The sequence below is a fragment of the Mixophyes fleayi genome, chromosome 4 (assembly GCF_038048845.1).
Source record: "Mixophyes fleayi isolate aMixFle1 chromosome 4, aMixFle1.hap1, whole genome shotgun sequence".
Lineage (NCBI taxonomy): Eukaryota > Metazoa > Chordata > Amphibia > Anura > Limnodynastidae > Mixophyes > Mixophyes fleayi.
Genome location: NC_134405.1, coordinates 207,568,777 through 207,640,865, shown reverse-complemented (window position 1 = coordinate 207,640,865; position 72,089 = coordinate 207,568,777). Strand labels below are relative to the sequence as shown.

The 72,089-nt window shown below is 42.5% G+C and overlaps 1 protein-coding gene and 2 pseudogenes across 1 annotated transcript; 2 read left to right on the top strand and 1 right to left on the bottom strand.

Annotated features, from left to right (window-relative positions):
- Positions 1-41,076: 41,076 nt before the first annotated feature.
- On the bottom strand, positions 41,077-41,195 carry LOC142155041 (5S ribosomal RNA; annotated as a pseudogene).
- Positions 41,196-46,034: 4,839 nt separating this feature from the next.
- Positions 46,035-46,153, top strand: LOC142155040 (5S ribosomal RNA; annotated as a pseudogene).
- Positions 46,154-57,359: 11,206 nt separating this feature from the next.
- LOC142150059 (trypsin inhibitor ClTI-1-like) lies at positions 57,360-63,045 on the top strand. Its single transcript, XM_075205307.1, has 4 exons — positions 57,360-57,466; positions 57,802-57,842; positions 59,571-59,680; positions 62,512-63,045. Exons 1-4 carry the CDS (start codon positions 57,409-57,411, stop codon positions 62,555-62,557), a joined length of 255 nt encoding a protein of 84 aa, XP_075061408.1. The 5' UTR covers positions 57,360-57,408; the 3' UTR covers positions 62,558-63,045.
- Positions 63,046-72,089: the final 9,044 nt, after the last annotated feature.

The window sequence follows — 72,089 nt, the reverse complement described above, 5'->3', positions numbered from 1 at the left end:
CTCCAAGGTGTATGACTAGGCTCCCCATCGCTCTATCAGCTTCCTTAACCAAGGCAATAGATTGCTCCAAACCAAATCCTGTTTACCTAACCAATAAACCCGTCTATTCCCCATACTGGTAAACCTCGTCTGAACCCCCGTCTGGTTAGCTGCCAATAATATGTAAGAGTGCCCAATGATCCAAATATTTCTCGCAGTTACCACAGCATCTAAAAAGAGATAAGTGTGTTAGGGTTCTGTTCACAACCACTTCCTTAATTACAGCCATGGAGCCAGACACGTGATATAAACGTTTTAAACTGTTTATTGCAGAAAAGTATAGACCAGGTAAGGCAAAAATAAACAGTAACAGTTCAGGCTGAATGGAACAATGGATTTCCAGATCTTGGCAAACAAGCAGTAAATAATAAAGAAATGCAGCAGAGACTTAACTGAAACCAGTTTGCAGCAGTAGTCAGAAACATGCAGGTAAATCAGGAACAGAGAAACACATGAGCAGGCTAGGAACATCAATGACCAGCAAAGGCTTCTGGAACAAGCAGGCATAAATAGGCCACCGACAGGTATGGCTGATTAACTAGCAGTGGTAGTTAACCCCTGATAGTAGGAGAAGGCCGAACAGCAGCACCTCTGGAGGATCACAGGTACTTCAGGGTAATATACAGACAGGAAAACAAGGCAAATCATAACACAGGGTAAAATGCACACAAAGATATAAGGCAGATCATAACATTATCCCCCCCCCTTACAGGAGGGGATTCCAGACGCTCCATAAAAAGTCTCTTTCAGGCTTTTCTCTTCTTCCGCTTACTCCTCTTGCGGGATTTTCTAGGAGACATAATTTAGTCCTTTTCCAATGGAGTGCAGACAAACCCCAATTCTTCAAAAGCACAAAAAGAATTGTCAAGTTCATCCACCAAGTCTCTAGAAGTCTCAATTTCAGACTCAGAGTCTGAGTCCCATTCTAGAGTCGGAACATGACCTTTATTTTTTTGACAAACTGGTGCTATGCCCATGAAGCCGGCGACCAAGGTTTGTTGTGATTGGTATAGTTAAAAAGGGGTTTTCCTTGTGTGTTCTTTTTAGTTTTTGAAGATATAGGTTGACCAACAGAAGCAACGGACATCGATGATTTGTGAATAAGCATAGGAGCTGAGACACAGGCCGGAATGGAAACAGAAGGACAATGACCAGGAAAATCAACTGTTGATGGAGAGTACTTCTTGCACACAGCGTTAATAAAGTCCATGGTATTATGGATAATGGGGTTATCGGAATTTAGAAGGGAGAAGGCCCAGGTCTGTGGCTCCCCTCTAAAACTCATAATTATAGAACTCACTTGGTTAAATTGGTTGGCAAAGTAATCTGGAGAGTCTTGAAACTGTTTCATGGACAGCTGAAGAACTGACAAAAACTGTTTGATGTCCCCATCAAAGAAGACTGGAGGAGGATCTGATGGCATCTGGGCATTCTGGCTCACTAGGAAACTCTGGGGAGTCGTCAACTTGAGCAGCAGTCTCTGGAGAATGCCGCAATGGGACGGCAGAGCAGGAGTCCCCGACTGGAACGGCAGAGCAGTAGTCCCCAACTGGGACGGTAAGCTGGGCACATCAGATAGCCCAGACTGAGCACACTACTCGGACTGTACAGCACTGTGAGGAGCAGCAGAGCAGACAGCACTGTGAGGATCCGCAGAGCAGACAGCACTGTGAGGAGCCGCAGAGCAGACAGCACTGTGAGGAGCCGCAGAGCAGAGAGCACTGTGAGGAGCCGCAGAGCAGACAGCACTTGAGGAGCCTCAGAGCAGACAGCCCTGTGAGGAGCCGCAGAGCAGACAGCACTGTGAGGAGCCGCAGAGCAGACAGCACTGTGAGGAGCCGCAGAGCAGACAGCACTGTGAGGAGCCGCAGAGCAGACAGCACCAAGTGGTAACTCGGGCTGAACCGCATAGAGTGGCAACTCGGGCTGAACCGCATGGACTGGCAACTCGGGCTGAACCGCATGGGCTGGCAACTCGGGCTGAACCGCATGGACTGGCAACTCAGGCTGAACCGCATGGACTGGCAACTTGGGCTGAACCGCATGGACTGGCAACTCGGGCTGAACCGCATGGACTGGCAACTCGGGCTGAACCGCATGGACTGGCAACTTGGGCTGAACCGCATGGGACAGGGCCCTCTCTGGAGCAGACTGGAGGGACAGGGCCTTTTCTGGAGCAGACTGGAGGGACAGGGCCCTCTCTGGAGCAGACTGGAGGGACAGGGCCCTCTCTGGAGCAGACTAGAGGGACAGGGCCCCCTCTGGAGCAGACTGTAAGGGAAGCGCCCCATCTGGAGCAGACTGTAAGGGCAGCGCCCCCTCTGAAGCAGACTGTAAGGGCAGCGCCCCCTCTGGAGCAGACTGTAAGGGCAGCGCCCCCTCTGGAGCAGACTGTAAGGGCAGCGCCCCCTCTGGAGCAGACTGTAAGGGCAGCGCCCCCTCTAGAGCAGACTGTAAGGGCAGCGCCCCTTCTGGAGCAGACTGTAGCTCAGGAACAATGACAGCAGCTTGTGACTCGGCACTGGAGGCATCGGCTGAAGATTCAGCACTGGAGGCAGTGGCTGAAGACTCTGAACCGGGCAGCGGCTGAAGACTCTGAACCGGGCAGCACAGTGGCAGGAGACTCAGGACCGGGCAGCACAGTGGCAGGAGACTCAGGACTGGGCAGCACAGTGGCAGGAGACTCGGGTGCAACGGCTGCAGCAGGAAACTCGGGACCACACACAGTGGCAGCAGGTTCAGGACCGGACACAGTGGCAGCAGGCTCAGGACCGGACACAGTGGCAGCAGGCTCAAAGCTGGAGGCAGATGATGGGACCTCAGAGCTGGAGGCAGATGATGGGACCTCAGAGTTGGAGGCAGATGATGGGACCTTGGGACAGGAGACAGAGGCTGGCACCTCGGGACAGGAGACAGAGGCTGGCACCTCGGGACAGGAGACAGAGGCTGGCACACTGGAACAGGAGACAGAGGCTGGCGCCTCAGGACAGGCAGCTGGAGTTGGCGCCTCAGGACAGGCGGCTGGAGCTGGCACCTCAGGACAGGCGGCTGGAGCGGGCGCCTCAGGACAGGCGGCTGGAGCGGGCGCCTCAGGACTGGTAACTGGGGTTGGCAGATTGGGTCTCATCCCAGGGAGCAGAATAGGTGAAGTGTAAACAAATCCAGAATGCGGAGAAATAATAACAGAAGATGGTTTGGTAGGCTGTCGTGCTCTGCGGAGAGGACAGGCTTATAGTTTGGGGTGTACTCAGCACCAGGCTATGAACCCCTTATGTATCAATTGGTATGATTATTACCCAATATAGTTCGGGGAGGTGCTCCAGTACTGTTTGGGAACATTAATACATAGAAAAGAAAAAAAGGAATAGTACTGAAAGGAGCACTCTTTTTATCAGATAATAGAATTTTTTATCATTTGTATATATTAAAATGAACAACCTTTATTGGTAAATTTAAAATTAATAAGCGAAATGTTTAACATACGAAATATGGTGCAAATTGACCTGAATATTACATCAGTTAAAAAAGGTAGAAAACTACCACGTTGGCCTGTTGCTATGTATATCCCTCTTATTACTTAGTGGAGTGTATTAATGATATGTAGTAACTCAGGGTAATTATAAGCAGGGCTGTGGTAAACCTTATAATTTTGAATCCACCAGGAGGCAGGCTTGTGTCCGCCTACTGAATAGACTTAGCTAGTCCACATGAATCCTTATTACCACTCTCTAATCGTTATTATTATTATAAAGAGTGAGGAAATAACAAATCTAATGATTCATGAGTGAGAAAAGTGATCCCTGTCAGGGTATCACTACTCACTGGTTATAAGGGTAGAGACTGATGTGCTATATACATAGTCTAAGGAAGGTCCACTGGTTAATATGTTCACCAGCTTATAGAGCCCCTTGGTTCTAGACTGACTGTATAGATTGTTGTAAATTCACCCTAATATCTTCTATTTGGTGTATTATAGCGCTGGATTATCTGGCTGAATACATCGCTACCTATTGGTAGTGATTCTTGGACTGCTAAACCCTATGATACATTTCATGAATATAAGAGATTATATTGTTGTAAAACACAGATACTCTTAATTATTAACTAGTGAGGACATAGCACACAGGCTCAGCGTGAACGCCGACGCGCGTTTCGCTTATGAGCTTTAACGAGGCAACAGGACAGGCTTGTAAGAAGTGTATATTACTTGCACAGTAGAGACACAGTTTGTTGGTTATTCTGCACCGTCGCTCCGGTCAGGTGGGGGCGTGGACCACCTGTGAACCGGGTATTTGTTACACTGTAGTTGTTAGTTAAATGCAAATTTGTCATAGTACTATTAAGAGGTGCTGGCAGCACAGTTTCAGCAGCAGACAGAGTTGGCTGAAGCAAATCAACAGTATTGGATTTCAGAGAAACAGATTCTGATAGTCTCCTGAGTGGGTCCAAAAGTATAGCAGAAAATTGGGCCAGCTGAGAGCGTAACAGAATTATGTCAGTTTGTAGACACTGAAGCAGAGGCTGTTCAGCCATTTGTAGAGCAGACATGTTTGCAGGGAGAAAACAAATGAAATCAATTGCAATGAGAGTTCCAGGTGAAATCTGAAGCAGAGTTTTTCCACATGACTCCAAGGCTTTCTTTTTGGCTGGTCATTCTGTTAGGGTTCTGTTCACAACCACTTCCTTAATTACAGCCATGGAGCCAGACACGTGATATAAACGTTTTAAACTGTTTATTGCAGAAAAGTATAGTCCAGGTAAGGCAAAAATAAACAGTAACAGTTCAGGCTGAATGGAACAATGGATTTCCAGATCTTGGCAAACAAGCAGTAAATAATAAAGAAATGCAGCAGAGACTTAACTGAAACCAGTTTGCAGCAGTAGTCAGAAACATGCAGGTAAATCAGGAACAGAGAAACACATGAGCAGGCTAGGAACATCAATGACCAGCAAAGGCTTCTGGAACAAGCAGGCATAAATAGGCCACCGACAGGTGTGGCTAATTAACTAGCAGTGGTAGTTAACCCCTGATAGTAGGAGAAGGCCGAACAGCAGCACCTCTGGAGGATCACAGGTACTGCAGTGTAATATACACACAGGAAAACAAGGCAAATCATAACACAGGGTAGAATGCACACAAAGATATAAGGCAGATCATAACAAAGTGTTAAGTACTGCAATATGTACTTGACCATCACACACAGCACCAAGGTGCATATAGGGATTGACAAAGGCAGCCCATCAGACGACCATGGAGCATAGCTGGCAAAAGGAAATGGAAAACGGGGAGAAATGGATTTGGGTAAGGGTAATTTACTCACACGAAGGTAAAACCCGATCAAACCCCAGAAGCACACCACTAATTAGGCCTCCGGAGAAAAAAAACGGGAGAAATCCCTTCGCGCCCTCGCTCAACGCGACGAGCACATAAGCCTTGAGTAACCGGGAAGGGGGTAGAAGGATCAAACAAAAAGGTACTGTAGAAAAATAGGTCTAGATGTACTTCACAGTGACAAACAACTATGAGAAACAGCCAAACGGAGAATGAAAAGACAAAAGATAACAACAACAAGCCAATAAAACATTTGCATATACAATTGTTCACTCTTTAAACATTAGGCCTAATGTAACCTCGGTAGGCCACGGATTTCCATCTACCAAGTGATTTTATAGCCTCCACTGATGACCCCGCCAAAGCCGCGGAGGTAGCTGCTCTAATTCTAAAAGAGTGAGAACTGTAAACAGAAGGGTTTAATCCTAGCAATTTAACCGAATGCTTCAGAACCGCATTAAATTGATATCTTGTCAGCTGCACCCCATTTTGGTGTACTAGAAAAAGTGGGATAACGGGCTTGATTTGAACAAAATGGGTGATTAATTTTACCGAACATATCTCCTTATCTTTTTGGGCCTGCATCTGTAACCAGCAACCTTTCCCTCCCTGATCCGTTTTAGAACTGGTTATTTTGCAGCTCAGATGATCCCCCCGTATGAGCACGTTTTCAGTAAGCAACCCTGCAGGGACATAAGCCTTCGCTTGCCCAACCAACTCGGGAACCCTGAAAGCCCCAAAAAATGGCAGGTTAAAAGCAGCACGAAAAAGCAGGACCTCAATCTCATCCCTCGCTACATCCGCCAAGTCACGCATCAGTTGAGATAATGTCTGGAAAGTGATCGGGTGCCGCGAATCTGTTGTGATCGGCCTCGCTTTCGCCAAACCTTTAATCGCTTTAGATATCAAGAAACCCTTAGTGATATCTACCGCGCCATTGAGCCGAGACATAAACGAAATCCCCGCCAGGGCAGATGACATACTAGCCTTAGAAGAGCCCTCATTATACCTTAACCACATGAATTCCATGACCGCATCCCGCTGACCTGCCTCTGACTGGTCCTTGGTGCTGCTGAACTGGACCCACTGTAGCCACGCTGCTCGATACACCCGCAACGTAGATTGTGCTAGGCCCCGTTCCGCCAGACCTCTTATGCCGGCGTGATGATCTGCCAAACACAAGAGGGACAGGGAATGCCTGTACAATTGGTTCACGAAATCTCTTCCACTGAAAATGAGACAAAGCATCTGCTATTTCGTTTTTTATCCCGGGGACATGTCGTACATTAAATGTTATTTCGTGCTCCAGACAGCGAAGTATCAGGTGTCGCAGCAGAGCTATGGCCTGTGGGGAGGACGCACTCTGTTTATTTATGGACTGAACAAAACAAAAGAAATGCGCAAAATTACCGTTAATACATTTTATTTTCTTCTAGCTGATGCACATGAATGAATATAAAAAGTGATAAACAATCAATATCACTTGAATCTGGATCAAACAATAGATACATAAAAAAATATAATAAACCATAAAAATAAATAAAATGCAGTAAAAACCGTATATGTTCAATAAATGGCACAGTAATCCATGGGTATAAAATACATAGGTATATCTCTATACAAACTTCTTATATTAGACTTTGATGGTCAATCCAATAGGGTATTGCATATATACTATTTAAGATAGTATAAGATCTAAAATAGATCTCTCACTCCAGTGAAAAAATAGAAAAACAGGGGGATTTTTGTTTCCGTGTATATCCAAGCAATACAACACTATTTAATAATGGTTGTTGGATGTATAAGATGAAAAAAATTTCTTAGCATGCATTCGTGATATTAGACTATGTTCCCATAAGGATATCGAAAAGAGATTAGTTCATTTTTGCCATTAGTACGGCCAGGACTACCCCTAGGTTAACATACCAGAAAACCACATACTTGACCCTACCCATTGGAATCACCCTGCACGCAAAGTTAAAAAGCCCCAGGAGCGACTGAACTTTCTTTAATGAGATATAAGGGGAAAACAGCGTGACCCCAATTACCTCCTATAATTTTTCCAACTTATCCTCCGGGAGCCTACAACAACCTGCTACCGAGTCAATCTTAATGCTTAGAAACGATAAACACTGTGTGGGGCATCCTGTTTTATCGTGGGCAATGGGGACCCCCATCACCGTAAATAGGGCCTGTGCTGATTGTAACACATCTACGCAAACGCAGAACTTATCTGGATCTATGATCAAAAAATCATCCAAGTAGTGAGCTATCCCCCTGTGCCCGGTTCTAGCCAGAATGCACCAGTGGAGAAAGCTGCTGAACTTCTTAAACAAGGCACATGATATCGAGCAGCCCATGGGTAGGCAACGGTCCACATAGAAAGCGTCGCGGTGTCTAAAGCCCATAAACTGGAACGATTCAGGATGGAGCGGCAACAGGCGAAAAGCTGACTCTATGTCAATTTTGGCCATCAGGGCCCCTTCTCCACACTTCTGCACTAGGGAAAGAGCATCTTCAAATGACTGGTATTGAACAGTACTAACCGCCGGATGTATGGCGTCGTTTACCGAATCGCCTAACGGGTAAGAAAGGTGCTGAGTAAGTCTAAACTTACCCTCTGCCTTCTTGGGCACTACACCTACCGGGGACACTACCAAATTGGGGATGGGTATGTTTATAAAAGGCCCTACCATCCGCCCTAGCCGAACTTCTTTAGCAATTTTTTCGTCTAATATCTCTGGGAATGTAAGGGCCAATTTAAGATTATGGGGCCATGGCAATTCTAATTTTTTTAAAACAGAGATTCTGAAACCAAAATGAAAACCTTCCCAAATCGTGGCTGCATCATCGTTGTCACCATAAAGATTAAGCCACTTGTCTAGTTCCTCTAGCCTAATTGGGGATTTGGCCTTGACCTGAAGCTGCCTGCGCAATTCCGCGTCCTCATCCCCCCCATGTCTGGCTTTACCGCATTCTGTGGAGGGGTGGAATCCGTTACAGGTGGAACAAGAGTGCCGGAATCTACAGGCCGACCCCCTCTGACACGTCCCTGCGTTAAAGGCAAAACACTTTCCTTTTCCGGGGAGGTGCTCCTGCGCCCTCCCCGCCCCAGGAAACTGCCTCGCTTGGGTCACCTCCTGCCTCTGACTACTGGGCCTCATGAGATCCATCCAAGTATCGATATCCTTAAAACCGAGGGGTAACCTCTCCCGACCAGTCATCTTTTTTGTAAACATTTCATCATACTCCCTCCAAATCATTGGCCCATCTTTCAAGTAAACATCTGAAATCAGGTGTAAGTATTTCCAGACCTCAACGTGTTCTTCCCACCTATAGTCAGCGTAGAGTGTGGCAAAAACACAGAACCCCTTTACCCACCTGGGGAATGTCTTATAATTCTCCTCCCCCATTCCGTTCCTATCAACAGCTGCTTCCAAACCTTTCTTTCCCTCGGCTGTCAAGGTGAACATGTCAACGCAAACCCGTGTTTTAATTTTATCTCTGACGCTTGGCCTAATGCCGTATAGCAACGCCTCATTCTATACTCTCCCTGAATCTCCAGCGCGCGCGACTATATTGGGCCATAAAGCCTGTAGGGGCCTGGTGATTCGCTACCCTATCAGCTGCGTCTGCAACAGTTTAATAAGCTTGTGGGGCCTGTGCCCAGACCCAGAAGATCCTTCACTTGTTGTGGACACCGCTGGGCTACCAACACGGGATTTGTGTGTAACAGAACAAATGTTCTTACCTCTCTCCTCAGTGGTGTCCACCTCCGCCCTGGCTCCTGCCGCCAGGCCGACCACCGACCGCTCATCCGTTCCAACCATCGTTGCCCCTACTGAAGGATCACCCGTACCTGCCGAAGACACACCCGCTGCTGCTCCCGGCTCGTCCTCCCGGCCCTTGAAGCACCAGCTCCTGATTCTGCGAAACTGAAGAGAAAACATCATGAGATTCTGGTACCCCAACGTTTACATTCCCTACCACCCTAGTATCTGGCGGTGTTACGCTAGTTGGGACGAATGTCGAGGAGGCGCCAGGCCTACCTTGAGCCTCCGCACGGTACTCTGGCTCACACAACCCCGGGCTGAAACCCCACCCCCCCTCCTGCTACTGGGGTGGTACCTCTTCACGTGCTTTGCTCACCATGCCATTGCCCACGAGACTCACTGAAATCTACCGGGGGGGCCCACTTCGCTCCCCCATCTATACTCCCATGATAATAATCGAAAACTCTTTCACTTAAACGATTAGCCCGATGACCAAACCCAAAACTAGTGTCCCTACTGTCCCCTTGCCTTGGGTACCCCCGAAAATCACTCTCCCTTCCTCACCCATAGTACGGGGGGGGGGGTAATTGGTGACGCTGCACCTGACTTAAACCCGGGCCAGCCTGCCCTGCAGGGAAAAAAGCCTCCTCTGCCCCGTACCCTGGATAGTCACGGACACCCAAATTCCCCTGTGACCCAACCAGGTCCTGGATCCAACCCACTGAGGAATTGGCCCTGTTCTGTGCAAAAAAGGCTCTTCTCTCCGAAGCCGCGTCTTCCCCACCCACTGTGGACTGGTACAGTGCCCTGCGGGCGGAAAAGGGGTGGGCCTGAAATTGCACCCCCCCATGCTGACCCCCTCACGCTGTTATCCAAAAAGGGGCTTGGGGGAAATACAATTGATGTGGGGCCTGACAAAAATTTTCCCTGTCCCTATCCCTCGCTGCCAGCACAGGGGGGATTTAATGGCAATACCACCCCTGTGCTGCTAAAAAACCTCCCTCTTTCTCCCCCTGGTGGCCTGTCACCCACGCTCGTGGCTGTGTGATCATATTGCTGCTGAGAGGGGGGGGACCTTGCCCCTTGCCTCTCCCCAACATGCTACCTTCCTCTTGATGTCCCTTGCTGGCTCGCAGCTAGTCTACGCCCCCCTCTGCCGCAGCCCCGGCTCCAGCGACGGGAGCAGTCTCCCGCGCTGGGACCCGGGATCTGTGCAAGCGCCCGCTGGCCGACAGTTCAATCTGAACCGCCGCGCCGCTCCCGCCAGACCTCCTCCTGCTCCGGGTCCCCGGGGAGGTAGGAGGCACACTGCCCACCAATGCAGTTGTCCGCCGGCGGGGGGCGCTGACCATGGCACCCCGGAGCCGCCGCTCTCGACCGCGCTCGTGCCCCCATCCCCAAGATGGCGATGGGAATCGCCTGGGGAGGGAGAGCGAAGGCGAGCCGGCCCAAATACAGCCCTTTTTGGATGGGGCATCTTGAATTAACAGCACAGGGGAGACACAGTAAAAATGAGAAAAAGGAGGAAATAAAAGCGAAGAAAAGGGGGGAAAAACAACAAGGAAAAGTGAAAATTAAGCAGGCAAGAAAATTAGGATAAAAGAAAAAGATTAGAGAACAGACAATCAATAGAAAATACAATTAGCATAAAGACAAAAGTTTAAACACAAGAAAAACAGTTTAGAATAAAGTAATCCTTATCTGTCTCCACATGCTCTCTCAACAGGATTTTGCCAGCTGAGTGACTCAGACAGGAAATGCAGCATACTATACAAAGACACAAGACCCTCCCACCAACATCACTGGTCGGGTCTACAGCCCTGTTAACCCCTTCAGGTAAGTGCAAGCTCGAATGCAACACTGTCACTATTTAATTGCGTTCGTCTATAGGAGACTCTCTTGTAAATATATATATATATTTAGTGTAAACAAATGGTTAAAAAATATACTTACCGATATCTTGCTTGCTGCAGGCTCTCTGCTCCTTCTCTCTTCTTCAGCGGTGGTGGCAGGCGGGAAGATCAGCTGACAGGGGGAGGGGCCGGGTCACATGATCACAGCTGCAATCGCAATTGAGCAGCGGGGACACCGGGTTCTCGTGGGGGCCTCCAGGTAAGCTCCGCCCATAGATAAAAAGGGGTGTGCCTGTAAGGTAGCCGGGCCTACCGGTAGCCCGCTGGGCCAGTCCGACACTGTCTTTATTAATCCAATAAAATACTGTAATACAAACACTTGCTTTCATTTCATGAATAATTTCAAAAATTTAGTTTCAAAGTTTGACAAGGAGGTGGGTCCTCCTCCAATGCCACATACTCAGGCCCCTGTTTCTTAATTTTAGGGTGGTACATTTTTTTTCCCTAATGATTAAGGCACAAACTCCAGACCAATAAGCCATGTTTGGGATTCAAACTCATGACTAAGTGCTACCCCCAAAGGCAACGTGCTGACATTACCTTTCAGACATTTTTAATTTTAAAGTGGCAGATGTGTTATATTGCCATTTTTATAAACAATGCTCACAGTTGGCCTACGATGATTTTCACAGGCCAAACACAAATATCTCCTGTATTATATGTCCCAAATTCAGTCATTAATTATCTGGTTGTTTTAATTATGATGGGGACCTAAAAAAGGACTATTTCCAAATTACAGACTTAAACTGAGATAGTCCACATCCCTAAGCCAAAATCAAACATTTGTTGCAGGCCATGTCAAAGTGATGTGTGTCTGTCATGTTTATATCCTTTTGGAGAAGTTAGTCTTTATCTGTGGTGAAAAGAAAATGTTTCACAATGTCTGATCACATTATTATCGGACTACATCTTTATATTTGTTAAGCAGGTTAATCTTTGAACAATACACTTGTATGTTATTTTTATTCAAACAGACCTAAGACGTTGTGAACGATGCCAGGCAGAGGAGGAGGAGGTGGAGGCGGTTGGGGAGCCTCAGGAGGAGGAGACAGTGGTGGAGGCAGAGGACGAGGAGGAGGAGTTGGTAATGGAGGCTTTGGAGGCGGTGGTGGAGGCAGAGGAGGAAGGCAAGGTGACGGTAGCCAGCCAAGAGACGGAGGCCTTGCTAGATGGGAACTATTGACATTAAAGCCTTTACATTATTTATTCCCATTTAGACGTTCCTGTTCTCACCCATGTTCAATTAAACTAGACATACTTATAAATGTCACAGGTTTTCATCATGATGGGCCTACTAAGTCTTTTTGGAAAATACTCCTCCCCCCTTCCCTGGCCACGACAGAAATTTGTAGATATATATAATTCTGCAACCAAAAAGTCTAAAGCCTCTTGCTCCAAATGTATTTTGCATCCTATTATAAATTTCTGTAATTTGTAAGTTAGGTAACAGTACGCGTCTCTGATAATTCCTATGTGTTTTCAACATTCGGTAGCCATGTATTCAATTTTTTTTTATTTTCTTTTTCAGCTCCCGAACACGCCTCCATCCGGCCGCGTCAGCCGCCTTCGGTGGGGGAGATATATTCCCGCATCAGGAGTTTTTTAGGCAAGATTGCCAAAAACTGAAAAAAATTAACCAGGAACTCAAATTATTGAATGGCCTATATGGATGATTCCCCCCCCCCCAAATTACATATGTTTTTTTTCTAAAATGTTTGACGTAATCTATTGTATTCAAACACAATCATTGGCATGGGTGTCTTTATTAATTTATTACAATTGCACAACATGTCGGTATTAGGACAATAAAGAATGGAGACTTCAATAATACCATTTAAGGTAGATTGTTTTGTTAATACTACATCATCATTTCCACATTTATATAGCAGCACTAATTCTGGCTCACTGTACAGAGAAGGCAATCTGTCCCAAAAGAGCTTACAATGTCAAAGCCGTAACACAGACAGACTGGGGTCAATTTGTTCGCAGCAAATTAAGCTACTAGTATGTCTTTCAATTTTGCAATGAAAGCCACACTAACATGGTGAGAATACAAACTCTACACAGATAAGACAATGGGCAAGAAACAAACTCATGACCCCAGCATTGAATGGCAGAGGTGCTGCACACTAAGCCACCATGCAGACCCAGTGTTGGCTGCAGTGTTTTTATTTACAAGATGTGGACATAACATACAAGCATGAGATGAAAAAACAAGGTTGGCAGATGCTAATGCTAATTGCATTTCACAACAACACCCCCCCTCCAAAAGGTAGGCCATTCGTAGTAATATCATACACATAAGGTGCCCTGGGGGCGTGAAACATTAAGGAAGGTATATGGCAAATAGCAAACCAAATTAACACCTTCCCAAAACCATCTTGCATTGAAGGGGAAGGTTAATGTAAAATATATAAGGTCCGATTAAAATTAGAAAAAGAGCATAGCGTACATCAACTTAGAATGTCAGAGTAAACCAACACAAACATGGAAGAGAACATACAAAGTCAATATATATAAGGGAATGGTTGGGAATTGAACTCATAACCCCAGTACTGTAATGCAGTAGTGCGAGCGACTAAACCACCATGCTGCTCAACTGTGATCTGCATTGATTTTTGTAAAGCTGAGTACATAACATAACACATATAAGCCATAGATGGAGAAAAAACAAAGATTCAAGACAATTGCATTTTAGTCCAAGAAAGACCCCTACAAAACAAGCCACCCCCCTCCGAGGCTTAGGCCATTCATAGTAATAGATGTCAGCATGCACACAATAATGTGAATGTGACCTGTGGGGCATCTTCCTTTTTGAAAGTAAAACAGTGTAATAAATTCAAAATGCACTTTGCCCTAAGAAAGTGGCATTTGAGGAGGAGATACATCTAACAGCCATCCCCGAAGGTCCCGGGCCCGATGAAGCCTCCGTGGCCCCCGACTTCTGAGGCTCCGGCCCCCTCAAAACCCCCGTGGACGCCGTTGCTGGTAACACCTGACACTCCGCTGCGACGTCCGGCCGGCCCTCCGATCCTGACCTGATCATGACCGAATCCGAAGCCTGCGCTGCTGACCTTTCCATCGGCACTTGTGAATCTGCAAACAGAGGCACATTAGAAACAGAGGCAACCTGAGTCTCACACCTAGAGAGAACGACCCCAGACCCTACCCCCCCACTCTCCGCCCGCCCCTGCAGGCCCCGACGAAGTCTGGGAGGGGGGGTCTGAGCGGCGCGGGAATCCATGGCTCCAAACTACCACCTACACCCTGTATACAAGGAACCGGATAAGAATGCGCATAAATACCCGACAGGATGAGATACGGAGGGGCGACTCCCAAAGAAGAATTCAGGGACAAACCTCCCCCCGCGGGGGGGATAGGGCAAATTCCATGCCCCACCGACCGTCATGCTGCTCCCAGTCTTTGCTCCCCCAGGATCCACCCACGAACTCCCCGGTCCAGGAATGAAAGGCTGTAACCCCTGAGCTGTGCACCCCTCCATACTGAAATTGAGCCCGTGCCCTAGCCCCGGAGCCCCACAACAAAGGCGATGGATAACTACCCAGGCCCATACTTACCCTGCCTCCGGCTGAAGGCACCAACAAGCTCCTCGGCCCGAAAAGTCTAACTTCCCCTGACTTATCTACCCCACCGCCGCCGCTACCCCCCGGGACAGAACCCAGACCAGGCTCTACCATACTCACCTCCCTACTCACCGGGTTAACCCCCACTCTATGCCGCAAACCCCTCTCCTCTGGCACCAGGGGGTCCCAAATGACTGGTCCCAGCCCTCTATATGGAGAAACCCCCCCTGCCCCCCGACTGCTGAGGGATTAGCCTGAACTGGAGCCTCCCATGCCCTAAAAATACCCCCACCCGCCGGGACTTGTGGAACGGTATTTACTAACTCCAGGGGAGGAAAGGCCCTGATACCACCATCCACCTGCCTGCTCCCGCCCTCCTTGCCCGCAACAGGAGCCCCCTTACCCGGCAAAGCATACACGGCCTCCCTGGATGATCCCGCCGATACAGCCCCTGCCGGCCGCCTCCTACCCGCAGGACTGGCACTCGGACCGGGGGAAAGAGAAGCGCTGTGGGTCCCCCTAGAGGCCACACCGCTACTTCGCGAGGACCGCGCATGCTCACTGAGGGGCACTGCCGGGGTCGGGAATGTACCACCCAATCCGCCCGCCTCCCTGAACCTGGCCGGTGCGCTGCGCACCCGATTTGGCCGAGATATGCCTGCCGAACAGTTAAGTAAAAAAAACAAACCAGGGGAAATAAACCGAAGAAATGAAAAAGAGGGGGGGGCGGGGTGAAATGGAAACGGAGGATGGGAAAAAGAAAGAGAAAAGGAGTGGAGAGAGAGAGGGGGAGAAAATACAGAAGGAATAAGCAAAGGGGGAAGAATGCAAACAACAAACAAAACAATTAACAGCAAGAGTATACAATATCACCAATACTGCACGGCTCCAAGTCCTCTGCACAGCCTGACTCCACAGAATCCGGAAGCAGAGAGACAGATCTGCTGCAACACCTTAACCCAGGGGTTGGCAACCTTTTTCTGTCAGTGTGCCGGCTAAAACCTCGTCAAGCCCAGGTGTGCCAATATATATATATATATATACACACACACACACACAAAGGACAAATATTTTGTGTTACATAGGCTTCACTGTGCAAAAGCCTCCTGTAGGGGTTCCCTCCAACAATAGCAGTATTATACCCAGAGGTACCCTCTGAAAAAAAAGCCCATACGATTTATTAAAGGAAAGTTTTGCTTACCCGCCAGCCTCGGGTTACAATTTTCAGGTTCAGTTATGTGGTGCTGGATGCGATTTAGCCTTTGTTCCTTTACGTTGCTTCAGATCGGCAGCTATCAACGCTGTCTACCACATTCAGGAGAGCAGAAGAAAAGGTGAGAAAAGAGGAGATGTGGAAGACAAGGGGGTAGAAGGTGTTGTGCAATAGGACTGTGGATTGTGGGGGCACATAGGAAAAAAGGTGAAATAAATGGGATGGGGGGACAAGGGAGGCATGCACACAAAGAGGGAGAGAGAAAGGAACAGGCAGCCACAATGTAAGACAGGTACATACAAACAGTTTGGGCACACATGGGCAGGGAGGACAAAGGCACATATGGTGCAGGGGGGAGACAGAGGCACATATGGTGCAGGGGGGACACAGGCACACATGGGGCAGGGAGGACACAGGCACACATGGGGCAGGGGGAACACAGGCACACATGGGTCAGGAGGGACAGAGGCATACATGGGTCAGGAGGGACACAGGCACACATGGGTCAGGAGGGACACAGGCACACATGGGTCAGGAGGGACACAGGCACACATGGGTCAGGAGGGACAGAGGCACACATGAGGCAGGAGGGACAGAGGCACACATGGGGCAGGGAGGACACAGGCACACATGGGTCAGGAGGGACACAGGCACAAATGGGTCAGGAGGGACAGAGGCACACATGGGTCAGGAGGGACAGAGGCACACATGGGTCAGGAGGGACAGAGGCACACATGGGTCAGGAGAAACAGAGGCACACATGGGTCTGGAGGAACACATGCACACATGGGTCAGGAGGGACACAGGCACACATGGGTCAGGAGGGACAGAGGCACACATGGGGCAGGAGGGACAGAGGCACACATGGGGCAGGGAGGACACAGGCACACATGGGTCAGGAGGGACACAGGCACAAATGGGTCAGGAGGGACAGAGGCACACATGGGTCAGGAGGGACAGAGGCACACATGGGTCAGGAGGCACAGAGGCACACATGGGTCAGGAGGGACAGAGGCACACATGGGTCAGGAGGGACACAGGCACACATGGATCAGGAGGGACAGAGGCACATATTGGCTGGGGAGACAGAGGCACATATGGGCAGGGGGACACAGGCACACATGGGTCAGGAGGGACAGAGGCACTCATGGGGCAGAGACATGCAAGTGGGTGGCAGAGGCACACATTGGGAGGAAAAAATGGAGGCAGGAAAAGGCAGGGTTGTAGTGCAGATAGGAGATCTAACTTACTTAAGGCTCCGCTTTTACACTGCACCACGAGAGAGGCACTCAATAATAATGAGTCAGAAGGGAGGCGAAGAGGGGAAAAAGAGGTAGAAGCAGGCGGCTGTAGGTAGAGAATGTAGCGCTGCGGTACCTGTATAAATGTCCGCACGCGCGCTACAGTTCAAATGGAAACTACCTGTTCCCCAGAGACACCAGCGGCGGAAGCTTGGAGCTCCCGAAAACAGCGTTCCCCCTTCATGTCAGGACGTGACCCGGGGGCCGGCGTGCCAGTGAAAACGGCTCCACGTGCCTTAACCTATATAAAACTAAACCACCCCCCTCCTCTGTCTTATTGGCTAACAGATTAAAGGACCCTATAGGCTAAATACCCATCACTCACACATGTGATTTTACCTACGTTAAGGCTAATGGCCACACTTCCCTTAAACACACTTCAAAGTCATTTGTTTCAGGTTCACTGAATATGTAAGTGTTAAAAGGAAAAAATAGGTTACAGCTGTCTTGCATAAATAATCTGCATTTTTGTGTTTTAACATTTGCAAACAAACCCTTCGCACCTCCCACAGTTGCCGTTAAGTAACACACTTTTTTCTTATCTTTAAATAAGGAGAGGAAGTTGCGATGCATAGTTTAAGATCCGATGCATCTTATATTTCGTTCCATAAAAGACTGAAGGTGGGCATGCTTTTGAACTTTTCGTTCCTTATTGAATTGAGAATTTCTTATCTCCCCATTTGTTCTCAAAATACGCATCGCTACTTCCGCAACAGATCTAATCGCTAATGAATCAGACCCCCAGTCAAAAGAGTCAATAAGATTTGTTTGACATGATCTTACCCCAGTAAATCCATGTGGTTTGGGAACCTGTAAGTTGCAGGATTTGAGAAATTCTACAACTCTTTCTTTTAAGATCGTTTCCATCAATTTCTGTACTACTGATAGAAGGCTCATTGTTCGGTAGTTGCTTGCCTCTTCCTTGCTTCCATTTTTGTGCAATTGTTAATAGTTTTACCAGCACCCCTTTAAGCTCTTTTAGTATCCTTGAATGTATCCTATCTAGCCTCATTGATTTATCCGCTTTCAATTTTGACAGTTCTGTTAGGACCTTCTCATCTGTAAATGTACTTGTATGTACCTCATTTTTATGAATATACTATTACATTTTCTAGTACGAACTCAGGGAGAGGCAATAGTGTTTGAAAAAAAGTGTCTTTAATAGGGCAGAGATTCATGGTGAGACAATTGGTGCAGACAATTGTAAACAGCTCAGTGCAGGTTTCAATAGCAGAAATAGCAGTTATACTCTGACAACACAAATAGGTACAGATGCAGTGAATGGCAAGACAAGTCCATAAAAGCAGCAGGTTCCAAGTTATAAAGGGTAAACTGCAGCACAGGGTAACAAATTTACCAGGTACAATTCTGACACTATAGAGTTCAGATGCAGGGACAAGGACACAGAGTTACCCAATTGCCAGGAGACACAAGGCACCAGATGATGGAGACAGGAATCCACATAGCCATGGGGCACCAGATGATGGAGAGAGGTATCAGGATTCCAGGTAGCCAGGAGGCATGAGGCACTGGATAATGCATAGGGGATACAAGCAAAAGAGCGAAAGAAGCTGGCGCCACATAATGACTTCAGTGACATGTACAATGTAGAGGCCTTTGTTAGCTACATTGTACATTGCCGCATACTTACATTACCCCCATTAACAGCAGCGATAATACCCTTGCGTTTGTCACTGACGTCATTAAGTGGCATCGGCTTCTTTCCTTCATCGCGATTGGTTAAATTTGCATGTCACAGCACTCGTCATTCATACTGCGTCGGGAAGGAGACGTTCGGATTGAAAATGTCGGGGTAAGTGTTGTCGGGCATTCAGCATCGATATGTTGTACCCAACCCCTGCAGTTATCCATCATGCCTGGGTAACCAGAGTCACCAGCTTCCCAGCTCTTCTGGTCATCCGCATACCTGTCCCTCCTCTAAACCTTCCCCATCTCCAACCGGTTTTGCTTGGTGCCTGCCCGGAGAACTGCGAGCTGTGGGGCTCAAGCAGCCAAGACCAAACCTCCTTGAAAGGGACCCTGGTTGATACCTTCACCCCATTAGATTCTGCATCTCAGTGGTAGATAATACTAAAGTAGATCTCCCCCTGACACCTCAAGACCTTCTATGGCACTGTGTAATCTCATGTCGGGGTTTGACCTTTATGATGTCTGGAGAGTGAGTGCTCCTAAAGAAGGAGACTACACCTTTTCTTCTAATGTACATAACTCATACTCGCGTATTGACCTGGCACTTTCAGTTAAATGGATCACACAACATTCCAAGTATATCAATTCCAATTACTTGGTCAGCTCATGCATCCTTATTGTGCTCATGGGACAATGGTCATTTCTCCATACATCCAAGACCTTGGAGACTATCTGCTTATTTACTAAATCCACAAGAATCCAAAATGCCATTGTCAGAAGCATTGTTTCTATATACTCAAACCAATAACCCTACTGATACATCAATATCAACTTATTGGTGTGCCTTTAAGGCAACTCTGAGAAGCACAATCATGTAAACAGGTCCTTGGTTAAAAAACAATGTGCTAAAATACAACTTCTGGCTATGGAAATTCAACTTATGAGCCTAGAAGAAATAAAACAAAAAAAATCTTACTCGAAAGCCATTAAAACATAGCTAATTTCAGTCAGAAGTCAGCTACAGAAATTTTCCTTGTCACATATGCAGGCAGCATTAATTTTAGATTCAAAAGTAGTCCGAGGAGTGATTAAATATTTAGTGGATTGAAAGGGATTTGGCCCTGAGGAGCGTTCCTGGGTAAATGCCTCTGACATTGATGCTCCTGCATTATTACGCAAGTTCCACATCAAGTTTCCACGGAAAGTCATCGCTAAGTCTCCAGTGGCCACTTTTAAAAGGGGGGGTACTGTCACATGCCGGTCCCATAGCTAGGAGCCGGTGTAGTGACTTTCCCTTTACGAACTATGATTGTGCTTGCTTTTGCTTCAGAGACATTACTTTTTCACAGGTGTTCCTTGCTGCCCTAATTGGGACCTCCTCCTGAAGCTTATTGGTTTTAGAGTACTATTTTAACCTCCTGTGATTATGGACTCATTGCCTGTTCTTCGTGTTACTCACGCTGCAGTGGGTTCTGGCTGTATACCTGGACTTTCCGTTGTTCATTACCTGTTCTCTGGATATTACCTGCTGCCGAAGTTACCTGTTATCGTTACTCTTCATCGGCTCAGCTGTATTCCTCTCTACGGTTCATCTACAAGCTGAAGTTACTTTCTGCTATTCATCTGCACACTGAACTATTTCGTGAGTTGTCTACTACACCTGTGCTTATATCTATTGGCTCAAGTACAATTCTATCTGGCTGACTATATTGCTGCAATACGATATTGAACTACAATTAAGTTGTTTGTCATCTGTAGTTCTACGTCTGGCACGACTTATTATTACGCTGCTGTTTACTTATTGCTGGACTTTTACGATGAACTGTTTGTCGAGCCTGTAGCCATTTCTTCAGCTCAAGTTGTGTGCTCCTGTTCAGCTGCTGCATATTGTAGTGAACTCACCCTGTACCTGTGAACCGGATGACCTGTGACCTGTAGTTCCACGCACGGTTCAGATACTCCTCACCTCGATGTTACTTCTAGGCAACATCTTATTGCATGTCTCTATCTACACCCAAGTCTTTGGATGTCGTATAATGTTTACTGTTCCGCTAGATAAGAACTATTGTGATACCCGTAACCACGTGCTAGTTGAATCATATTATCATTCCGGATCAGCCAAGGTCTACATACTATTCTAATTGGACTTTAGCTGTATCAGTGATTCACGTTCATCTGCTGTGTGTTTCCTATTGGATCCAAGTGTTCTACTTATCATCTCTGCGTTGAACTGTTATATTGCTTATTTCATGCTGTTGCCAATGGTTACCAACTATGAAGTAACATCTGTGACTATTCCTGTAATCTGATGAACTGCCGTGTGCTCAGCTCTGCTTAGATGTATATATATTTATATTTTAATTTCTGTTGTATCAGCAATTAATATACTACGTTGGAACACTACCATCATCTCCTGTGTTATTGTTATCTGTGATGCTTACGAGTTAAGAACTTTAACCTGTGAGTACCATCACTTTGCAAACCATCGTGCTCTATCTCCACCATCCTCTACTGATACCATCTAAAATAGAGGCAGGGGATCCATAAATTATTCTAAGCCGTGACACCTGTCCTTTGAAGTCCCAGACCTCAGGACATCGATAACTATTTTCCAAAAGCCCTGTGTCATTCTGAGAATCAGTAGGCTCTGATAGTGGGGAAATTTAAAGTCCAAAGGTTGGAGTGAAGAGCCATATGAGAAAAGTTTAAAATCTTCTGCCTTAGACAATAACGTGTGCATTTTCATGTGGGAATTTATCTAGAATGAAATGTGCCATTGCTCCCAAAATGTACTCCTCACACGCCAAGTTTAGTAAGTAGTGACTCAGTTTTTATTTCCTATTTGATTTCTGAAACTTATTTGTGCAACTTATCTTGTATGTCTTGTTATTAACTGTTTTGTAATTAAGCCTTGGAAATATTTTTCGGATTAAGATACATTCAATCTAGCATATTCAAATTTTCATAAACCTTGGGTGGACTTAGAGAGGACCCTACATTTGGAATTTCCCTTAGCGGATCTTTCTTGGTCCCTAAGCATCTCAGACCAGTCTGTGATAACAGCTTAATCTCAATAAGAGACTCTTTAAATGTCTTGAACGGGGTGCTAGCCTCAAACAATGATATAACTTTACCAAATTGTAACTTTTTAATTAAGACCCTAGCGAAACTCATCCCCAACCTAAACCTTATTGAGTAGTACAGGAAGAGTGTTATTTCTCTAAACAACCTTTTCTCTGCGGACCCCCTGTTATCATCACTCCCATACAAGAGCAATTCACCATACATGTTAGTGACTTATTTATGTGGTGTATTATTAAAACTCACAGATCCCTTTCCCTACCCCTCCAGACCCCATCCTCTCTAGACTCCCTAAAGGCACAGGGGGGAAAGGAGGAAACATATTTGTATTACTTCCCATAGATTTTCTGAATTATTCAGAGATACATGTTAAGCTTTCAAATAGACGTTATATTAATCTTTATAGACTACATAAAAGTGGCAGAATCAACTGAAAATGTGTTGGCGTCAGTGCAATCACGAAAATTATACTACATATTTTCTGGAACAGTCTAGCGATTCGCAAATGAACTTAAGACACCAGCACCAACAATTAGTGAAAACTGCAATTACAAGTAAAATAGAGACTGCCAACTGTCCAGATTTTGGTGGGACAGTCTTTATTTCATGGGACTGTCCCACACAGTCAGATAACAGTATGTCCTGAAACTGCATGTACCAAAAACTAGTGTGCGCAGCATTGCAGGTGTCTTTGAATTAGTTGTAGGTGGCCTAACACTATCAGCAGCAATAGACACACCTCTTGCATGCTGACCACACCCACTTCAGCAGCTTGGCAAAACATATAGATGCGGCACTCCTCCTGTATGTGGTGGCACATACATTGCCCCATCTTCTGTGATTTTGATGACACCTACAAACATTTTGGCTCCATCTACACCTTGAGGTCATATTTAGAATATTTTCCAAGACTATTTGAAATTCACAATCATTGCATGATTCTCACACATAGAAATATTTCTGTACCGTTTCAAAATAATTTGTATTAATAGTAAAGTGTGTGGATACCCTAATAAATAGATAAGGCAAATAGCTCTGTTTTTTACTACACAAACTGTTAAGCCTTCAGCATTTTTATATTAACATATACATGTATTCTGTGTGAACTCCACCTAGTGGCCAGTCGGGTATTAAAATTGAACTCTCAGGGCCTCTGTAGTTGAGGTTTCAGTGCACCATGGGTAATTTCAGATGGTTTCCAATTTAGATATTACATGCTAAGAAGTAAGAGGTGCAGTATATCTCTCCCCTTAGCACAGTATCAATGGTACGATTGCTCCCTAGTTATGAACTTTTGCCATGTTTTTTATGTTTGCATTACATTGCATCTGTTCATGTTGTAAATGTATTCCATCAATTCTGTATTACAGTTTTACCACTTGAATTATCACGTTCTTAACTACTTGAATAAGCAACATTAAAGTAGGAGTGGTTATGCTGTCTGGCTGATTATATTCAGGTCAAACGGGAGTCATAGAGAGGAAAGAACAGTAAAACATCGGCTGTCAGCAAGTGGAACACATATAACAAACACAAATAATTCAGCGCTGTATCACTAATGTCAATGAATTAACTAAGTGTTATTCCAAGATCCCGCTGCTGTGAAAGACCCGTAGGTCAAGGGTAGAAACAATCAGAGAAAATATTTAACAGCGCTGAGACTTGGAATTAGGCCCAGTAATGAATCCACGTTTGCATGAATACGTTGTTTAATTAAATAAAAACATATATAAAAACATATAAAAACATATGAAAAACATATAATGCACAACATATAATAACAAATATCAGTGCACTGACAGCAAATCCCACTCCGCTATAAACTGCATTCACAGTATTGACTTGCAGGATTAATAAATCTGTGATCTCAACATAAAAAGGATCTGATCACGTCTTCAAGTAAATAAAGGGGGGGGGGTCAATAATTCATAGACCTAAAGTTCTTTCAATATTGAGAAATGGTTAATACCGATGAATCCAAATAGTTGTTGGATTATAATAGCACCATAAACCACATTGATATTGTAAGAACCATCGAGATCAGATGTGATACAAAGTTGTAAATAGCATCATTCCTATAAAGTCATAGCAGTAAATAGCCGATCAGAACATACTTTGCTTGTTAGGCATCGGAGTCAGAATATATTTAATAAGACTGTACCAGGAAAGTTCCGAAAATGGGCAATAATGCATTAGAAGATAATAAATAATCCGTTACTTTCCTGTGCGTATAGCTGATTCATCAACGGCCCGATCGTAATTACCGGTGGGAGGGTCTCGACCCTTACACGGAGCTCACCACTCGAGACTCCTGGATGAGTCATTCAGCTCCGTATCAACATGTGTTGAAGACCATAGGCATACAAAGCCGGGAAAATGCTTGACTCTTGTTTATAGATGGTTTCGATGACAGACAAATCTGCGTCTGTGATAGTGATCTAGTGTGGAATATAATGGGCTGCAGACGTCCTGACGCGTTTCTTCGCCGTAGTAATTTCCTCAGAGGTAGTGCACTGATATTTGTTATTTGTTATTTGTTAAGGAAACACTGGAAAATCCTACTGGGAGATGAAAAACTGAGGGTTATACTACCAGACAAATCTAGGCTCATATATAAAAAAGCAGAAAACCTTAGAAACACACTGGTCAAAAGTAGTATCCCGAACACTAAAACCAAACCTACCAACACATGGTTAGGAGAGGGTAAACAAGGCTTCTTCTATTGCAATAGATGCCTTGAATATAGTACTAGTCTAGTCAGAGGAATCAAACCTATTGTTTCTTTCTCCTCCAATAGCACTGGTATAAATTGTCCAGTACAAGACAGGCTATCCTGCGACAGCAAAGGAGTGATATACCTAATGGAATGCCCGTGTGGAAAGCAGTAGGTGGGTAGAACAGCTAGAAACCTCCACGTACGCATTTCTGAGCATCACCACAATATCAAGAAAGGGTTCTAGACACACCTCTTGCATGCTGACCACACCCACTTAAGCAGCTTGGCAAAACATATAGATGCGGCACTCCTCCTGTATGTGGTGGCACATACATTGCCCCATCTTCTGGCCTTATCTGTATGGAGTTTGTATGTTCTCCCCGTGTTTGCGTGGGTTTCCTCCCGGAGCTTCGGTTTCCTCCCACACTCCAAAAACATACTAGTAGGTTAATTGGCTGCTATCAAAATTGACCCTAGTCTGTCTCTGTCTGTCTGTGTGTGTGTGTATGTTAGGGAATTTAGACTGTAAGCTCCAATGGGGTAGGGACTGATGTGAATGAGTTCTCTATACAGCGCTGCGGAATCAGTGGCGCTATATAAATAAATGGTGATGATGATGATGAAAGGGTTCGAGGCACACAACATCCCTGATCACTTTTCCAAGCACCATACCAGTGACCCCTCATCCCTTAAATTCATGGGTATCAGTAAAGTTGACAAGCCATGGAGAAGGGGGGACTATGGCCGCTGCATGTCATGGGAAAAAAATCAGGTGGATATATACACTAAAAACATTGACACCACATGGTCTCAACATAGACTTTGAACTGAATAACTTTCTCTGAGGACATTATATACAGCCACCCTCTCTATATTGTTCTCCTGAGCTACCATGTATGGATACCTTTGTTAAGAACTAGCTTTAGCTACACTTTAATATGTCACCCTTCTTGTGGGTACTTTTTGCTCTCTGATGTCATTTTGTCTTTATATGTTTACCAGATGTGCATATATGCAATTTCTACCGTTTATCATATGTGGCCATTTTGAATGGTATTATACACGGAGGTGCATTTTTAACTCCGCTGCCTCTTTATTAGGATACACTGTACATATTAAATACCATTGCGGACTTTATCTGTGAATTTACAGTTACTTCACATGTGATCTAGAAAGAGCAGCTGATACCTTTATTGACACACTGTATCTGTTGCAATTAGTATGCAACCAATCAGTAACTGACTTCACTTCAATTAAGACTGTATATAGGTCCACAAAGAAGTTTGCATTTCAATTATGTCTGATGAAGCCCGGCCGCGGGTGAAACGCGTTGGTTATTGCCTACTTATTCATTGAGATACCAATCAAGAAAGAGTACTCCTTGCATCACACATTCTGACAAGTCGGAGGAAACTACTACTTTACACACAGTGGATCCAGCATGTGCAGCTCTTCATGGAGGAGACGCTCACACATCTGAGGTAAGAGAAGAACTCGGCCATGAGTAGAGGAGAGAGGAGGAATTGCTACACTCAACATGTCCCCTTGGAAGGGGTAGGTGCCTTTCCTTCATTGTTGAATCTCTTCATAGCCTGCCTCTGCCTCTGCACATATCTACCAGCCTGTCTGTCAATTGATGTCAGCATAGCTTTCGGACTTCCACTCTGCTTTTGTTTTGTTTTCTCTATTACTGCTCCAAATATGAAACTATTGATCTATTGGACGGTACAGAGGCACTTTCTTAATCGGAATGGACTTTTTGACCTTTTAGTGACTTTTACACTGGAATTTGGCTCCTGGCGTATGTTTTCTAGGCTGGCCCCATTCACCTCAAGGACTATTCACATGAATACGCTTTCCATATGCCATTATTGCCTTGGACACTTTTTCCTATGCATAATTATTGAGCGAATGACACGCTTATATACTGTGATTTATTTGCTGTATAAGTGACTTATTTCAGTGCACTGAGAACTTTGTTTGATGTTGTTGTTTATTGCTATTTACAACAAATTGATTTCACAATAACCCCTACTAGTGTTTTTGTCTATATTACATCCAACACACAGGAGCCTTGGGAAGCTGGGGTTCTTTAACCCGAGCTATATTAACTTTCTGGTTTCTATCTGGAGGGTTGGGGACCCCCTCCTGTCACTTTCCCTACACTTTTTGGCAGCCACCACACACTTGGTCTGGGAGAAGCGCAGATACTCACACTCCTTTGATTTTGATCTGTGCCTTCATCTTTGGTCTGTGGATGTGTTCTTCAATGCCTTAGGTCTCTTGTACGATGACCCGGATCAGGTAGCCATTGCCAAGTCCAACTGAGATCATTGAAATAGGGCAGACCCTCCGCTGAGGAATATTCTGCCAAGTTCAGCAAGTGGAAGGACCCAGCACTTCGAATCTAGTTCCGCTTAGGCTTGTCTGACCAAATCAAGGATACTCTGGTGTGATATAATTCACCTAATACTCTGGAGGGTCTTCTGCAACTGGCCATCAAGAATGATAAATGAATCAAAAAGAGGAAAACAGAAAAGGAATCGTATTCTTGTCTACTGCTTGGGCCTCTTTTTCCCTTCTTATGGAATGTGGGGAACCCATGCAGCTAGGAGCAAGGAGAATTACTATGGGCCTTTTTCTCTACTGGGGCACTAAGGGGCATCTCCTCCGCTCCTGTCCTAATAAGTCAGGAAAAGAGAAGGACTAGAGGATGAGGAAGAGGTCTGTCTAGGTCTGCAGAATATATCTTCCAAAAATACGCTTCTGCTTCCTGCACAGATTTCCTTGAGTTTATCCTCCACCACAATCTCAGTCTCTGCCTTTCTGAGCAGTGGTGCTGTTGGTTACTTCCTGGACCTCGGTTTTGCCCACTCCTTAGGAATTTCTTCTGTGAAGATTGATCCAGCCATCACTGTCTGCATTATATCCTGGGACAAGTGGGACTTCTATCTGCAGTAATGGAGGCTGCCATCTTGGGTGAAATATTTGCTTAACATCCTACTGAGTTTAAACTCCTGATCTCATCCACCAATTGGCTACCTCTGCAGAATATAAGAGTCTCTTTCTACACTCAGGAAATTGCCAGTGCAACACTTTCCTATTTTCTGGTTCCAGACTCCCACAGTCGCTGTTGGTTGCTGCTTCAATCCTGTCTGCTGTATACAGATCTCTACCATCATTCTTTGTGTGTATTCAGCTTCACCCTGTTTGTTGTTCTATGGATTTCTACCATTAACTCTCTGAGTAAGTTTAGCTTCATCGTGTATGCTGTTATATGGACTTCTACCATTAACCCTCTGGGTGAGTTCAGCTTCATCGTGTATGCTGTTATATGAACTGCAACCATTAACCCTTTGTGTGAATTCAGCTTCATTCTTGTTGCTTTTATATGAACTGCAAACCCTTAACTCTTTGTGTGAATTCAGCTTCATCTTGTTGCTGTTATATGAACTGCAAACCATTAACCCTTAGTGTAAATTCAGCTTCATTCTTCCTGCTGAAATAAATACTTTGGTTATTTATTCCTCATGTGAATTCACCTTCATTCTATCAGCTTGTGTACAGATTCCAGCTGTTATATTATGTGTGGATCCTCCTAATATCAATCTATTCCTGTCTCTCATACTGGCTATCTGAGATAGTAGGTTGTTGTTCTGAATCATCCACCTTCTGGAGCCATTTCTGTGTCTCAGGGTACCGACTTCCAGTTTTAGGCCCGTACCAGGTTATGAGTTCTGAGTTGTCCAAGACCAGTTCCAGCCTTAGTTCTGAGTCTTCCCAGTCCCAGTTGTGGTACTATATTTGCCTGAGTCTCTGAGATCTTGGAGGTACTGAGTCTCTGGTCATGGGTTCAGGTCCCACTGTTCCTTCTTCCAGGATCCAGTCCCTCAGCTCCAGATTCCAGGCATTTATTTCAATACGGAGTCCAGTCCAGCAATCCTCCTTCTAACTTCCAGTATACAGGCTTAGAGCAAGCTCTGTGAGCAATGCATTCATATGGCCTCCCAGTTTCCACTACACTTCTGCCAAAGCTAGCCCTGGGGGTCCTGAGACGGATACCAGAAACCCTATTGCTGTGACATTGTGATCTTGATGGAGGTCCCTTGCCGGGGGATAAAATCCTCTCCTGAACACCCCTGCTGCATCTTACAGTGGGTTCCCTTCATACTCAGCCCTTTTCTACTACCTCATTAACTGCCCCCAGTCCCGCTTATCCTGGAACAACCCTGTCTTCAGCGTCATAATCCAGTTATCGATTGGGTTAAGGGGGAGATTGTCCAATTAAGGGGGGTTAAGGGGGAGAGTGCATCCTGGTATTCCTGTCTGATGCTGCCCGTCCATTTGCTTCAGACTCCATTGGAACAGCTCCCTTTCCGTTGACATGACTTTTGGGACGTTTTCTCTAAAAAGGCAGCTGACACCTTACCTCCGCAACGAGAATATGATTGTGCTATAGAACTGGTTCCAGGATCCAAATTGCGTAAGGGAAGATTATTTTCTCTTTCCATACCGAAAATCAAAGCTATGAAAGATTATGTGAAGGAGAAGCTTCAAAAGAGCTTTATCAGGCCCTCTAAATCCTCAGTGGGAGCTGGATTCTTCTTTGTTTCCAAGATGGATGGGATTCTATGACCCTGCATCGATTTTCAGTGTTTTTCGACCAACTCAAGGGCGCCACAGTGTTCACACAGATTAATCTGCGCGGGCCATATAATTTCATCCGCTTTAAAGAGGATGATGATTGGAAGACCACTTTTAACACTCAGTCTGCCATTACGATTACTTGGTCATGCCCTTTGGCCTTTGTAATGCATCTGCGGTATTTCAGGATTTAATTAACAATGTGCTTCGCGATTTTCTGGCCCTTTTACTTGTATTGCTCCTGGATGACATTCTGATCTATTCTCAGTGTCTGACTCAACACCAACTCCATGTCAAACAGGTACTCATGAAACTTCAGAAGAATCAGTTGTTTGCAAAACTGAAAAAGTGGGAATTTGGGGTTCAGATCCCTTCTTGGGTACATAATCTCCCCTGCTGGATTCTCTATGGGTCCCATCAAGGTCTAAGCTATTTTGGATTGGTTGCTCCCAACTAATATGAAGGCCATCCAAAGATTTTTGGGATTCGCTAATGTGACAAGATGGACCTCCAATGCCCTCCGTGTCCATGTGTTGCTGGAGAGTGGATGGGCTTGACTTGTCACCATTCCCTTTTCTTTATCTAAAATTTGCCCTCTAACCGCAGTATGATGGGCTTTTGCTGCTGCCACCAATAGGCTCCTTCACGACACCTAGAACCGCATCCTTCTGGGTAACTATCGCTGCCAGTGTACCCCCTTGTTGGGCACCTGACTGGTACACCTGTCTTCTTGCCTTCAGATCAGGGTTGACGTGGATTGATTCCCCTGGTCTAAAACACTGGCCAGAACTGTAAGGTAGTGGGCAGAGCGTTGGTACTGGAATGCAGGCTCCTAACCTCAAAACAGCTGGATAATGGATTCGATTGTTCTAATCTGTATGTTTTACAGGAATTACTGCAAAGTCTTCCCAATCTGGTCAGCATTTGGCGTTAGTTGGTCAGCTTAACATATATTGCAATATGTGGAACTAACATTCCCTGTTTTTAATATAGAACAGTATTTAGTACAGCATTAATTATGTGTTTGGAGAGTGCAGAGTATCCCTGTTTTTTTGTCTATACAATGTGGGCAACCCCCTCTTGCACCCCAGTCTGCACATGGTGAGTGCAGAGGATCTATGTCTGTTTCTGTTTATACAATGTAAGTTCCATCACTCTTGCACCCCATTCTTTACATTAATTAATTCCAACTTGTGTCAGGTGAGTCCCAGGTCTCCCATGGCTGCTAGTGCTTCGGAAAGACTTGCATTTAAAAGCTGTGTGCAGGTAAGCCTTAAGCCCAGATAAAATAGCATAGCATTTGATCATGTTAGGACTGACCAGATTGGGAAGTCTTTGGCGTTAGTTGGTCAGCTTAACATATATTGCAATATGTGGAACTAACATTCCCTGTGTTTAATATAGAACAGTATTTAGTACAGCATTAATTATGTGTTTGGAGAGTGCAGAGTATCCCTGTTTTTTTTGTCTATACAATGTGGGCAACCCCCTCTTGCACCCCAGTCTGTACATGGTGAGTGCAGAGGATCTATGTCTGTTTCTGTTTATACAATGTAAGTCCCATCACTCTTGCACCCCATTCTTTACATTAATTAATTCCAACTTGTGTCAGGTGAGTCCCAGGTCTCCCATGGCTGCTAGTGCTTGGGAAAGACTTGCCTTTAAAAGCTGTGTGCAGGTAAGCCTTAAGCCCAGATAAATAGCATAGCATTTGATCATGTTAGGACTGACCAGATTGGGAAGACTTTGGTGTTAGTTGGTCAGCTTAACATATATTGCAATATGTGGAACTAACATTCCCTGTTTGTAATATAGAACAGTATTTAGTACAGCATTAATTATGTGTTTGGAGAGTGCAGAGTATCCCTGTTTTTTTGTCTATACAATGTGGGCAACCCCCTCTTGCACCCCATTCTGTACATGGTGAGTGCAGAGGATCTATGTCTGTTTCAGGATAGAAAAACTGCAGACTGTTGAGAACCAGTTTGGCATTTGGAAATACAACGTTGCACTGGCAACAGGTGAGGGCTCCAGGAAGTCCTTTTATAGTAGTTGTTATTCTGATTGGAGACTGCGGTCAGCTGGGCTGCAGCAGCACTCTGAGTTGCTGAGATGGATCAGATGACTAGTTCCAAGATGGCAGCTCCCAGGAACTGGTTTTGGAGGGAAAGCTGGAGTGGAGGCTGCTATCCCCTGATTGGCTGAGAGGAATCATGTGACCGAATCGAAGATGGCAACTCCCATACACTGATTCTGGAGGGATCTCTGGAGTGGAGACAGACTCCGCATTTTACAGAAACATCTGAAATCAGGAGAGCCTGAGGACCGCAGGGAGAGTTTGGAAAGACAGCGGAGAATTAAATTACAGGATTGAGAGACTGCTGTGTGACAGTTACCTGCAGTCGTTAAGGATGCCAGTACATGTAACTGAGCCATGAACTTGTGCCAGTCTTGGATTGTCTCTATTTTATCTGATTCTGACCTAACCCTTCCTTATCCCACACCATGCCCCAAGTACTGCACCTCTGACATCTACATATGGCACTAGTCTGCTCTAACAGTCAGACCTGCCCACCAAGTCTTCCCTACCACCAGTCCTACATGCTCCAGATTATCTTCAAAGTCTTACTGAAAATGGAAATGTCATCTAGATAACCCTGAGCTCTGACCAACTCATCTACAAAAGCGTTAATACAGAGCAAGGGGTAGGCATCAGACATTGTTGCATTATTCAACCGGTGGTAATATACGCAAAACTGTTTTGTCTTGTCCTGTTTGGGAACCAATAATGGGGGAAAGCAAATGCACTGCGCAATGGCTGGATCACACCTAGCTCAAGCATCTCCCACACCTCTCTATATGTGCACTCCTTCGTCTCTGTTGAGACCTGATAAGCAGGTTGCCTAATTGGCCTATGCACACCAGTGTCCACATGGTGCACAACCAAGGAAGTCCAGCTAGGCTTCCAACTGAACTGAGTCACAAAGGGCCACAGCTCTGCTTTAAGCTGTTCCCTCTTGAACACTCAATTGCTCATCACAGCCCATTTCCTCTACACCACTTTCAACTTTGGCATACGAGAGGAGCTCCGGTGGTGGATCACTTCCTGGTTTCTCAGTCACCACGGTGAGGATGTTCCTCTATCCCGATCTACTGGGCACAGGCAAGGGACCTACACTGTCCACAGCCACTCGCTGGAAATGGTCCCCAACTATTGGCAAGGACCAGAGGGCAGCACGAGCTTTGGGGCACCCAAACAGCTGACACATATAACAGGCCAGAAAAAGTTCTGTGTCAGGCGCTTCAGTGTTCAGTAGCTTCCCTGATATCCAGCCATAGGGATTTTGTGGGCAACTGTCATCAGTTGCACGAAAAAGCTCTGTGGTACCACCAGTTAAACTTTTTCCCGGCCTGGTCTATCCCTGTCTACCTTCCTAGCTACACGGTACAGCAACCCTTTTTGCCAGGTCACACTCCCTACCTCCAACCCTGGAAGGCTTGGCTCCTCATGCCTTCCAGCAAGCTGGACACACCATACACCATTGGGTTGACAGGGCTGGAAACAGTCTCTACAAGCCCACCTTCGACAGTTAAGCAAGTCAGCCGGGGTCAGGGTCTGGGGCTATGGGACAGTTCATCCTTAGATGACCAGTTTTCCAGCAGCTGTGACATTTCTTCTCCAGCCTGGGTTCCGATGGTTGCTAATAACTCCTAAGGACAGGTCCGGGCATTCTCTGGCAAGAGGTACCCGGAGGTTAGACACTGACTTTTGGGGGTGAGTAGAACAGGTATGTCCTCCTGATTGTACAGTTCTTTGGGGTTGGCTGTTAACCTGGCATTTCTGCTACTGTGGCCTAACAGCCATGTATTGATCCGTGAATTGGGTGGCTTTGTGGCTGGATTCTGGTCCAGCACACTTAGTTTCACCTCTAGTGCGCACATAAAATCTATAACCTCTTCCCCGGTCTGTGCACCAGCTCCGTGCACCCACTTCCTGGCTGACTCCTGCAACAGGTTTGCAAACTCCTCATGGGTGGATTGGAGGTTCTTGGCAAAGTCCCGGAACTTCTGAAGATATTCCCAAGATGACAGTCCTGATCCCCCAGGGGATGCCTTCCCCCTGGGCTGCAAAGCTGGTGCCCTTTCTTCTTGGCACCATGCCTTGATGACCTGTGCCCTCTCAGCTGCAGTTGAATTGTTCCCTAAGGCCACCAGCTGAATCCTTTTCCCAGCAGCCCTGCACTCATCATAGGACAGAGGGACTGTTTCTACTGGTACTGTCTTTTGAGAAAAGGTCTCTGCTGTCTGGGTGTCTTGTTCACCTAGTTCCCGGTTTTCATCTGGGCCGCCACCTTGGCCACTGCCGCCATCAGTTTCATCCACCGAAGTACCATGGTATAGGTGCCATCATCTCAGCACTGCTCTAATTTCTGCCCTGTTTGGTGAATGGCTGATATCAATGCCCTTGGCACTGCACAGAGTCTCAAGGTCCACCTTGAACACATTGGTGTAATCAGACATCCTGTTCTCCTGGCTGCAGTTATTTATCTCCTGAATAACTCGGCTTTCCTGACTGGTGAATGAAAAGCCGCCTGGGGTTATCCCACCACTTGCTTCAGAAATCTGTGACAGGATGGACCTCCTAACCCCTCCCTGTCTGTGTGTTGCTGGGGGCTGGCTGGAGCTGCCTTACCGCTATCCCCTTTTCTTTATCCCAAATGTACCCTCTAACCGCAGTAGGAGGGACTTTTGCTGCTGCCTCCACTAGGCTCCTTCACGATATCTAGAACCGTATCCTTCTTGGTAACTCTCGCTGCTAGTGTACTCCCTTGCTGGGCACCTGGCTGGTACACCTGACCTCTTGCTTTCAGATCAGGGTTTATGTGGATGGTTTGTCCTGGCCTAACACTGGCCAGAGCTGTAGGTAGCAGGCAGAGCGTTGGTAATGAATTCCTGGGTCCAAACCTCAGAACAACCAGATGACAGATTAGATCGGTCTAATCTGTGGTCATAGGAATTTCCGCAGGTAAGTAGGCATCAAAACAGGATCTTGAAGCAGTGATGTTTTATTAGCTCCAATAGTCCTAATAAGGATAGTTACATACACTAGTTTAAGGTACTATTGATCTCCAGAAGTACAGATGGTATAATGATACATTACATGGTCAAACAATGCTCATTTTATACATATTCTGACACACATGTTAGCAGGGGGTAACACCGCCCCCTGATCTTAGATGACTCCGCAAAGTCTGAGATATTACATCAGGTATTTAGTATCAGGATGCAATATGTTCTCCAAACTTGGATTTAAGTGCAATGCAAAGTTAACAAAATTTACAGCAATCTGTAATATCCTAAATCACATTGTTCATAGGTTTTCTTTCACTTTAACAAGTCAGAATAACAGGTAACGACTCCATGCGTTGCTTTCAGGCTGAAAAGACGTGTTGGACACTTAACATGAAAAAAATTAATCAGAATGAGACTTCCTTTAGAAAACTTACGAAAATTCAATTTCCTCCCCTGGCACTGTCTCATAAATAAATAAATTTCCTATCCATAAGTACAACACAATATAAAAATAATCAGTACATGTGCAATTATATACAGCAGTGCCCTGCACCCCTAATTAAAATAAATATCTACAATAAGTTATTTCTACATGATCCAGCCACAGATAAGTTATTTACAAGTGATCCAGCCACAGCTAATTACTACCGAAGATTTATTCATGCCTTCTTTGACCTGGTGTGGCCTATAACGGCCCTGACTTACAAAAGGGTCAGAATTTATCTACGCCGCCTATTCTGAGACTATCCTAATTCAGACTTGCCATTTGTGGTTGAAGTTGATGCCTCCGACATGGGTGCTAGGGCTGTATTATCTCAGAAAGATCCTCGGGATCACAGAATGCAGCCCTGTGCTTTTTTTCCCCGAAAATTCTCTCCTGCTCATGGGAACTCTTAGTCATAAAATGGGCATTTGAAGAGTGGCACCACTGGCTGGAGGGAGCTATTCATGCCATCTCTGTTATTACATAATAACCTGCAATTGAGTCCGGCAAATGCCTGAACCCCAGACAAGCACGTTAGGCATTGTTTTTCACCTGCTTTAGGTTTAGTATTACCTGGTCCCAAGAATGTTAAAGCCGATGCACTCTCCCAAAGTTTTAACTCTTGTCATTCTTTGCCTGCTGAACCTTTGCCCATCATGTCATCCTTCTCCGTTCACGCTGCTTTGACTCAAGATCAGGGGGCAACTCTTCGCCAATTCCAGAGAATTGCTTCTCTGAAGACACCTTCGAATAGATTATTCACTCCAGTTCATCTTCGGGAGGCAGTTCTGGTGGAATCCCATGAAAGTAAGATCGCTGGACATCCAGGAATCTCCAGAACTATTGAGATTCTCTTACGTTCTGTCTGATGACCCACTCTGTCGTCTGACTTTAGGGTCTTTGTGCTTTCTTGTGAAGAATGTGCCAGGGGCAAGTCCTCCAGAAATCACCCTTTGGGCCAGTTGATGCTTTACCCACTCCAGTTAAACCCTGGACACACCATGCAATGGACTTTATTGTAGACCTGCCATGGTCATCTGGCCATTACACCACCTGGGTTGGATTGGATTAGTAAAATGGCTCACTTTGTTCCTTTGGCAAAACAACCTAATGCCCAAACCTTTAGCATTATCATTTATCTTTAATTTCCACAGCCTTCCTGAAGATAATGAGCCTGATTTATTAAGGAAAGTAAAGCAAAAAAATCAGTAGCTTTGCACCTTGGCAAAACCATGTTGCATGGGAAGGGACAGATTTATAGTTTATAGTTTATTTATGGGGAAGGACATGTCCTAGATCAACTTTAAATTTCAGTGTAAAAATAAATCTATCAAATATTTGTGTGCTACATGAAAAACAGCTAGTATTTAACTTATGTGCAAAATAATAAACTAATATGCACCCCTTACACTGTAGCAGGGCTTTGTCCAGGAGAAAACTTACTCATTGTTTTGCCTTACTTTCCTTAATAAATCAAGCCCATTGTCTCCGACCGTGACTCCCAATTCATTGTTCAGTTTTGGAGTCCTTTCTGTACACTCCTTGGGATTAACATCAGCATACTGTCTGCATACCATCCACAGTCTAATGGAAAGGGTTAATAAATTATTGGAACAAGTTATTTGATTATATAACTCAAAATTTCATGATAATTGGACATCCTTGCTTCCCTGGGCTGTATTTGCTTATAATAACTCCTGTCATTCTTTCACCCACATGTTTCCATTCTTTTGTAGTTTTGGCTTCCATCCCTGGTCCAATTCTCTCTCCACCATCAGTTTTCCTGGTATTGGGTTTACTGCTTCTTGTCTTAGAATTATCTGGATCAAGATTATCCCTTATCATCTAAGTGGAACATGGAACATATATTGGCATGGCAGCTGCTCTGTGGGTAACATGCCCGTGTAGCCCAGAAGTATGGTGGTGGAGTATAATGAGATGAGGAAAAAAGGGGGGTGGGAAGGAGGGACATGGTGAAGAAAATTGCATATAACAATAACATTTGAAAATAATATTTAGATACTTTAAACAGAAATATCAGCCCGATCTGGGGAAACATGAGAGGCTGTAGACATCTCAAGCCTCGGAAAAAACTCTTGCTGGTCGGGGGGTACTGGGGGGATTCAATGTCAGTGACAACTTTGTATAACACTTCTTCTGTAACGCTATTTTAGCTTATTAGTGAGAAAATAAGTAACCTAACATGTCTAAGACTAAAACAGGTGGTCGAAACATAGGCAAGGACCAGAACAATCATAACTTTGCAAATATTCTAACTTAAAAGCATTCTGCAAGGAGCGACTTCTCCCCCTTCACCCCTCTCCTCCCCAAAGAAGACAATAAAGAAAAAAGAAAGCCCCAGAAAGTATCAGAACACTTAACCGAGCTAGCTCGGGAAACAGACCACATTTAGCTGTCAGTACTTTTCTGTGGTTTTCCGACCCTTTTCCTGATGATGGAGCACTTCCAACCTGTGGGAACAGATACAGGAAAAGAGAAGAGGAGGGGGGGTACGGTGGAAGGGAGAGACAAGGGAACATAGAGGACAAATAGCTTGTCTGGAAGGCATCTTTACTGTGTCCATTGTATAGGAAGAAAAGGCGGCAAGCAATACAGGTCCTTTTAGATCAACTCCCTGTAGCATTTAGACTCTTGAGTCTGTTATTCGTTGATCAAGTGTCATCTTGACTTGGCTGACTTTGGCGCTTTTGAGGGCCCTTCCTTGACCTGCCCACCTGTCGGAACCTTTCTGCTCCCTGAGGAGCCTCCATCAGCATCAAGCGTGAAAAGGACTCTTGCCATTCTGGAAGTGCAACCTTTGGGATACCGAGTGATGAGCAGAAATCCGAAAGGCCAGATGGTTCCACCAGCGCAACCGATTTCCCTTCGTGGACCACCTGCAGCTGGAAGGGAAAGCCCCAGCGGTACGTAATATTATTCTTTTGTAATTCTTCTGTAAGGGGCTTTAGCATCCACCTTTGCTGGAGAGTGTGCTATGATAAGTCCTGAAAGACCTGAATCTCATAACCGTTAAATTGGAGGCCATCCAGGCGTCACAGCTTCCACACGATCTCATCTTTTTGTGTGAAATAATGCAAGCGGCAAATGACATCTCTGGGTCTTTCTGAAGGAGATGCAATACCCTAAGTGCTCTATCAAAGGAAATGACATTCTCCGGCGGCATTTTTAGTATTTCGTTGAATATCTTTGTGAGGGCATGGACCAGACCTTGTATGGGGACATCCTCAGGCAAACCCCTTATCCTCAGGTTATTTCTGCGACCTCGATTGTCCATATCATCCATCTTGTAATGTAGCCACTGTAGGGCCTTTCCCTGGGCTGATACTGTGGATTGGAGGGTGGTATAATGGCTTTCTTCTGCCTCTTTGCTCTCCTCCAAAGTCACCAACCGGTGACCCATGTGCGCCAGATCTGCTTGGAGTGTAGCCACCTCGTGGCGGACCGCCTCCTTCAACCTGGTCTCCAACATCTCGAAATCTTTCTTGGAAGGGACCTCTTGTTTGGTTGGTAGGGTCCGGACCATGCCCATGATCTGGGATAGTTGTAGCTGGAGAAGCCCCAGTGGCCTGAGACACGGCTACTGGAGAATCAGATGCCCGAGAACGGCTAGTGGATGACGCCATGTCGCTTGCTTCTAATCCAGATGAAGATTTCAGAAAGGCACGTAGATTATATATCATATAGCATATAGAACTATAGCATATAGAGTCGTCACTAGACCGGTCCCCCCATTTGAGGTTTAGACAGCCATGTTAGGTACAAGAATACAGGAGGTGCACTTGCACCGGCATAACAGGAGTTGCCAGGGAATCCTTAGCATCCACACATCCACTGGACCGCAGGGGCAACGGATACCATTTTGTTGCCGATCCTGCTGAGGAAAATCAGCCAATATTGACCCTGGAACTGGATAGTGAATCTGCAGTAGTAAGAGGGTCTCTGATATCTGTGGCCAGGGTCTGGGTGAACAATAAGAATTTAATGCGCCTCTGCGAGTGCTACTTTGTATCCCTGGGGGCAGCAGGTCACAGCATTAGGATACACTGTCGGGGCACCCATCCAGCACCAGATGTGAGTCTGCTAGAGTGGCCTGTTTTATGGTTAACAGGGTCCCTCTTATTTGTGGTCGGTTGCAAGCTGAGCCTTATCTCTCTCAACGGGGATCCCCGCAGCAGGGTAATGGTAGATCTTATAAATAAATAAGTCTCTTTCTCATGGGCCTTTCTTTACTGTGGCATATACCTAAATACATATACTGCTGGTAAAGCTCGAGGCTGCGCCCCTCCACTGCTCTCCGGTTCTTAACCTCCCGCCGCCGACCCGTATAATTGTTTTTTATGCTGTTTTCCCTTCTTCTTTTCCTTCCCTTTACTGGTTTCACTTTTTGTTTGCAGGAATGTTCATAGGGTGTAATAATAACAAATGGCCACTAGATGGCAGCAGAGCCGCAAATGGTAAAAAAAAATAGTAAACAGATCGGCACTGTATATAGACAGATCAACTGTTTTTTTCCCCTGCTATCTCCCTGTCACTCACCGGAGTGTGAATGCCTCCACTCTGGTACGTGGTTCTCCTTCTTTCCCGCTTACACCTGTGTTGAACTGCGGCCGTCCGCCATCCTGTCGCACTGCGCATGCGCAGGTCCCTTTAACAACTACACCTGACCACTAATGTGATTGATGGATCAATCACCCCTCCCTACTTAAGGCACCTGCAGCCTTAGGTAGCTGCCCTGATCTTGAAGTCTCACTCCCAGTGAACTTCTATAGGTGTGTGCAGTTTCCAAACTGCTTCCAGCTCTACTCCTGTGTGCAGTTTCCAAAAGGCTTCCAGCTCTACTCCTGTGTGCAGTTTCCAAACTGCTTCCAGCTCTACTCCTGTGTGCAGTTTCCAAACTGCTTCCAACTCGTGCTTCAGCTTCCACGCTGCTCCCTGGGTATGCTCTATTGACTTTTGCCTATTGCTCGCATACCAGTTGTATCCATTGTTGTTTGCTGCACAGGGTACAAGTACCCATATAGACTGTGTTACTGCATTGCTTCATTTAGGACAAGCTTTCACTCAAGCCACGATATCTCCTCACGCTACTACTTAGCGTTATTGTGCATATCTGCTGTGACCAGCTTCTCCTCCCTGCAAGGCATCTACTCCATACAGACTATTCATTGTGCCTTCCATCTCTGCCTCACAAGACATTGCTCTACTTGCTGTTTCCATACAGCCACAGTTTGCCTTTCAACTTCACTCTCCTGCACCTGGACAAGTCCTCACTCCTTCACACAGCAGTGGTACAACTTGCTGCACGCAGACCACTGACTTCCCTGCTACCTACCCGCACCTGGACAAGTCCTCCTATCACAGCGGTGGTACAACTTGCTATACGCAGACCACTGACTCCTCCTCTACCTACCATCACCTATCCACGTCCACTCCTCGTGTCTACATTATCTTCAGCCTCCAGTTTACTGCTCCAAGTCGCTGACTTTCCTTTAACCATAGCTGCAAGTCGCTGTCTTCCTCAGACTATCTCTACTCTCCTGCTGTTGTGTCCAATCATTCACCTGCCTGCTTTGAGGTGCGTGCCATAACCCCGCCTCTCTAGCAGAGTTCCATCTGGTGAAACTCGGGTAAGCAACTCCTAGTGCCTGTGACATTGGGTTAGGCACCCTTTGTATTCTGATTGGATACATATTAGTGTGAGCATGCAATACCTGCTTTTCCGAAGTTATTCTCCTTCTCACCCCGGATTTGTTATTTCTCTTAATGGACTAATATTGTGATCCTTCAATCGGCTTACCATCATTGGTATCTTGGAAACATTTTCCTTTTTCCTGCAAGAATTATTTGTACAAGGAGGCGCAATAGATTCTAGCTTATTATCACAAAATGGACTTCCTCATAGTCTCCTGGAACACATCTTCCACATTGCAAACACTGTCTCTCATTTATTTCATTATTAGCAGACTGAGAGTGAGATATGTATATATCGTCCATTAGTATAATGGATAAGGTAATAGTCTAGACTCAAATTATATGTAGCCCAGCTCTAGCTAGACTATATAATAAAAAGGAATTATAAAAAGGAATTTGTAGTTATAGTTAAAAAGAAGGGAAGCGGTATTTTATTCAATTTCCAATTGGGTATGAAAACAATAAATTAACCATTCATAGGTGTGCATTATGTGTTGGTAAATAAGAGGTGACGTGCCTTGACACTGAATATCACCGTATTGGGATAGATCTACTACATGTGTACTACTGTACCGGATGTTCCCGGGAGGTCACCCATCCCGGTACTAGACCAGCTCCACTCTGCTTGGCTTCCAAGATCGGTGGGGATTGGGCATTTCCAGGGTGGTATGACCGTAGTTACATGGAGATACTACACCCAAAGGGACAAAGGCGGCATGGACACTAGAAAGTCATCAACTTATAACCAGTAAAAACACAATATCCTGAGTATGTAAAAATGACACCATATTATAATGAAACATCATATTCCACATTAAGTCCTCGTGGTGTTAATGAGTTTAAATATAGGATTAGTCTAGTTTCTTCCCTATCGATATTTTTAATTGGGTCTCCCCCTCGCCAGTTGTTGTGTACACACTTGATGCCCAAAAATGTCAACCCTTTTGGGTCACAGTTGTGAGTAATTTTAAAGTGGCTAGAGAGATGATGTTTCTCGAACCCATTTCGTATGTTCCTGATATGCTCACTAATTCTGACCTTCAGGGGCCTAGTAGTGCGGCCAATGTATTGTTTGCCACATGGGCATTGAATGAGATAAATAACATTCTTAGTGCTACACGTGATGAAATCCTTAATTATGAACTTTCTATTATCATGGGATGAAAAGACCTCAGTAATCCCTTGTGTGTTGTTTTGTTGGGTAGTACAGCAATTGATACATTTGCCACAGTAATAAAATCCTGATTTCTGTTGAATCTGAGTTAACCAATTGGTGTGTATGGTCTTATCTTTAATATGGTTTTTAACCAAAACTTTCTTCAAGTCTGGGGTTTTCCTGAAGACTATTTTCGGTTTTGCATGAATTAGGGGGCCTAAAGTTTCATCCTTTTGTACAATATGCCAATGTTTATAGATGATGTGTTTTTTTTTTTATTTTGTTTTATCTTGCTGTTGCATTGTAATATATTCCCAATTCACTTCATTGTATGACCATTTGCCGATTAAACCCCTGGTCATCAATTATTTAAGACTGGTCCCTTTTATTTCATTATATTCCATTTGTATTGGTCTTATATTTCAGTGGACACCCAGCCCAATATTCACACATCTATCAGTCACACATTTGACCACATATTGTAATACCATTATCCTTTGCTGTTTTTTTATAATTATTTACAATTAGGACTGACTTGCATGTACTCACATCCATTATTTATTAATAACTGATTAGTGTCTACTTGCATTTTGGGTAATTGAGCGCAATACATTGCGTGTATGTATATGTTGTGGTTTACAGGAAGGGATTCCTGAGTATTGCTGCTCTTGCCTAATTTGGGGTTGAACGCAGCCCTTTCCATTTTTTCATTTATTGTATTATCCCTGGGCTTCGGCGCCCCCCCCCCTTGTGCATTACCCATCCACATGGCTTACACAGACCCTTTCAGTCTTAGGAAGAAGAGGCTACATACATCCAAGAATTTACTCCCAGATAAACAAGAAGGGATTATACCTTCACATATTACTGATCAATGTGATCTCCTTTTAGATCTGGAGAAATTATTATGCAAAGAGATGCAGTCCTGGTGGAGTATTTTCAGTCTTGAACAATATTTAAAAGACAATATGGTTCCAAAGGGTCTGAGAATCAGGAAAGCCCCTACTCATTATACGAACAATCCTAGATTCATGCATAAATGGCAAGGTATTTTAGATCAATGCTCTCATAATCTGATGGCCTTGTTAATCCTGCAATTTAAAGAAGATTTTACAACTCTAGAGAATCAGATTAACATCATAGACACAGCCATTTGCCCCATGAAAAATGAACCCGCTTATATAGAACTATCACAACTAATTAAGGATAGATTAGCTCGGAAAGAACATTCGATCATTGACACGAAAAAATCTAAATATATGAGAGACAAATTTGGGATCAAATATAAAAAGGACAAACCTTCCAAAACATTGCAGACTAAACATCAGATTTCCTCTAGATCTGATCATACTGCGAATCACATCCAAAAGAATCTACAAAAAACATCAGTTTCCAAATTACCATACAAAAAAATGGGTATGACATATCAACAATATATGGCTCTCATACACCAAAAACCGATCAAAGTTATGCCTCAAATGGCAACATCTATTTATAATACCTCAGTCAGCTCAAGGTCTGATTCCGTTTCGTTCTCTGTACATGGTGATCCCAGTTTTGATTATGAACATCTAGCCATCCAATCTTTTGAGGACGGTTGGAAACATCGGACCCCCAAAGTATATAATGCATTAGGCAGTCATTTTACTCAAAACCTGGTTACTCCACCTTCAGGACATGTTGATATCACCAATACAAACAAGGATAATACACTTTATGCAACACCAGGAGTGGTCCTAGAAAACCTAAATCCTGATATAGCTCCTACTCAGCACGACACCCTCTCACAAATAGGCCATTTTTTAGGACTGGGCCCGAAATTCATAAGTACACATCTAAAACCCAGTCAGTCCCAGTCAGTCAAAAGGAAACTAAACGACTCAGAAGAGGAAGGAGAGGAGGTCAAAAAAACAAAGCAATAAACACAACTAAAATTGATTCCAAACCTATTGGGATTTTCAATTTGAGTGACCACATTTTATCTGAGTCACAAAATAACGTACTAAGTAAAGGACTAAAATATGCTCCAACCAGGTCCCTTGATAAATTTGATACCTATAGATACGTAAAATGTTTCATTGGGAAATTAACTCTTAAGAAATATTACGCTAAAACTCCTTTGGAACGTCAAGCTCTTAAATCCCCTGATACATATAAACACACTAATCTCAAACCAGAGTCAACATTCTATCCTCGACAAATTAAAGGTAGTCTCATAAACACATTTGAAACATTAGTCCTAGCAGATATTGACACCATTGTTCCACATAAACAGAAAAATAGGACTGTTAATTTAACAAAACTAGAAATGCAAACACTTAAACAATTACAGGATTTGGACAATATCATCATAAAACCGGCAGACAAAGGTGGGGGCATAGTAATCCTAAATACCACTGATTACATAAAAGAGCTATATAGACTCCTATCTGATTCATCGACATATAAGCCCCTGGACACAAATCCAACGATGGAATTTTCTGAGCAACTCAAGGCTATTCTCACTCATGGCAAAGAATTGGGCATACTCACTACTAAAGAATATAATTACATTTACAACTCTCATGCCGTGATTCCTGTTATCTACTATCTCCCAAAAATCCATAATAACATTACACAACCGCCAGGAAGACCAATCATTTCGGGCATTGGATCAATCACAGCCAATCTCTCACATTATCTGGACACCTACCTTCAGCCATTCGTTAAGATTCAAAAAGCCTATTTGAAAGACACCACGCACGTCTTACAGATTCTGAAAGGAATCACCTGGAATCCCAGATATTGGCTGATCACCTGCGATGTCACTTCGCTTTATACTATTATCAAGCATGACTTAGGCATCAACAGTACACGTTATTTTTTAGAACAAAATCCTACAATGGACAACAGTCAGATAGAGTTCATATTAACAAACATTGATTTCATCCTCAAACACATATATTTATGGTTCCATGATAGGTTCTATCTACAAACGCAAGGGACAGCTATGGGCACTAGGTTTGCCCCCAGTTATGCAAATCTCTATATGAGTTTTTGGGAAGACCATAACATCTGGTCCAACAATGACTGGGAGGCAAACCTAGTGCTCTGGCGAAGATACATCGATGATGTTTTGATCATATGGGATGGGCCAGAATCCACTCTTCTACAATTTCTGAGTCATATTAACGATAATCATTACGGCCTTCAATTTACTGCCAGTCATAGCCAATCATCCGTAGAATTTCTTGATTTAGAAATTTTCATACAAAACAACTGTCTGGCCACCAAAACTTATAGGAAGCAAGTAGATGTTAATAGTTATATCCTCTCCACCAGTCATCACTATCCGCAGTGGCTTAAGAGCATCTCATTCAGTCAATTCACAAGGATTAGACGTAATTGCACCAACATACAGGATTATATTACTCAAGGTACTGAATTGAAGTCTTACTTCCAAGAGAAACAGTATGACCATCACACCATATATACAGCATTCAACAAACTTCTTAGTACTGATCGGGATCAACTATTGAGGCACAAAACATCAACACAATCAAACCCCTCTGATAACACTAGTACTGGTAATGACCAGATACATTTTGTCTCAGATTATTTCAATGAAGCCAATCTTTTGAAACACATCATCTATAAACATTGGCATATTGTACAAAAGGATGAAACTTTAGGCCCCCTAATTCATGCAAAACCAAAAATAGTCTTCAGGAAAGCCCCAGACTTGAAGAAAGTTTTGGTTAAAAACCATATTAAAGATAAGACCATACACACCAATTGGTTAACTCAGATTCAACAGAAATCAGGATTTTATTACTGTGGCAAATGTATCAATTGCCGTACTACCCAACAAAACAACACACAAGGAATTACTGAGGTCTTTTCATCCCATGATAATAGAAAGTTCATAATTAAGGATTTCATCACGTGTAGCACTAAGAATGTTATTTATCTCATTCAATGCCCATGTGGAAAACAATACATTGGCCGCACTATTAGGCCCCTGAAGGTCAGAATTAGTGAGCATATCAGGAACATACGAAATGGGTTCGAGAAACATCATCTCTCTAGCCACTTTAAAATTACTCACAACTGTGACCCAAAAGGGTTGACATTTTTGGGCATCAAGTGTGTACACAACAACTGGCGAGGGGAGACCCAATTAAAAATATCGATAGGGAAGAAACTAGACTAATCCTATATTTAAACTCATTAACACCACAAGGACTTAATGTGGAATATGATGTTTCATTATAATATGGTGTCATTTTTACATACTCAGGATATTGTGTTTTTACTGGTTATAAATTGATGACTTTCTAGTGTCCATGCCGCCTTTGTCCTTTTGGGTGTAGTATCTCCATGTAACTACGGTCATACCACCCTGGAAATGCCCAATCCCCACCGATCTTGGAAGCCAAGCAGAGTGGAGCTGGTCTAGTACCGGGATGGGTGACCTCCCGGGAACATCCGGTACAGTAGTACACATGTAGTAGATCTATCCCAATACGGTGATATTGAGTGTTAAGGCACGTCACCTCTTATTTACCAACACATAATGCACACCTATGAATGTTTAATTTATTGTTTCCATAAACAATTGGAAATTGAATAAAATACCGCTTCCCTCCTTTTTAACTATAACTACAAATTCCTTTTTATTATATAGTCTAGCTAGAGCTGGACTACATATAATTTGAGTCTAGACTATTACCTTATCCATTATACTAATGGACGATATATACATATCCTTTATTGGACTAATATGTCAAATTATCATGTAATTCATCGCTGATATTTATATATGCATATATATGTCAATCATATGTATATGTCAATCATATAATATTCCCCTTGGTACAGTCTCATTACTTGCTAGGTCAGATACACCCTCTATCCATCAATCCTACATATTCTATAAAATTTTACATAATATACTTATAGGTCATACTGTCTATCCATCTGGAAGAATGTGCACTATTACTATGTAAATCAGCGCTGATACTCCTGTATGTATCCTGTATGTATCATGTATATGCTAACCATGTAACATTTAATTTGTTATCTTTAATATGTAATTATGTGTTGGTAATAGTACTATTAAGGCTTATTAATAGATGATAAGCTTTATTGGACTCATTCATCCAATTATTGGATGCACTATATAGATGACCTCACTAGGTCTCAACCTATTATCTACATCCCCTGAAGAAATCTGCGGTGCAGATGAAACACGTTGTTCACACCCACATCCGCTGACACAACAGGATATCCAGTCCTTGCGTTCCACCCTGGAACGCACTCCGATCTCCTCGCTGTCCATCTCATCATCCACATACCCTATGAGCCTCATCGGTAATCCACCGTCCGCCTAACATCTGGACCGCGGTCCCCGGATCCCTATATCTCCGGTCAGGTACCCTTTTATATTCATCCTGTGGCCCGGACTTTCGTGAGTTACCGGTTTATATGCTTAGTTCCTCACCAGAGGCTTTCTCATTTACTGGACTTTTTTCTTTGCGGTATTTGGATAGCAAGTTTAGCAATCCAATTAATCGGGACTTCCAACATAGGGTTCATATTGGAATCCTCTTGGACTCATTATTGACTTTTTATTGACATTTTATGTTTTATTGCTGTTACTGTTTTTATTTTGTTTTATCTTGCTGTTGCATTGCAGTCCATTCCCAATTCACTTCATTGTATCACCATTTGCCGATTAAACCCCTGGTCATCAATTATTTAGGACTGGTCCCTTATATTTCATTATATTCCATTTGTATTGGTCTTATATTTCAGTGAACACCCAGCCCAATATCCACACATCTATCAGTCACACATTTGACCACATATTGTAATACCATTATCCTTTGCTGTTTTTTTTATAATTATTTACTATTAGGACTGACTTGTATGCACTCACATCCATTATTTATTATTAACTGATTAGTGTCTATTTGCATTTTGGGTAATTGAGCGCAATACATTGCGTGTATGTATATGTTGGTGTTTTAATTAATCATTTGAAGTTTTACAAGCATCTGGATGGCCTGATAGAATGAGGAAGATCATTCCAGATATGGGGCGCAAAATGGGAGAAATCTTGAGTGTGGAAGTGAGATGTAGTTACCACAGGGGAAGGGAGGAAGCAGTCGTTGGATGGTCATAGAGGACGAGAGGGATAATGAATGTAAATGAGGTTAGAGACATTAGGAGCAGTGGAGTTAGAGAGGGCTATGCAGATGAGGGTGAGGAGTTTGAAGAGGTTTCTGTAGTGGAAACGGTGCCAGTGCAAGGCTTGACTGAGTGAGGTAGCAGAAGTAGGTCGGTGAGAAAGGAAGTTTAGTCTCATTGCAGCATTGAGGATAGACTATAGAGGAGCAAGATGGGTGTACGGGAGGCCAGTAAGGAGTATGTTGCAGTAATCAAATTGGGAAATGAACAGACAATGGATGAGAGTTATGGTGGCATCATTGGACAGAAAGAGTTTGATACGAGCTATGTTGCGGTGATGCAAACGGCAGGTTTGGGTAAGGGATTTTATATGGGGGGTGAAAAAGAGGAAGGTGTCAAGGATGACACCAAGGTATTGAACTTGGGTAAGAGAGGAAATGTTGGAATTACCAACAGTGATGTAGGAGAGAGGAGTGTTAAATATAAGTTTCTTCTTGTGTTAGCATGGCTCATGTTCAGCCATTTTGTCTTGCAATAATATAGATGTTTAGCTGTCTTTTGTGAAGTTATTAATTTTTCTGCTGAAATGCAGTTCCAACAAGATATGCACACATGGCCTTAAGGTCAAGCTGACATAGATAAGAATAGTTGACATACGGGGGGAGGAAGCTAGAAACCTCAAGAATACGTGAGACAGTTAATCCGCAGCACATCCCATAAACTATTGTATGCTTATGACGTAGGATTCACCTATAATCAGAGTACTATAAAAACTTGTAGCTTTGAGATAATAAACAAAGAATATTTCTTGCATACAGACCTTTGGTCTGTGTTTATTCTCTCCAGCTGATTGAAGTGCTTCCAGATATACTTGACATCACAGGGTGAACTGAATCTACTTTGAGACTCCAGTTAAAACATAGATCTAACAGGAGGAGACTCTTGAGCGAGGGAAGAGGGTATGGTTGTAGAGTGAGGCCACGTGGTTGGGACAGACCTGGATGAATAAGGGGGAGATGAGAGTTTCAAGGGAGGAGGAAAAAATAGCAGTATCAAGGGTATCAAGATTATGCATATTGAAAGAGGGTTTTGGTGTGGGGAGAGGTACAGGAGATCAGGAGAGTTTGAAGGAGATGAGAGGATGGTCAGAAAGAGGGAATAGAGAGTTGGCAAAGTCAGGAAGAGTGCAAAGGTGGGAGTAGACAATGTTAAGGGAGTGACCAAGACAAAGGGTGGGTAAGGAGGTCCATTGTGACAGGCCAAAAGAAGAAGAAAGTGCAAGAAGTTTGATGAAAACTGGTTCAAATTGGGATGTTAAAGTCACCCAGGATGATGAAGAGAAGTTCTGAGGAGAAGTCATGGGGAAGCCAGGCCGCAAAGTTATCAAAGAACTGGGAGGTAGGGCCAGGGGGTACATGAGTAGGGTAGAACAAAGTGGGCCTCAAAACAGAAGAACGTAAGGTAAGGCTCTGGGCACATGACATACAGAAGAACGTAAGGGAAGGCTCTGGGCAGATGACATGAAAGGTACAATTGGGGGGGAAAGAGGATGCCCACACCTCCACCTGGATAGTCACCAGGACTGACAGTGTGGTTGAAGGAGAGGCCCTCATAGGAGAGAGCAGCAGGGGAAGCAGTGTCAGAGAAGGATTGCCAGGTTTCGGTGATGGCAAGGAAGGTAAGAGGGTTGGATATGAAGAGGTCATGGATAGAGGGCAGTGTATTGCAGACTGATCAGGCAATTCAGAGGGCACAAGAGAAAGAAAGAGCGGGAAGTTGAGAAATGTGGATGAGATTGGCAGGGTTACTGGTGTGCAAGGGTATTCTGGATCTAGGACACAGGTGAGGGCTGGGGGAGAGGATGGGTATAGGACAGGTATAAGGAGGCATGAGACAAAGGGAGGAGTGGGTAGAAAGGGAGGAGGAGAAGAAAGAAGGTATGGAAAAGGAGGATCTAGAGATTGAGAGTGGGATGGAGTGTGCGAAAGTGCTAGGTGAGAGAGCCACGGGGCCTGAGGACGTAGCAGGGAATACAACATATAATGTGTTACACAGCAACATCCTGCAAAGAGAGATACTAAAATAGAGTGATGAAATTAAGATATAGCAAACAGTAACTATGTAATGCAACAATACTGACAAAAAGGATGGCAATAGTCCATGAGGAAATGGGGCTGGAGGCAACCAAAACCATTTTATGCCCAGTCTATCTATCTCTTCCTCCCTATGCATCTTCATGTTGCCATGTCTCCCCCACTGGTCCTGTCTCCCAATTCATTATTAATGTGTCTGCCTGGCTCCTGCACTTTCTCTCCTCCAACCTCCCTTCCCTCATCCTGAAAGATTTCAACATCCCAAAAGAAAATCCCACCAGTCCCGCTACCTCCAAACATCTCTCATTTGGCCTTTCTCAATAGACTCCTTTCCCCTATCACAACAGAGACCATTACCTTGATTTGGTATTTTTTTCCATTTCTGTCCTGTCTCTGACAACTCCCCATTCCTTTTCTCACAACAATCTCCTCTCCTTTAATAACTTTCCTCCCTTACCCCTCTATCCTCTTATAAGGCCACTCTCACTAAGCGCAACTTTGACGCCCTTGACCCTGCCATCTTCTACCCCATTACCATTGCCCTTTTTACCACCTTCTCTTGCCCTTATAGACTCTTTTTACAATTGCAACCTTACCTCTGCCTTGGACTCTGCTGCCCTGGCTGTCACTCTCAGCCTACAACGATCCCTGTATCAACCATGGAATTTTAAACTGAAAAAATGCTCTTGCATTGTTGAGGAAATTGCGCTGTCTTGTTGACATCCTCCTCTTCAAATTTAATTTCACCTCCTATTGTTCTGCGCTTTCACTCTCAAAACAGTCCTACTTCAACACTTCCATTCCTCCAACCCCCACCTCCTCTTCACCACCTTCAACTCAACCTCAACTGCACTTGACTTTGCTACTTCCAAAATTGGTTACATCCACTGTGATATCTCTTCCCTTTAGGCTCCTTTCCCTTCACCCTCCCTATCTGGTTTACCTACCTTCTCTTCCTTTCCCTCTGTCTTGGGAGAGGAAGCCCATACCCTTCTCACTTTCTCTGTTCCCTCTCTCCTGATGCCTGCTCCCATATTGCCCACCTCATCAACCTGTCTCTTTCCTCCAGTATCTTCCCTGTCTGCTACAAACAAATATTCTTTCCCTTACCTCAAACTCACATTTAGAATATGTAAGGAACACACATCTCAATATTAAAAATATGTTTCCTAACTAGGACCTCACATAGCCTCCTACAGGATCTTGAACATCAAGCGAATTTGGTCTCCTTCCAGTTACTCCCTTAGTCTCACAGTGCTGTTGGATGTTTTGCTAGAATTTCCAGTGTCCCATGCTTCCAACTTGTTTCAACCTCTCAAAGGTCTTTATCAAGGCATCAGGTAAAAGAGAACTAGATTCAGTATTTATAGTCCAGAGTTACCTAATGAACCATACATTATTTCCATAATTACAAAACAAATTCACCTTGTTCATAAATAAACATTTCAGCTATGCGATAATTCCTTAAATTAGAAATAATTAAAAAAATGACTTTGTTTCAGTAAAAACAAAAGCTTGTACATGTTGTTGTAAAGACTGTTCAAAAAGACATGTACCTTCAATAATAAAAGACTGCAATTTTATTTCTTGTGCAAAAGGTCACTAATTAACTTATAACAGCCAAATTAAAGGGTTATTTTTCCCTACTTATCCTTCTTGACATCTCTGTGGCATTTAACACCATAGATCACCTCCTATTCTTGCAAACCCTCTGCTCCTTGGCCTTCTTGACACTGTACTCTCATGGTTCACCTCCTAACTTACCAACTACTCCTTATTCTCTCCACCTATAAATCTACACTTTCACTCTCACAACAGTCCTACTTCAAATCTCTCAATTCCACTGACTACTCCAACCCCACTGCCTCTTCACCACCTGCAACTTCTTCCTCATGCCCCCACTTTTCCTCTCCCCTCCTCCCTTTCTACACTTAGCTTTGCTACTCACTTTGCATCAAAAATTAATTCCATCCACCATGACAGTTCCTCCCATCAGTTTCCTCTTCGATACCCTCCCCTCTGGCTTACCTACTTTGTCTTCCTTTCCCCCTGTCTTGGGGGATGAAGTTCATGCTCTTCCCTCCTCCTACCTCTACCGGCCCACATGTCCCACCCCGACCATATCCTCTCTCAACTCCTTTGAACCCTTGCTCCCACATTGCCCATCTTATCAACCAGTCCCTCTCCTCTGGTACTTTCTCTCCTCCATTAAAAATGCCCTAGTCTCTCCTATTCTAAAGAAACCCTTTTTTAAATCCTGCCTACCTAACTGCAACTACTTACCCCCTCCAAGATTCTTAAACAGGTTATGTGCAACCATCTCACCACCTTCCCCTCCTTATTCCCACTTCAATCTAGCTTTTGGTCCCTCCATTGCATCAAAACTACCCTCACCAAGGACACTAATGATCTCCTTAATTCTAAATCAAAAGATTATTTCTCCCTACTTATCATTCTTGATCTCTCTGTTGCATTTGACACCAGTAACCACCATCTCTTCTTGCAAACACACTGCTTCCTTTGCCTCCATGACACTGCATTTTCATGGTCCCCTCTGCCTTAACCAACCCATTATTCCCTGTCTCTACACTTTCCTCCACCTCCCCGCTTATTCCACTGCCCCCCATATAGCAAATAATAAAACATAAACAATTGAAAAAAATATTAAGAGCATATATAATATTAAAATCATAAGGAACACTAGATCTACAAAAGAGTGACCTTTAGTTAATGTCTATCTATTTAATAATAAAAAGTGGAAATACATGATGGAAATCAATAAAAAATAACAATCATCATCATAATTATTAATTTGTAAGGTGACACAAAACCCTGCAATGTATAACCATATGCAGTGGTCGATGTGGAAATGTAGAAGTGGTGGTATGAATAATGTAGCTGAATGCCAGGAACCACCTAGCCCCTGAAGCTTTAAGGAATTTTAAAATAATTTTAGCTCTAATTTTAGATTATTTTTAACAAAATAGTTTATTAAAATGCAAAAACATATTAAGTGCTATCCTCTTTCTGTTCCCCACCTTTCCCATGTCACACACAAACACTTTGGTACACATACTCTCTTTGTCTCCATGTCTATTCTGTCTGCCAATATTTCTTTTGCTCAATTATGATTTTTTGCCTCATTTCACCTCATTTCAACTAATTTCTGTAGACTTATATATGCCCACTGTGCTACTTGTTTTTCCTAGGTATTTGGGGTACCCCCTTGCCTTACCACTCCATTTTATCTCCATACCCCATGTCTGTTTCCTCCCTTTGCCTTATGTAAGTCCAGTGCTACTGTCTTGCCCTCTTACCTTTTCTTTATCAACCCCATCTTTATACTTTTAATCGTTATTCTCTCAACAGTTCCTGAGTCCTACTTTATGTTCCCACTGTCTCATTATTTTTCTCACTATCAAATTGTAGTTCCAGTATTCCATTGGATAGTTAGAACAGTACTTTATTTATTTACTGGTGTTCAAAGAGGGAAGACTCCTTTGCTTCATGCTTTTTTCCCATGTTCCCAATTTATACTTCCATTACTCCTTCCCACTTGGTCTGTTGGAAAAAGTGTTCATATCATCTCTTCTTCCAAGTGTGCTGACTTCATCATAGCACAGTGCAAACATCACATGTACGTGCTCTAAAAGCTGCGTAAGTAATGTTGTTGTTAAAAATATGAGTTGGTCAGACTAATAAACATAGGAAAAATACAGTACCTATCAATTTAAGTAAATATCTTACGTAATGTCATCTGCTACTGGTAGATGAGAATTGAGTAACCTTGCTTTTGATAACATCTGTTCCACATAAAACATTTTGCAATGTATGTATGTATGTCACAATTGAGTTATAAAGTGACATTTATGATTAATGACTGTTTCATAGCCCATGGTCAATATTTAAACTATAGTCATAGTAGCCCATGCAGCTGCTACAGGGACCTTACGCATAGCTTACCCAAGAATCTGTTCTCTTAGGTAAATGCTGCTGCTGGGGAAGGTTAAAGAGATGCAATAAGTAGAGTACTGGATGATTGTTGAACTGTGTGAATTATCCCAGAAGCTGCACATGTACACTGATTATCTGTGAATATTTCCTGCTATGAACACCTTTGTGTTAATGTACCAAGTAAAGCGTTAATAACAGCTGTTGTTCTAAAAACAATTTTTTTGTTACAGCTCCATGCAATTAAGTCAAAGGCATATTGAAAATTGATAAACATTTATCAAATTGTAAGTAGATAACCTTAAGTAGAAGTGAAAGTTAAGTAAGTATAAGTCTGCCTTAAGATTATAGTGTTTTATAAAAAGTTCTTAACTTATACATGGGATGCTAGGTTGATTTGTCAGACAAATAAATATATCCCATTGGGGAGTACAATTAATGGATATGTGCAGAGCTGTATTACCATATCAAGTATTTACAAAAGACTTGGAAAGATAAACATTACCCATTAGCAGATGAAGAGATCTACATCAATCACAATTTAGGCACATACCATCTTGGGAGAGGTCAGTCAGATGTCTTCTTTCTTGTAGGTTTGTTGCAAGATTTTGTACTCCAAGTTTTGGTAGTTGCTTGTCTGGAACAACATTAATGTAAGTTGGAAGATGTTCAGAATGTCCTATACTTACTATGATGTTAAGTGTTGTGTCCATTTTTGAATTCTTGAGGTGACTATTAAAATTTATCTCTGGTTTAATTTATGTATAAATCGCTGAAATAGAACATGAGACACTTTATATAAGTGAATCTAGGTGGTTGATTGTGTCACAATTGTTTCACAATTCGGAAAATAGTCTGTAGATAATGTATTGCTACTTTAAATTAAAAGCTCTATTGAAGTAAAAAGTTGTACTTCATTGAAGTCTGACTGTATGAAAATGACTAGTAATCGGCATCTTAAAACCCCTCAAATTTTGTGAGTCTCAGATGATCCCATCAATCTGGTTTGCCGTTTTGAAATTCCAAGTTGCTCACAAAAGGGAGGATAAGGAACGGGTGGGGTGTAGATTTTTTACTCTCTTGACTAATTTCCACATCCTTCTTTATGTTTATTTAGGGGTGGATACATGTAACATTTAATTGAAAGATAGAGAGACACTGAGATCAAGTGAATGTATATGTGTTTTTGTTTCTGATCCAATGAATAGCAAATCAGACCTGGAAAGCAAAATTGTAAATTTTAAGGTTTGGCAGATAAAATCAGCCTATGTGAGCCAATTATTATAATTTAATCATGCTAATTCTAGCTTTTTATTAAATATAAACTCTACAATACTTTTGTTTAGAAATTGTAAATCAACTTTTTACAGTAGAAGAGGAGTTATGTGCATTATGTAAATCAGTTTTGAAAGGATAGGCATTTTTTTACTTGCCCAAGATGTTAACATTTATATCCAAATATGTAGCTCTTTTTTATACTTGTAGGATGGTTGATCTGACAATGAATGCTTTGTACCTATTAACCATTACTTATTTTTTCAGGAGGTTCTTCTATAACTAAGTGGATCTCTTTGCAAAATCTATCTGTTGGGCACATTTATATTTATAACTGCAAAAAAGTGTCTCAGTCTTAACATTTTTGGATTCTGCTTGCTCCCAGGAAAGGGTGACCAATCTTAATCTAAGCTACTTGATCAACAAGCCATTTTGCTGTCACGTGATGGCATAGGGAGATAGGATTTTATGGTGGGAACATTCCAAAGCCTCTATAATGAATAGATCATATGTTTTGTGGCAGTGGTTGCAATTGGAATCACTTAGCAATCTGTAAATCATTAAAAGCAGCTAACATTGCAACCCTAAAGAAAAATGAATAATTCCTTCTTTCTTCTGTTCATGTAAAAAGTGATTTAACTTAAAAACATAATTTTTAGAAGGAATTGCTCCTTTAAAATTTCCCTAATTTGATTTTTTTGTCTAGTTTGTTGAATTTAGGAATTGTGTTTCACCTAATTTGAATATTTATTAAACCAGGAAAAGTTTTCTACTTTGCATAAATGGATGCTTTTACTCCATATTTCAGCTTGTGACAAGACCTAATCGAAGGCAGTGCACATATGTGTCATCTCGTGAAATATGATTTTTGAAGAAAAACAAAAAATCATCTGCTAAGATCTGGCACAATCCATTATTTCCTGTGAAACAAAATCACCTACTGTACTGGTCAAGTTGCAGGTTCATGCACTCGATTTGATAGATCACTGAACTTATTTGCAAATCGGACAATTTGTTTCTACTATTCTCTACTGCCACAATGACTAGGATAGCTATATGAACCTCTAGGTTCCCTTTGAATAATCTGAATGTGTTTGGGTTCAGCACCTGAACTCAACAAGATGTGTACATTTCAAAACAGCAATGATGGCCCATATATTGGCATAACCTATTGGCAGATGCCTGTAATAGGTGTCAGCAAAATGTGAATAAGGATGTTAGTCCACACGTTGTCAAATTAACCAAGTTGTTGGGTTATTGTATACACAGGATACAGGTATTGCAACAAACTGCAGGCAAGCAGTCTTGTGGAGACAAGCACTTGTCAGCAATATATATATAGTCTCAGGGAGATTATGTACTTCACACCTGTGTAGTATTGATATCTATAAAAGGCAGCAGCCAGACACTACATGTCCGTGCAGCTCCGCTATTTCTCACTCATACACAGCATACATAAGGGTCACTCATACGCATCAATGGTTTTCTGGCAGTTTCCATCGCGCATGCGCAATAAATAGATAGACGGATAAGATGGTTCTGCTGCCTCCAGACCCCGTTCAGGGAGACACATCATAACGCTTATTCACCCTCAACACCATACCGACTCCATTGCACAGCACAATGCACTCTTCCTAAGCTACAATGCAGTGTATTGCCACTTTATCACAGTAAAATGCTGAATGTCCAATTTAAAATGTGATGACAGCGTTTTTAAACACTTAAAAATGTGGGGACAGATTTATAGTGTGACTAAAAGCAGCCAGGATTTTTCTTGTATGCAAAAAGCAAAATAAATTTGCACCCCCTACATTGTAATATGGTTTGTTCAGGTGCAAATTTACTCCTTTTTTTTTTTTGCATTGCTCCTAATTCAGCATCAGACCCTCAGTGGGTACTGTATATTTTTTTCTCATTTAAAGAGACATTTATAACAAAAATACTGTAAGTATCATCTTAAGAAGAGATACAATAACTTCTTTCTATTTCAAGTTATGACCTCAGTGTTTCTTTTCAATATTTGTTTCCCTTCATTCTTCTGTTCAACCTGTACTTTCCCAGTGTGCAATGTACAGTAATGTTTCTTATCTAGTTATTTTTCTCTATTAATGGTTAACTTTAATAACTTGCACACAGATATGGAGGACTATATAATAATGACCTATACTCTAGGCATCTGGGAGATATTTTCAAATACACTTAGCTGAGCATTTATTTATATTTGATTAAGACCATCTACCTACAAATATGAAGTTGATTATTATCGTATCAGTGATGACGATGATTGTCCTCTGTTTTCTCTCAGGTAAGATATCTATTATTTTATAGCATGTTGTATATAATGGTTTGTTGCTTTTAATTTGAACAATATTACAAACCACTGACTTCGATTTCCAACAACAAGTTTCATCATGCATTGCAGAACAAAGTAACATACATCACAAATAGACATTAAAATGCTGCTGATTGTACTATATTACACAACTTTTGTGTTGTAAAAAGATTTGGTATTTTTCAAATTTGAGTTATTCCAACAGTTAGGCCAAAGGTTAACAAAAATAATATAGTGTAGGCCTTTTTGCGAACAAAAGATATATGTCAAGTATAAGAGTCATCTGAATTATTTATGTATAATTACAGATACTGCAAAGACCAGCGCTGCTTCTGCTGAAGAAAGAGAGGTATAACCACTTGACCTATAACTGATAACACATTTTGTCATAATCTGTTGGGCAGCATGGTGGCTTAGTGGCTAGCACTTTTGCCTTTCAGTACTGGGATCATGAGTTCTATTCCTAACAATGGCCTTATCTGGGTGATGTTTGTATGTTCTCCCCATATTTGCAGGGACTGATGTGAATGAGTTCTTTGTACAGTGCTGCGGCATTAGTGGCGCTATATAAATAGCTGACGATGATGATATGTTCTCTACCTAGAGAGACTATTAAAATTGCTTGGCTTTAAAAAGAGATGAAGCTTCATCATTCCTTTTCTAGTAACATTGCAGCATTTTGGTTATTATGCAAAAGCTTGATTGAGAACCATTTTCAAAGCAGCAAAAGTCAATTGAGAGCCACCACATCGAATTTACTCTTAAGTTAGTATGGGGTATTTCCTATTAATACAGTAGAAATATACAATATATTAAGAGTAATTAACAAAAGTGAATTAGACAGTGCAAACTGTGCTGTCACTTGCATCGTTGCATAAATATCCTTGTTCTTATAGGCAGACACATGGATTTGTGGGACAAAATGGCAGTGTCTGCACCTTCTGATTGGAGAAGTTGGGTGGATCGGGGGCACAGTTTGAATTAGGTGCAGTGGTGCATTTTGTTTTGCACCTAAGTAGAAAAAGAAACTTGTTGATGGTAGATAAATAATATAGGGTGGCATTTTATGGGTAGGTGCACAAATTTTTCCTCCTCGCAAAAGAGCTTTAAATCTCTAGCTGGTCAGACATTTAAACACACAACTTTGACTCTCTTTCACTCTTATGAAATTTTAAGACATATGTCAGACTAAATTGAGCAGTCTTTTAGGAGAAAAATTAATTATGATTTTAAATTAATAGGGTCATGAAGTTCAAGTAGGCTGGACTTTTTAGTGACATTTTTACTGTTTTCACCATGTGCCTTTTCCAGAGTATCCCCAATCCAATAAATATAGCACATATTGATTTTATGACTGGGTTTCTAATGACTGGATAGTAGGCTTGCACCATACAATGTGCTTAGTAGGCAATTAGGCACACTTGTGCAAAATGAGAAGCATTGTGGGATACATATTATGTGGTTCATAAATGAAGCTTAATGACCAGACATTAACATTATATTTTATTACAAGCACAGGCTATCTTGATGAAATAAAGTATGGGTTGCAAATATCAAGGGTTATAACTTTTCCACATTAATCCTTAGCGGTATATTTACTAAACTGCGGGTTTGGATAAGTGGAGATGTTGCCTAGAGCAACCAATCAGATTCTAGCTGTCATTTTGTAGAATGCCCTAAATAAATGAAAGCTAGAATCTGGTTGGTTGCTATAGGCCACTTTTCCAAACCCGCAGTTTAGTAAATCTAGCCCCTAGAATAAGTTTTGTCTATGGTTAAGTTTGTAATAAAAAAAAAAAAATTTCTCTCACTAAGTAGATTATTATTATTATTATTATTATTTTTATTATTTTTATTTGTATTAGTTACTTGTATAAATTAATGTTAAAATGCAATTCTTTCTCATGTTCTTGTATCCAGACCTGGACCTAAAGAACCCTTACATAACAAATGCAGTTGCTTTCTCATTAAAAGGTGTTAATAGTGTAATGCAACTAAAGAACAAATATAATTATAGGATCTTCTTAATGCTAAAGACATTAAATAAAATTATAGTAATGGTGAAAATCTTTTACAGCCCAAATGTGACATAGGTGCAACATCAAGATGTCCACGAAATTACGATCCTGTGTGTGGTAGTGATCAACATACATATGACAATGAGTGTATGCTCTGTATGGAAAGCCGGTAAGTACAATGTTTCAAGATGTTCTACTTGCCTAATCCCACACATGGCCTGGTGTCAAAAATCACAAAGCATAAAATAAATAAATAAATAGTAGCAAAAAATATGCCAAGGTATGCCCCTTGATAAAATCTGGACACCTTGAGATGTATCCTATTAAATATTTCTTGGACCTTTTTCTCTATTCCTACCTGCCAGTAGTAATATTTCTAGTAATATTTTACAGTTCTATATTATCTGTTTTCTTTTCTCTTTGACTATTGGGTTTGGTTTACAATTAATTATATTTATATGTTTTTGTTGTATACTAAGCATGATCATCTTTGTGTAATTTTTAGCTCAAATTTCTACTACAATGTGTGGTCAGTGAGTGTATGGGTTCAGGATACAGCTAGGTTGTCATCCTTTTCTAACACCAAAGCCAAATGAGCTAATTTTTATGCCATGCCTCCAAGGAACTGGCGGTATTGATAAGAATATAGGAACTTGTTATCTACATATTTAAACAGTCCAAGGCAATAGTAAAAAAATAACAACACAAAATTGCTAAAAAAGTAAATTGTTGTGGGTACACTGGATGTAATTCACAAATCGACAGTGTAGGAATGGGGCAGAGGGCCCAAGTCCAGAATTTGCAGTAAAACATTTAAGCCTCTGGTAGTACAGTATCTTAAAGTGTTATAAAATACAGTGAGGAAGAAAATGAATTCCCAAGTTCCATGACCATACTTTATTGGAAATATCAAGCAGAAACAGCAAGATATTTGCTCCTTAATAACTGAAGCTGCACTGTGAGTCATATTATTCAACATAGGCACTTTTCAAAGTTAGTTTTACCAAACGTAAGGAATGCTAATTATACTTGTCTGATCAGTATGTAATAGCACAGGCTCTCTGTGCAACATGACATTACTGGAAAGTGCTAAAGGCACATACTGTTTTCAAAAATGTAAAACAATGTCCAAGAAAATGTTACTATTGGACAGATAAATCTGCTTAGTATGTGTTATCAACAGAACACTATTTCCAGACACAGAACATTACATGTAATGATCACTGGCATGAACGTAGGACAAGATCATAAACTAATGGACACTAAACACCTAGCAAACATGAGCTGGCCACTGGATTTAATCATAATACAATCAAAATACACCCAATTCAAGGATAATAGCGAGTAAGTGATAAATATTAAAAGAAGGGACAAAATCCAGATTTACATTAAATAGATGAGATATATTATACGCAGTGTGTAGTGAGTATTTCTTTTGTGTGTCGGCAAGGGCTTGTTTGCAATTATTTTGATGAACATAAGGTGTATATTTTAGGGCACAAAGACCAGTTTCATCAGGTCACAGGATAGTGAGATGATTATATGGGTGCGCAGGCTGTGTGCATGGGTTGGGTACAGGGCCAGATTAATCAAAGGGCTTTCTAGGCTACAGCCCAGGGGCCTCAGGCAGCTGGGGGACCCAAAGATTCTATGTGGCCTGAGGGTAATTGGGACTGTCACTATATGTGGCCATTCTTCCCCTTAGACAGCTAACAGCAAATCTAATGCTTTTAGCTGCCCGGCTGCTGTCAGTGCAGGCGCGGTGCGCAGCCTGCTTAGTGGTGAGATCTTGCTCGTGAGACTATGATCTCACATGACCTGACCACACTAAGAGGTGCACAGAGACCACACTAAGAGGTGCACAGAGACCGCACCCGTTCTGACAGCAGCCAAGAAGACAGAGGTGCCGTCCAGAGCCTGCAGAGGAGAGCTGGAGAGGAAGAAAACAGACAGCAAATGGGTAAGTTCTTATTTTCTAACAATGGATCAAGAGTAGAAACGGAGCCTGCAGGGGTGATACATTGGGGCTAGGAAGGAAGGGGTATGTGTTCGTGTCATTATGAGGAGGGGGACAATGAGTGCTGTGTGATTATGAGAAGGGGGGAGAGGACATGATGTGTGTGTGTGTCATTATGAGGGGGGTTGGGGACATGATGTTTGTGAGTAGGTATATTAAAATGAACATTTGTCAAGCGACTTATGCCCAATCAGATATTACCAAGGTGCCCTCAGTAATATTTGATTGGGCGTAAGCCGCTTGACAAATGAAGGCCTCACAGTACCCCTAGCCTAGGGGCCTACAAGGTCTTAATCTGGCCCTGGTTGGGTGCGATATGGTGCAGTAAATCTGTCAACACCAAAATGTCGACAGTCAGACATTGCAACTTGACATTACTACTGTCAACAAGTGTTGACAGTCTGTCGACATTTTGGTGTCACCATCGTGAATATGATTACATCCCGTGTGTATGATGCTGGTCAATTGTGCTGTGTAATTTACATACGTAGCAATAATTTATTTCTCACTCCTTAATGTGTTCCAGTGTACTTAAAATCTAAGCCTAAAAATGTTTGTGTGGCTTACACAGTTTTAATTACAACATTGCTGGTACCTAGCTTTTGACCCTTGCTTCAAACTTTTGAATACAACTGTCCAGACCTGAATTAGATATATGTGAATTGGACTTCAAACCATCTGTCCAGTGATCTTAGACATTCCACATAAATATACAGTATTATGCGTGCACAGCACAAGAGCATGTATAGCCCAATGCTTCTTAAATAAAACTAGTGAGACCTAATTATTTCCAAGTGTTTTCCTTTTCATAAAGTTTGCTTCTAACTAGAAATGATAACAAAATGTTTACAAAGGTTATGAGAAAATCAGCACCTGGGTTTTGTTAGATTATCCTTTCCAGGACTAACAGCAGCTTACACAAACTATGAGTCTAGCGTGTTGTTGTCAATATTTTTATATCTCTTCCTATTTCTTGTTTGCAGAAAGAAGAACATTCATATTAGAGTCGCCAAAAATGGAATATGTTGAAGAATGTAGTTTTGTCCTTGTTAAATACAAGCCAAGGTCACCTTACACTTCCCTCGCTATGTAGAACTTTGTTGATTATTATAATGACATAATTGGTATCTGATATATTTTATGCATTTCAATGTATTATTCACAGATGGTGATGAAACTACAGAGCAGCCATCCAGCTAAAAGTGGAGAGAAAGCTGTAGAAAGTGACACTATGAATAGAATATTGCCTCCCCAAGGCCAAAGTCTTTATTTGCATTTAGATATGCACGCTTTTAACACTGTACACAATCTTGCTAGATATTAGGACAGACCTTGAATTACAATAATTATCAGGCTAACTAAAGAAATTGAATTTCACTTTAATGTTAAAATATAATATATAATAAAAAAAAGTGTAAGCATCACTTGCTTATTCAGAATCATAACTGTTGGGATAATTGTACAATTTAGAATGCTAATACAATGTTTCAGTTTTCTGCTATGTCAATATAAGCATAATCCCTGGAAACACATTCTTCTTTGCACAATAAATTAAATAAAACAAGCATAGTTGTTCATTGGTATCTCTTTTGAAGTTAAGTTTACATAATTTACTATGGAGAAATGAGAACATATTTTTAGGGACATTTATACAAGTGGTTAGCGAATTAATACCGTCACAATTATTGGACCAGTGTTGGTTAAATCTATAAGGCAGGGTGCTCACTAAGTGAGTTTTTTTCCAATATCTCCGAGACACTTAGCATAAAGAGAGAGCAAACAATGGAGTAAGGAGGTCTATCCGTGGGACCCACACCGGGACATTTAGAAATGTTAAATGTTACTTGCAATGACAAAAACATTTTTGCCTATGTCAGGTTAGACCTGGCATAGAACAAGCACATTATGGAATTTAAAAAAAAAACTGTGAGTGCAGTTTTTATAAATATTAAGCATTAATTACTATTGCGTTTTGGTTTTTACAGCTCTTTTTGCTAGTTTAAAATATAAACCACAGGCACAAAACTCATGCCAATATAGAAGCTGAGACTGAACACCCTGTATTATTAAAAATGGATTCTCATGTTTTATTATATAACAAGTCATTTGTAAATTTGTCAAAATCTATGTGTGTTTTAGGAACAATAGACTTTTATTGAAAAGGTATGGAAAACATTTGCAGTTTACCATCCTTAAAAAACATGGATAAAGAGTCTCCATTTATGTGAAAGCTCTGTGCTTTAACACACAGAAACAAAACAAATTTTAAAATTACATAGTCAATAGCCCAGTATTTACCTGTCAGGCACATGCTTTTAGTTTTGTGAGTCTATATAAGACTAGTTATACCTACTGACTTCCCAAACTACATATTCCATTTCTGTGCTTATTCCCATTAACTTCACTCACACTCATGCCATCTTGTTGGAATCACAGGTCACAAACAAATACTTATGGAACAATGACATCAACATTATGCGATCATTAGCTTAAACACATAAGGCCAATGCAGAGTGGTGTCGTACGCCAGTTTGCTTAGCTTATCTTGGGTGAAATCAATCTATGCGTGCCCGGAAGTGGGCCCAGTCATATGCTCCTATGCAGACCTGCATCATTCTGGGACTTACGGCCATCTGCTCCTGGAGAGAAGGAATGGAGAGGGAGGGAGGGGAATGCAAAGAGTGGCAAAGTACACTAAAGGGTCAAGTACAGTAAAGGTGTGTTCACGAAATGAAGCTGATGTAGACCTGTAGAAATACATATATATATACTCCTGTTAGGAGGCTGTTATGTACGCCTAGTCGCTATCCAATAGCGATAGTCCACTTCCAGTGATGTGGTTCCAAGGCACAATGTGATTTAATAGCAAAAAGTAGCAGAGTAACAAGTCAGAATAAAATAGGTACAGCCATTACTTGGCATGCGCCCTGGATCCAGCACATAGTCATTCAGGCCTGAAGTCTGTGGTCAATGTGACTGAATACTGGTCCCAAAGCTCCTGCTTATAACAGTCAGTGCTACAGTGAAAATACAGATAATGTGGCTTGCCTCTATAGGTTCAGGCTTCAGGAAGGTCCAGTGTAATGCAGGTCATTGGCCAGTTCAAACAATGCCATCCAAGGGTGAGGGTTAGCTCTCCACAAGATGCATACTTAATCTTTTCACCAAGAACTAGTTCAAACTGATCTATTAGCATTACACAGACAATACCATTCTAATCATTAATTCCCTATCATCCATAACTAGCATACACAAGGTGCGATCCTTTCGGCAAATGAACCGAACGTCTGCTGATAAATAGGGGATTAGCATGATATCAGATATGAAATGTTTCCTGTGACCTGAACCTTAGATCTCACTAATGTGTATATAACATTATAATATTGCACCATAAACTTTGCTACATTCCTTTACAAGTAACTATGTGTTGCAACTACTTTTAATATGAGCTAATTACAAGTGTATGTGTTCGTGTAAGTGCGTGTATAAGTGTTTGCACGTGGTTAATTACACTCCTCCATGCCGTAGCGTGCTATTCGCATAATTTCAGACACAGACAATTGGATTGTTAGATATTAATTTGAAATGACCATATCCAGTTATCTGACTTCGACAAGGCGTATATATTGCTCCTGTTATAGGGCAAGTGCAAATACGCACTGATGATGATAACTTATTGTAAACCAAGCACATATGCTGCTAATCAAAGGTAACACGGAGAACACAAGGAACTTGATTCCAATGGTATATATAATACAATAGCAAATGACTAGCGCTGCTTGAAGATACAAAGTCACTACTGAGATCCAGGTCATATGAGACAAAGTCAATAGCATCTATAACTTCGTGAGATAGAGGACCAAGCGGATATGCAATAAACTGGTAAAGTCAATAAAAGATAAGCATACCGCGATTCAGTTGAGCAGGCTGTCACAAGAGAAACACAGGGATAGCTGAGCTGCTGAACGCCGACACGAGTAGAGGCCACAGGAGAGTGGTAGCGGTAATCCGTGTCTGTGAAGCACACAGACAGAGAACATAACACGAGTGGAGCAATGATGATTCTTGCGGAGGTCAGCAGGAATAGTAGATACGATGAAACACAGGAGAGTTGAAGCGGTCTGGCAACCGGCAATGCAGTAGTCAGGAATCAGCTAGGACTGAAGACACGATGAACACAGGAGAGTTGAAGCGGTCTGGAAACCGGCAGTGCAGTAGCGAGGAATCAGCTGGGACTGAAGACACGATGAAACACAGGAGAGTTGAAGCGGTCTGGAAACCGGCAGTGCAGTAGCGAGGAATCAGCTGCACAATGGAATCTGGGGCAACTCAAATGAACATTTTTCTAACTTGCAGAATAACAAATTTTTTCAGAGTCTGGAAAGGACTTCTGCCACGTGTTGATGATGAGAAGGCAGGTCCTGGGAAAAGATTAATATGTCGTCCAGATAGACGACGACACATACATATAACAAGTCCCGGAAGATCTCATTAACGAAACCCTGGAAACAGCGGGGGCGTTACACAACCCGAAGGGCATAACTAAATACTCATAGTGTCCATCTCTGGTGTTGAAAGCTGTCTTCCATTCATCACTGGACCTGATTCAAATAAAATTATAAGCACCACGGAGATCCAACTTGGTAAAGATCCGGGCTCCCTTGATGCGATCAAAAAGCTCAGTAATTAATGGAATGGGATACCAATTTTTGATGGTAATGGCGTTGAGTTCACGATAATCTATACAAGGACGTAATGACCCATCCTTCTTTTTCACGAAGAAGAATCCTGCTTCAGCGGGAGAGGAAGAAGGTCGAATAAATCCTCGCTGGAGATTCTCTTTGATATACTCAGATGTAGCTTGAGTCTCCGGTAAAGAAAGTGGATACACACGACCCCTAGGAGGAGTCTTGCCAGGTTGAAGATCAATCGGACAGTCCCAAGAACGGTGAGGAGGAAGACGTTCAGACTGAAGCTTATCAAATACATCGGCAAAGGAAGCATACTGAGGAGGAAGACCCGGTGGACACGGTGAAATGGAGGATTGCTGCATCTTGAGTGGAACAACTTGAGTAAGGCAACGATGATGACATTCAGGCTCCCAAGACGTAACTTGAGGAGTGTTCCAGTCAATATGAGGAGAATTCAGTTGAAGCCATAGAAGGCCTAGAACAATAGGACTGGTAGTAACAGGAAGAATTAGGAATGAAATTTTTTCCTGGTGTAAGGCTCCAATTTGAAGAGTTTCTGGAGACGTACTCTGAGTAATGAGACCATTAATAATACTTGATCCATCGATTGCAGTAACGGTAATAGGTACCTTTAAAGAAACCACTGGTAGGGACCATTGATTCAGGGATTTAGAAATAAAGTTTCCTGCAGCTCCAGAATCAATAAGTGCTTGGGACACAAAGGATTTGGTAGCAAAGGAAATGGTAACTTCAAAAGCACAAACTTTTAATTTCGTGGAACTTGGAGAGGACTCCAGAGACCCTAACTTCACCTCTCCAGAACTGGTTAGGGTCTGGCATTTCCCGACTTTTTAGGACATGAGTTGAGCATGTGAGTAGAATCAGCACAATAGATACAGAGTCTATTTTTTACTCTTCGGTCTCTTTCCTCTGAAGTTAATTTGGAGCGACCTACCTCCATAGGTATTACTGGAGATGAAGCTTGACGAACTTGAGGTCCTGAGCGAAGAGGTGCTTTATGGGAAGTTGTTTTTTCTGAATCTCTCTCACGAAATCTCATGTCCACACGATGGCAAAGAGAAATCAAATCCTCCAAGGAAGAGGGTAATTCTTGTGAGGTCAGTGCATCTTTAATTTTATCATAAAGCCCCTGCCAGAAGGCGGCAATCAAAGCTTCAGTGTTCCACTGAAGTTCAGAGGCTAGTATCCGAAATTGGATGACGTACTGAGCTACAGTGCGAGATCCTTGGCGTAGACGGAGGATGCTGGATGCAGCAGAGATAACACGACCAGGTTCATCAAATACACTTCGAAATGTGGAAATAAATTTGGCACTATCTTGTAGCAATGGATCAATTCTTTCCCATAGAGGGGAAGCCCATGCAAGAGCCTGTCCGGAAAACAAGGAGATGAGATAGGCCACTCTGGAACGATGAGTAGGGAAATTGTGAGGTTGAAGCTCAAAATGGACAGAGCATTGATTCAAAAAACCCCTACATGTTTTGGGGTCTCCATCATATTTTAACGGAATAGGCAGGTGTATCGTGGAAGCAGTAGACACCTGGGATGACACTGGGGAAACAGGTGATGACACAGGAGTAGCAACAGTGGCTGCGGTATTTTGCACAGAAGTTCCTTGGGAGGCTAAAGTCTGATAACATTGCAGCAACTGCTACGGGTAACCAGATACTGCAGCATCTCTTTAGCTGAGGGTTCCGATCCTGGGTCTGTCATGGCCTGATCTTACTGTCACGGGCACTAGGAGTCTTTGCCCAGGATATCACCAGATGTAGTCTTACCAGAGTAGTGTATGCACACAGTGGTCTTCTGGTAGCAGGGTGACTAGCGGAACAGGAGAATCAGCAGATGGTGAGAGGATGCTAGAGGAAAGTCTATGACTAGCAGCAACAGGTTATGGGTTAAACAATATGAACACGAGGATCTTGATGGACATGAAGACGTGAGGAAAGTCAGTGGTCTGCGTACAGCAAGTTGTACCACTGCTATAGTGAGAGGAATGTCCAGGGATAGATAGGAGGTAGTAAAGTCAATGGTCTGCGTACAGCAAGTTGTACCACTGCTTGTAGTGATGGGACTGGTTCCAGGTGCAAGTAGGTAACGGGGAAGTCAGTGGTCTGCGTATAGCAAGTTGTATCACTGCTTATAGTGAGGAAACTTGTAACTGGTGCCAATATGAAACAGGGAGTCAGTGGTCTGCGTTCAGCAAGTTGTACCACTGCATATATAGGTGAGGATAGGCACTAGGGTAGATGAGTGGAGCATCAAAGGTAACACGGAGAACACAAGGAACTTGATTCCAATGGTATATATAATACAATAGCAAATGACTAGCGCTGCTTGAAGATACAAAGTCACTACTGAGATCCAGGTCATATGAGACAAAGTCAATAGCATCTATAACTTTGTGAGATAGAGGACTCCGTAGATGAGCAGAACACAGTCCAAGCGGATATGCAATAAACTGGTAAAGTCAATAAAAGATAAGCATACCGCGATTCAGTTGAGCAGGCTGTCACGAGAGAAACACAGGGATAGCTGAGCGGCTGAACGCCGACACGAGTAGAGGCCACAGGAGAGTGGTAGCGGTAATCCGTGTCTGTGAAGCACACAGACAGAGAACATAGCACGAGTGGAGCAATGATGATTCTTGCAGAGGTCAGCAGGAATAGTAGACACGATGAACACAGGAGAGTTGAAGCGGTCTGGAAACCGGCAGTGCAGTAGTCAGGAATCAGCTGGGACTGAAGACACGATGAACACAGGAGAGTTAAAGCGGTCTGGAAACCGGCAGTGCAGTAGCGAGGAATCAGCTGGGACTGAAGACACGATGAAACACAGGAGAGTTGAAGCGGTCTGGAAACCGGCAGTGCAGTAGCGAGGAATCAGCTGGGACTGAAGACACAATGAAACACAGGAGAGTTGAAGCGGTCTGGAAACCGGCAGTGCAGTAGCGAGGAATCAGCTGGGACTGAAGACACGATGAAACACAGGAACACCTTCAGAGACTCACAGGGAATGAGACTCCAAGATCAGGCAACGAGGTAATGACCACAGGTGCTTTAAATAGGGAGTGTTGCCTAATCAGCCAATTAACTAAAAGCAACAGGTCTGAAGGGTTCATAGAGGCTGCGCATGCGCAGACCATCAGGATGGCGGGCGGCCACGGTTCCTAACAACGGGAGAAGAGGCACTCACAGTCCGGTGAGTGACAGTCCTTCCGTAAACTTCATGCTTACCCATGGTAATTTTTTAATATATTTGGTATATTAAAGTACAACATGTAATATACAGTAGATACATTTATGGTTGTGGGGGAGGGGGATTAAAATACTAGTGAGTTAACACATCTCTATGGAGATAACTTAAAATATTAATAGTGGAAATAATTTTAATCATGTGTATGTATCCAGGCATATATAAATGTGTATATCTGAGTGTGATATTTTTATTAAATAACTAGTTTTCATGTATTTTTTTTACTCCCAACACATTTACCCCATTATTATTATGTTATTCTACAGGCCGGACTGACCTCTATCACATATAAAAGGATAACCTGTTTAAATGTGTCATATTTCTGTTATGACCTATTTGTATTATATACAATTGTGTCCACATGATGGCACTGCTGATTTAGGAATAGAATGTTATATTTTACATATGCTGAAGCATGTGTACTAAATCAATTAACAGGCTTCCTTAGCGATTTATTAAAAAATAAAGTTAATTGTTAGCTAACTGATGTTAAAAGCAAACAGCCATAAAAAATTTTATAGTTACTGTTCCCAACTGTTTTGCTTTATTATTGTTACCAACATTTAAATTAAATTTCCAGGCATGTACGCAGGGCAGTTATATCAGGTCAAGCTGCATGGTACTATAGAAATCTACTACACTTCCCACTATATTCTGAATAGTGGCTATGATCATAATACAAGTAGTGTAGTACTTAGCATATAGCCAACCATTAAAAACTAGGTCAATATGGTGACCAAGAGTGTTACAGTAGTTGTTAACTGTCACTATTTTCCTGCATTAGAAATTATGTACACCCAATAATAGAAAGGGGAGTTTGCATTTCTATAATGTAACATAAATTGCCTCAGTTTGGTTTTATATTCTAAGGATGTTTAGGTTTTTCTCACTACAGCATCATGATCTATTTCGTATATGAGAATTGTGTCCTGAACTCAGCTATTGAATAAGTTGACAATATAATTGAAAGAATGTGAATTTAGATTGAATCATTCACGGAGGTGTTGATTATTTCAGGACTACATATAACAATATTGGGACAATTTGCCGATATTGCTCCATGTATGCATAGCATAAAAGATTAAATAACTTAAAATAATGTAACTAAATGCATGGAATAAAATCCACAAATAGTAACTGATGAATTGATTACTAATGAATGCAACACTATTAGAATTCATTTAGATGTAAATAATTGGCAAAAAGGTGTATTATAGTAGCAATTATTTTTGGCCACGAAAATCAGTTAGTGGCGAAAAAGGGAGGTCTGACCTATTTTCATATGTAGTTGCAAAGAAAGAAAGAAACGCTAGAAAAAGTGTTGTGTCAAAATAACCCAATGACACTATCAAATACCTCTGCCAAAAACAGATCTAAAAAGGGAATAAAATAACAGCCTTTATATTTCAGATCACATCATTTGTGAGTAAAATATTTGAAGGAAAAATCATGTCAGCATGATTTTATGAAGTAAAGTTTGAGCCAAAATAACTTCTATAATACAACTTGTAAATTAGATTTAAACAATTTCAACAATGCTATATTTGGATTTTGCTTAAGTTTTACATATTGGTAGTTAAAATTAGAATACTATGTTTATGTGAAAAACTATATATTCAACTAATTTTAGTATATATTAGTATTAAGCCCTGATCTACAGGTTTTTTAATTGAATGTCATTGTAAATATCTTGGAAAGTAGCAAGCTATTTGTTGATGGAACTTCAATATATAACGTTATTAAAACAGATGTCACAGAAGTATTTAGATAAAATGTCAATTTCAACTTTAGAATGATGACTTCATTATCAGCATGATAAGTGTTTCTTCAATAGTAAAAATAGTCTGGATTTTGGGAAACTATCATGCCCTGAAGATGAAAATAACATGATGTAAACCCTCCAAAAAACAAAGTATTTCACAGCCAATATATTTTTTCTTATGTGTGTATACCCACCGAGAGTACTGTGCTCCCAATCAGCAGCAAATTATTAATTTTAGATTCCTCCAATAAATTTCCTCACAACCTTGGAATAGTAAAATTTTTCACTGATATAAGGTAGACAGTAATGCTCAGACATAGCAAGAAATGGACATGGACAGATAAGGCTGAGTACACACTTAAGGGTTTTCAGTTGATTATCGGGCCAATCACCCGATAAATGACTGTTCAGCCCTATTAGTATTAGTGTGTACACTACAATGATGAACAATTATTCGTCCAAAGCACATCGCATCATTTCATTTCACTTTTATACCAGACTAAAAATCTCATTCAACGAGGGAGCAATGTCATTCCAATTGTGCACTGTGTATGCACTCACGATTAGGCTCTCCATAGAGTTTACAGAGTCATGATCTTTTCAGGAGATGGTTATGACAGATGAAAAGCACAGATCTGAAGGTAAATCTTGTAAAACGTGTTTAGTGTGTACACATGAATCGGCATGCTTATCGGGACTTTTTTTTATCAGTCTTGGGTAAAATCATTATAGATTACACATCAAAAGAAAATTTCTGTAGTGTGTAAGCAGCCTAAGTAACAGATACATGATAGATTCATGTCCCAAAATGTAGTTTTATTGTCCATTTACT

Bases quoted from the DNA above. Each gene is read 5' to 3' on its own strand.
- LOC142150059 (XM_075205307.1), top strand. From the start codon at position 57,409: ATGAAGTTGATTATTATCGTATCAGTGATGACGATGATTGTCCTCTGT. The intron at 57,843-59,570 runs GTATAACCACTT...AATCTTTTACAG, and splicing joins CTTCTGCTGAAGAAAGAGAG to CCCAAATGTGACATAGGTGC. The intron at 59,681-62,511 runs GTAAGTACAATG...TCTTGTTTGCAG, and splicing joins ATGCTCTGTATGGAAAGCCG to AAAGAAGAACATTCATATTA.